Genomic DNA, 72,089 nt, shown 5'->3' with positions numbered 1-72,089 from the left:
TTATTTTAATTCAGTCCAGCGGGATTATTTTTATTCGCTGCCCTTCTCAGTTTGTGATGGTGGTAGAAACTTTTGTGAAGGTATCTGTATGTGTGAGTGAGCATTCTGCAGACCTTGTGTGCTCAACATCTGTAGATTTTCTAAGTACCTGTACACTGAAAAATGTTCATCGTCTTTCGCTTTTTCCATACTGGACTTAATGTTATATTAACATCGCTCGTTGGAAATTCTGAGAATTCTTTTTCTCTGCGAGGCTATGTAATGAAGTATGAGTATCATCAATGTACCAAAACCAACGCTAGTGAATTTCCTTGGTAGGCTGATGAGATGTTTCCTCCAGCTTTACATATTAAAACTCGCTATAACTCCGCTGTGTGTTTTTCCCATAGTCACACTATCATTTTTTCATACAGTTTATTGTCTTATTGAAACTAAGTCGATGTGAGACAATATTTAAAGAGATCGTCCCTGAGCTTTGGAAAAACATATTCTAAGACAGAAAAAGACGAACTCAGCACAAAAGAATAATCCAAATGGAACGGAAATCGGTATATGTGATGTACCTGAACAGGCAAGCATATGATTACAATTTAAGAAGAATTGGATTACTCATTCAAGAGAAATAGCTTCACTAACTGACAAAGCCAGTAACGCTTTGGTCCACCTCCGGCCCTCATGGAACCAATTATTCGGCTTGGCACTGATCCTCTTGAGGGATATCGTACCAGATCCTATCCAAATGGCACGTGAGGTCATCAAAATCCCGAGATCATTGGAGGACCCTGCCCAGAATGCTCTAAAGTTCTCAATTAGGGAGAGATCCGGCGACCATTCTGGTGAAGGTAAGGTGTGGGGAGTACGAATACAAGCAGTAGAGACTCTCGCAGGGGCGGGCGGGAATCATTTTGTTGAAATGTAATCTGAGTATGGTTTACCAAGAAAGACAGGAAAACTGGACGTGGAATATCCTTGGACGTATCGCTCTGCTGTACAAGTGCCACGGATGACTACTGAAAGGGTCCAACTAAGAAAATAAATGTCACACCAGACCATCATTCTTGGATGTCGTACCTTATGGCGGACGACAGTTGCTCTGGCATCCCACCACTGTCCAGAGGGTCTCCAGACCCGTCTTTGCTGGTCATCGGAGCTCTGCTACAAGTTAGACTTATCATTGAAGACAATTCTATTCCAGTCAATGAGATTCCTGGCTGAGGTTGTGTCTGGAGATGCCTTGGATAGCGCTGGGATACCAACCTGACGGTCGCCCGCCATGCAGCGTTACAACCTGCAACAATGGTCTGCGATGTCATTTGTTTCCATAGTACGACCTCTTTGATCGTCATCTGTGGCACCCTTATAGCACAGCGGTACGTCAGTGGTGCTCTACGCCCCGTTTTGTTGCTCTTCATCGTAAGCCATCCTTGGGTAACTTTTTAGGAAGACAACGCCCGCCTGCACATGGCGAATGTTTCTCCTGCTTTCTTTGGGCTTGCCACACCACCCCTTGACCAGCAAGGTCGCCATTACTTTTCTCAGTTGGGAATGTCTGGAGGAATATTGACAGGGACCTCCACCCAGGTCGGAATTTTGATGATCGAACGCTCCAACTGGTCAGAATTTGGCATGATACCCCTCAGAAAGACATCCAACAACTGTCTCAATCGATGCGAAGCATAAAGGCCACAGGTGGACCAATGAATTATTGACTTGAAACTTCCTGGCAGATTAAAACTGTGTGCTGGACCGAGACTCGAACTCGGGACCTTTGCCTTTCGCGGGCAAGTGCCCGTGAAAGGTAAAGATCCCGAGTTCGGGTCTCGGTCCAGCACACAGTTTTAATCTGCCAGGAAGTCTCATATCAGCGCACACTCCGCTGCAGAACGAGAATCACATTCTGGGATTATTGACTTGCTTAATCTGTGAAGCTCTCTCTCTCGAATAACCCACCACATTTTTCTGAAACTGTGATCATTTGTTTGCCTATGCACGTACATCTTCTGATTTCTGTTCCATTTGGATAGGTCCTTCATCATGTGTCGCTTTTTTCCTTTTCCTTTTTTTCCTAACAGTGTAAGTTTCATCTGTGAGATCGTCACATTAAGAGTAAACATAGAAAGCGGTGATGCAACATCGGAACTATCTAATATCTCTTGGACTCAACCTAAAGGATTTTAATTTTCGATGAAATGAACGATACCTTTTATACGTCTGTTTTTCCTACAAATAGCTGTAGAAGGCCGGCCCACTGTTTGGCAGCCACATTTGTCAGACAGTCCATAGCGCTAAAACTTGGTCTCAATGGAGTGACGAGTTTGTTAATTTTTGGTATACCGCACAATCTTGACAAGATCACTTCTGAAATGGTAAGACATTTCTAGATAGTGGGAGAAATCAAAGGGGTTTTTACTGATTGATGTATTACCCTAAGTATTGATGTTGGGAGATTTCTTTTAATGTCTCTGTACCTTCCTGGTTGTAATACACCCTCAGTTTTACTGCAGTAGTTTTAGTACCTCATCGTCACTGTAGCATTGCCCTTATTTGCTAGAAACTCTAGAATGTATCAGGATTTTAATTTCGGAGAGGTTTGTTTCGACATTTCGTTAAGTTGTGTAAAGTTGTCTCAGTGTTTATGGCCTCTGGAGGTGTCTTAAGCATTAGCAGACGAAGCCTCAGGCACATAAATATGCCTTGAACCACAGCCTAAGACTCATTATGCAAAATTCATCAGTAAATTATATGTTATCAACTATCAAATGGCTCTGAGCACTATTGGACTTAACTTCTAAGGTCATCAGCCCCCTAGAACTTAGAACTACTTAAACCTAACTAAGCTAAGGACATCACACACATCCATGCCCGAGGCAGGATTCGAACCTGCGTCTGTAGTGGTCGTGCGGTTCCAGACTGCAGCGCCTAGAACCGCTCGGCCACCTCAGCCGGCATCAGTTATCAGTACAAGTATCGGTGTTGGTGTTTATAGGAACCCTGAAAGAAAGGAGTATAGAAACGGGAGAAACATTTAAAGCCTCTGCACAGTCACATGCATTCGACTCTTTAAAGGTTCATCAGTGGGCAGAGGTGCACATTGGACACATACTGGATGGAGGATGTAATACTTTCACATATGTCTGTTTTATGTTTCCCAGGAAAATGATGTTCACCAGGTACAAGGGCCCACCTGGCTAGCTGTGCGGTCTAACACGCTGCTTCCTGAGCGGGAAGGAGCGCCTGGTCCCCAGCACGAATCCGACAGTCGGATTAGTGTCGAGGTCCGGTGTGCCGACCGGCCTGTGTTGGGTTTTTAAGGCGATTTTCCATCTGCCTCGGCGAATGCGAGCTGGTTCCCCTTATTCCGCCTCAGTTACACTATGTCGGCGATTGCTGTGCAGACAGTCTCCACGTATGCATACACCGTAATTACTCTGCCACCTACACTCGTGTGGTATGAGACGTTCCCGCAGAGGGGGGGTGTGGGGGTCCGCCGGGGTCCAAAACGCACAACACAATAACCCTGGGTTCGCTGTGGGACGGCGGTCGGGTTAGTGGACTGCTGTAGCCTGTTGTGGGGTTGCGTACCACTGAGGGCAGCGGCCGGGACGAAGCGTCTCCGTCGTATCTAGGTACCTGGTTCAATGCACATACACATGCACACACCAGGTACAAGAACACTTTTTGGAAGAGACAAACAACCCATGTGTAGCGCATCAGAATTACATATATTAAAAGAAGAAATATTATCAAACAATAGAGAAGTATCAAGAGCCATCAGCTATAGATAATTGCATGGAACACTGTAATACCTTGAGAAACGTCACTAAACCAGCTGGCAGCATCAGCTATGCTACCAGGATGTGCAGATTTCATATCAATGTCAAAATCAGCTGGTACATAACGAGGACAGTGCCAGGCGAGCAACGGAAAGCTTCGGCTGTCAGTTAACTGTTGCGGTAGTGTGAAGACGCTACTGACTTGTAATGGGATATGCAAAACTTTAAATTATAAACTCTGGTATGTCGAAGAAAAACTCAAACTCCTGCGCCACAGCTTCTCCAGCTGCTTGTAATATAATTTTTGAAGGGAAAAAATGCGAAAAATGCTGCCAGTACGGGTTTCTGCATTGTGTACGCCTAGGTGTTTCTGTGAACTGACTGATTCCAAATATGACTCACTGATGTGGTAGTTGCAGGATACCTATTATGTGCTTTTTCTGGAGTTTACAATTGTACATTTACACAGTTAAAGAAAGCTGCCAGTCTTTACAGCAGTTTAAACATCGAGTGGGTGACTCTGAGTGTAAGGAGAGCCAACCACAAATAACATTGTCTTGTACAATTCTCTGCACAATAAATGAAAAAAATTCCATTATTGTTAGATAAATGTGAACCGTACCTATTCCTTCACTATTGTTTCAGCTAACTCGGGGGTAAATGTGCTGTCAAGCGTCCAAGTGGGCAGCAGTAATATAAAACAATCTGCCCCCTTAGTATAGAAGGTACGCGACGCACTCGGACACGTAAATAATATTACTTTCATTTCTCTATCTTTTACGCACAACAAAGTACACCATGTGATCGAAAGCATGCCCCAAAAACACACGTTTTTCATATTAGGTGCATTGTGCTGCCAGCTACTACCATATCAGCGACCTCATTAGTCTTAAGAGATCGTGAGAGAGCAGAATGGGGCGCTCCGTGGAACTCAGGAACTTCGGATGTGGTCAGGTGATTGGGTATTACTTGTGTCATACATCTGTACTCGAGATTTGCGCACTGCTAAACATCCCTAGGTCCACTGTTTCCGCTGTGATAGTGAAGTGGAAACGTCAAGGGACACGTACAGCACAAAAGCGTACATACCGACTTCCTCTGTTCACTGATAGAGACCGTCGACATTTGAAGAGGGTCGTAATGCGTAATAGGTAGAAAACTTGGAATTCACGGTCGAGCGGCTGCTCATAAGCCACACATCACGCTGGTAAATGCCAAACGATGCCTCGCAGGGTGTAAGGAGCGTAAACGTTGGACGATTGAATGGTGGGAAAACATTGTGTGGAGTAGCGAATCACGGTACACAATGTGGCGATCCGATGGCAGGTTGTGGGTATGGTGAACGTCATCTGCCAGGCTGTGTAGTCCCAACATTAATATTCGGAGGCGGTGGTGTTATGGTGTGGCGGTGTTTTTCATGGAGGGGGCTTGCACCCCTTGTTGTTTTGCGTGCCACTATCACGGCACAGGCCTACACTGATATTTTAAGCACCTTGTTGCTTTCCACTGTTGAAGAGCAATTCGGGGATGGCGATTGCATCTTTCAACACAATCGAGTGCCTGTTCATAATTCACGACCTGTGGCAGAGTGGTTACACGACAATAACATCCCTGTAATGGACTAGCCTGCACAGAGTCCTGACCTGAATCCTATAGAACACGTTTGGGATGTTTTGGAACACCGACTGCGTGCGAGGCCTCACCTATCGACATGGATACCTCTTCTCAGTGCAGTACTCCACGAAGAATGGGCTGCCATTCACCAAGAAACCTTCGAGCACCAGACTCAACGTATGCCAACGAAAGTGGAAGGTGTTATCAAGGCTAAGGGTGGGCCAACACCCTATTGAATTGCAGCATTACCGATGGAGGGAGCCATGAACTTGTAAGTCACTTTCAGCCGGGTGTCCGGATACTTTTGATCACATGGTGTATGAAACTCAGCAAGCGGGTTCTTGTCACTCTGTGCAGACCAGATGAAAGCTAACCGACGAGTTTGAGTGAACTCAACGAGGATCTAGGGTTCAACACCGTACCCGGTAACCAAAATGACGAAGATTCTGAGGAAGAAGAGGAACTCACCGCGCGAACTGACCACGATTCGCATTCTGAAGGAGAACACCGTTCAGACGACACCCGTTAACAGTCACTCTCCGCAGATGACGCTTTTATTGGGAGGGAGGAACATGAAAACGGAATAAAATATGTGCCAGTATAGCCACAGAAACAAAACAGAAAGAATATTGTAAAAATATTTCCTGGTTCTAAAGGTCCTAGCGAAAATGACAGTACTTAGACTGGAAATAATTGACGAGATAGTAAGATGCACAAAAGTTTGTATTCAGTGGAAGAAAGAACGTGTACAATGTTCCAGAGAAGAAGACTCTAAACAAACTACAAGATGTGGAATAATGGCATATCTCTGGTTGTTTTACATCTTTGGAATTAAGAGAACAAACTGTACTAATGTCACGGAACTGTGGAGAGCAGGCGGCACTGGTATGGAGATCACGAGTGTTTTGATGAGCTACAGAAGAGTCGTGTCCTTCTACGCTGTATCCGCTTTGACGACAAGAGCTCAAGGCAAGAAAGGAGAGCGACTGATGAACTTGTTGCAATAAGGCGAGGATTACAGTGTAACAAAAGGTCAACTGGGAGGTGCGACTTCGATAGCATGGGTGACAAGTAGATGGCCGATGGTTGTATTCGATGCTCTGACGGATATAGCGGGAATAAAACTGAAATCATTTTTCATGAAAATGAAGTAAATCCCAAAAAGAAGAGGAACATTTTCTTTGAAAGCCTACAATTTTCCCCTACGAAGCCTCAGCTAGTGGAAACAGCTTTCTTCCTTCCGATATAGCACTCGTCAAGAAACAGAAAGAAGCACGGGTGGAGAGAATTTGAGGAGCCTGCCAAAGAAAACAGAACAGTGTGTGACACGTGTACGAGCAAAGAACATCTCTGCCACCCTAAGGTGTGGCTCAATCCACAGCTTTTATTGTGAAGGACATGGGAGAACAACGCTTACACTTGAGGAGTTTCAAGCAGTTCTCGAAAGCGCGCAAGCCAGTTCACTATGCAGAACCAAAGAAATTTGTGATATCTGATACTGCCCAACTATAGAGTTAAAACCTTATCTAGATTTGACTAGTTATAAGTGGTGCTTTTGCTTTGACGTTGCACTTTATTACAGACAACTACATCGTCTGCATGGAATCTGTCGTCACTACTGTGTCTGCTAGATCATTAATGTCTGACACGTACAACAGAAGCCCAGCAGCTCCGCTGGGACGCGCCTTTCAGTGGCCCTCGGCGTGCTGTCCACACAGTGGTCGAGCCGTCGCTTCTCGGGCCTGTACCGCCACGGTCTTGGACGGCGGCCCCCGCGAGCTCACATGATGAATGTGGAGAGGGTTCCCAACACTACGTACTGACACTTTCAGCCAATCTCAACCACCCTCATCCCTGTTCATGTAGCAGGTGTAGTGCAACTGAGTAGCCCAGATACAAAAGCCGCTAAATGCATTTTTGCAAGCCTCTTCGTCTCCAAATAACTACTGCAACCTACATCCTTCTGAATCTGCTTAATGTAGTCATCTCTTGTTCTCTGTCTAAGATTTTTACCTTCCACGCCTCTGTCCAGTATTAAATTGGTGATCCTTTGGTGCCTCAGAATGTGTCCTACCAACCGATCCCTTCTTCTAGTCAAGTTCTGTCACAAATTCCTCTTCTCCCCAATTCTATTCAGAACATCATTAGTTACGCTATCTACCCATCTGATCTCCAGCATCCTTTGGTAGCACGACATTTCAAAATATTCTACTCTCTTCTTGTCTAAATTGTTCATCGTTCATCTTTCACGTCCATACATGGCTACATTCCATACTAATACTTTCAGAAAAACTTCCTGGCATTTAAATCTACACACTTCAAAAGACTTTTTTCGTCAACTCGATTCGGAAAGTTCCCGAACCTGTACTGAAAATTGGAATAGAGATCAACATAAACATCAATTCCACCCTTTTTTTTACTCATGAAAACCACGCATTGCATGTTGTACCAACATACAGAGAGACCTTCAGAGGTAGTGGTCCAGATTGCTGTAACACCGCTACCTCTACTACCCAGTAGCACATCCTCTTGCATTGATGCATGCCTGCATTCGTCAAGGCATATCATCCATAAGTTCATCAAGGCACTGTTGGTCCACATTGTCCCACACCTCAACGGCGATTCGTTGTAGATCCCTCAGAGTGGTTGGTGGGTAACGTCGTCCATCAAGAGACCCTTTCAATCTATCCCAGTCCTGTTCGATAGGGTTCATGTCTGAAGAACATGCTGGCCACTCTGGTCAAGCGATGTTGTTATCCTGAAGGAAGTCGTTCAGAAGATCTGCATGATGGGGGCGCGTATTGTCGTCCATGAAGACGAATGCCTCGCCAATATGCTACCGATATGGTTGCACTATCGGTCGGTGGATGGTATTCACATATGGTACAGTCATTACGGCGCCTTCCATGACCACCAGCGGAGTACGTCAGCCACAAATAATGTCACCCCAAAACAGCAGGGAACCTTCACATTGCTGGACTCGCTGAACAGTGTGTCTAAGGCGTTAAACCTGACTGGATTGCCTCCAAACACGTCTCCGACGATTGTCTGGTTGAAAGCACATGCGACACTCATCGGTGAAGAGAACGCGATGTCAATCCTGAGCGGTCCATTCGGCATGTTGTTGGGCCCATCTGTACCGCGCTGCATGGTTTCGTTGTTGCAAAGATGGACCTTGCCATTGACGTCGGGAGTAAAGTTGCGCATCATGCAGCCTATTGTGCACAGTTTGAGTCGTAACACGACGTCCTGTGGCTGCACGAAAAGCATTACTCAACAAGGTGGCGTAGCTGTCAGGGTTCCTTCGAGCCGTAATCCGTAGGTAGCGGTCATCCACTGCAGTAGTAGCCCTTGGGCGGCCTGAGCGAGTCATGTCATCGACAGTTCCTGTCTCTCTGTATCTCCTCCATGTCCGAACAACATCGCTTTGGTTCACTCCGAGACGCCTGGGCACTTCCCTTGCTGAGAGCCCTTCCTGGCACAAAGCAACAATGCTGACAGTCTTGGCAGGGTTGAACTACAGACAACACGATCCGTGTACCACCTTCCTGGTGGAATGACTGGAAATGATCGGCTGCCGGACCCCTCCGTCTAATAGGTGCTGCTCACGCTGAACGGTCAAAGGCAATTTGACTGTGATATAATATCCGCAGTCAACGTGGTGTTCTGACAACCGAGGTGATGCAAAACTTTTTTTGATACGTGTATAAAACTTCTTCAGAAAACACTTTCCTTGACATCGGCAGTCTACACTTTATACCCTCTCTACTTTGATCATCCTTAGTTATTTTGCTGCCCCAAAACTCATCTCGTCTCGTTTTCTAATCTAATTCCCTCACCATCATTTAATTCGACTACATTCCATTGTCCTCGTTTTGCTTTTGTTGATGTTCATCTTATAGCCTCCTTTCAAGACACTCTCCATTCCGGTTTGAGCACATTACCGTATACATTTTATCAGCTCTTTCAAGATGGAATAGGCTTCAGGGTGCAAAACACCGCTATAAACCGTTGAAATTGACTGTAGAAAATCTTGTTCGGTTGCAAAAGCCGTTACCTGCCCGTTGTCTTCGATCGCAAGGCCCGCTAAATGTCCAACGTTTTCAAAACCCGCCAAATTCAATAGGCATGGCGATGGCCATGCCCTGTCTGGATGTAAAGCGCACCAGCTGACATCAGACTCACCAATCTAGACATTGAAAGCTACCTTTCAGTCTGTTACAATAAGAAGGGATACTTTTCTTTATTCAGAGTATGGTTGGCTGCACTGTAGCGAATGACTACGCAACAATTAAGCTCTTGTTACCGATGCGTTGTCGAAATACACGCCGATAATCACAGTTCAGCTGATCAGTAGGATGTTTGTTGACGTGTTTTGCGTGAGTGTTTTGAAAAAATAAGTGATTTTGTGGATGGTTTAAATGCACAAGGTGGTACAAACGAAGTGGAAGTAATTGAAATAGAGGGATCCTCCCAGAAAAGAAAGAGGCGTCCTGATCAGTGGAAAAGAAATGTTTCCAAAACAGAGTGCTAAGAACATGAAAAGTATTGCTAAAGTCATGTTATGCAATGAAAATTATGTTGACACTATTTGTTATGGCATCCGTGGAAGGATTAGTGAAAGTTACTTGTAACCAGCATTTCCAGATTCAAAAAGCAAAAAACTCGTGTTCACGAAAAGAAAAAACAAGATGATTTGTCTCGTTCGTGGTGGGCCCTTTTACAACACTGAAGCTGTAGAAGGGAAGACCACACTGAAGAGGGGAAAAAATTTCAGCAGAGGAAACGGCCCAAAACCAATCACAGCTAGTGCAGGACTTTCGAAAGCCAAACTGGCAGACGTGAAAAAGCTATTGGAGCTCCACCTCTATGAAGACTGTGTGATTTTCGACAACTCAAATTCTACGCCGAATTGTTAGACGAGTTCGAAGCACTTCTACAGTCGCTCCTGCCACTGCCAACGATCAGTAAAAGCCGGAAGCAATTTTAAGTTGATGGGCAGTGTTGAAGTCCATGTCACTTAAAAGCAACTTTCAGCTAACCTCATTTTCCAGAATCTTTTGTCGCTGTTTTAACAAAGATGCAACTTGCAGCCACTTTTATTATTTTCTAAAATTGTGTCGATGTTTCACTAAGATGCAATTTGGAGATTATTATTTTTCTAAAATATTTTCTGATCTCAGAAAGCAATGGTGTATTTTTTAAAAGAATCTAATGTTCAACATTCATATTTGTTCTCTTTTTGACATTAAGTAAGTCAGTTCCACCTGGTAAAATAATGTCACCTTCTTATCTTTATAAGCCAACTTTGTAGAATGTTTAGACTTCTCTTTAAAATAAAACATATTCTGTTTATATTCGCAATACTTAAATTCGACATTTCTGTCAGTCCTAACATAACACCAAATAGCACGTCGTACAACCGAATGTTTGTTTTGTAATTGTATCGATACGTTTCCAAAACCCACTAACTTCATAAATCGGTTGCAATAACTGTGAAGTCAATATTTCACTTAAAATTTTAACGTATAAGACATAATCGCAAATTTCAGCCATTAATACCTTGTAATTAAATTTTTTTACTCAATTTTAGAAAAGAAATGAAATCTTTAACTTTAGTCGTTTTGATGGGACGAGTTTTTATCGATCACTATGCAGTTAGGGGCTCTTGAATTTGAGCTTCCCAGTTTTATTCGCCCAAGGATCACTTTCCAAAGCAGCTGAACATTTGATTCCTTTACAGGTTGATAACAGAAAACGTGACTCGTACATACGGACATGTGGATAATTATTAGTTTGGCAAGGATGGGGCAGGAAATCGGATGTGACTTTATAGGAGGAAACGAGTGGGTATTTGCTTGAAATAGTTTAGGGAAATCACAGAATAAGAAATTCAGAATATCCAGATGGGACTTAGCCACCATCATCCTGCATACAAAACTAGAAACAGAGCAACGGCGTCCTATTTTCTTCTAATGGACAATACTTATTTGTGTATGTATTCTTACAATGAAGTTACTTTGTAACATAAAAATCTAGTGTTACACACTCTACATACTGTACATGCACACCATCAACAGACGTCAGGGTCACGATGATGATGTGTAGTTTCACTTTTTCGATTATCTCAACTGAGAAATAGAGCTTGTACCACTCTGTAATGAGCGAGATGGTGAGCTTAGAAAGATGTTCGCATTTCCAGTAAAAAATAGTGCGAATGTGACTTGGAAAAGACAGAGTGATTTTATTATTATTTTCTTGTCTTACTTTGTTCACCAAACCTCTACTCTCTGTTATCTGAGAAATACAACCGTCTAAGAAAAATAGCTAGTTGTTAACTGCCCCTGTGAACAATTAACTTTACTTGTCTCTTTAATCCCCTTAGAGAATTTCTTGTACTATTTTATTCCTTGATAGTTATGTTCTTGGACAGAACAGCAAATGTTAATGCGTAAACAACTGAACGTGTCAAGACAGTTTTAATACAGTCAAAGGACATTTGTTATAGTAGCCTGATGTAAACGAAATTACAAATGCAGGTATTGGTTTGACAGTGAAGGAAAACATTTGAAATTAATCACTAATAAGAATATTATTTGTCCCTCTGATGGAAATCTTAATTAATAAAATATAAATAGGTCGAGTTGCTGACCCTGATACCAACAAAATGTTGGAATAGCACAAACACTATAGTTATAGATTCAAATTGTGAACTGAATGATGTAGTACATATTATTCTGGAGGGAAGTAACTCTCACTTTATAGCTACTGGGCTGACACTTGATTGGAATAACACTCCGCACATCCTCTTTCTTATGAACAAATCAGTCCTTGCTGACATAAAAATCTTACATTAGTTTTGCAGTCAATGCATCACAACACACTGAGTTTTTGTGACCGAAAGTACACTAAAAGTAACATTTCGAGAGTCTGAATAAAACTGCACTTACGATGAAAAGACCGCCCATAGTGCCAGTACTTCCTGGAACACTGTTTATCATCACGTTATGTGAGATAATATTTGAAAATAACTCATATAAATAAAGCCCAAATGCGAGCTACTCACGTCATTTGAGGTGTAATTCACATATATCATGTACACATTCATTTTGAGTGCGACATTTTCGCCCTAACATCCACAGTACATCTAATTACTTATAAGATTTTTGGATGCCAATGTGCACTTATTTGAAAGGAACAGTAGCCGGCATCCAGAGTAGGCAAGACAAAAGAAGGAACTGAGGTCTGGTAGTGTCGAACCTAAACTCTCCAAACTCAAGCTGAAAGATTGCTGCTGGCAATGTATAATTTTTTGCTGAAGTACTTCAGCTCTACTTGCATTGAAAGAGTATAGTCAAGTTAAACGTACGGAATATTCGACAATACATTTGATACCTGAGCGCTTCATGTCCACCTCAAGAAGTGTAAGTCTTTAAAATTGATTGGAAAGCTGGTTAACTGTTTATCAAAGAAGGATACCTAATCCCACTACCCTGATGTGGGTTTCTACTGTTCACCAAAGTCATTCAAAGGTGATGCAGTGAACATCTGTATCAAAACGCCTTGGCTGACCTCGTACCATTCCGAGAGTGAGGTGTCAGCGGAAGGTCCTCTTGGAATGGAAGCTGTAAGTACAATTCTTGAGTCCTGTCTCGATATTTCGGTTGGTGAGAGCAATATCGACAAAAGGAAGATGACCAGTGGTTTTGAGTCCCAGCCTGGCACACAGTTTCCATCTATCGGCAAGATTCAGATCTTCGTTTGTCCCATTATTGGTATATCGAATGTGAAACTGCTTCATTATAATTATTGTTATAATTATCGTTGCTATTTGTTGCTGTCGGTTTATCACGTAGACTGGTTTGCTGCAGCTCTCCATGCCACTCTGCCCTATGGAAGACCATTCATCTCCAAATAACTACTGCAAGCATTATTCATTTGGACCTGTTTACTGTACTCGTCACTTGGTGTTCCTCTACAATTTTTACTGCCCATACTTTGTCTCCATTACCAAACGATGGATTCCCTGAGGCCCTAGAAGGTGCCCTGTCAACTTATCACTTCTTTTAGTCAAGCTGTGCTATACTTTTTTGTCTGTAATTCGATTCAGACCTCCTTCTTGTTGAAACGATCTACCCACCTATTTTTCAGTAGCTTACTCTAGCATCACATTTCAAAATCTTCTATTCTTTTCTTGTAGCAACTGCTTATCATCCGTGTTTAGTTTCTGTATAGGTCTAGATTCCAGACAAATGCCTTCAGAAATGACTTCCTAACATTTAAATCTATATTATACTTTAATAAATGCCTCTAAACCAGAGATGCTTTTCGAGCTGCATCCAGTCTGCATTTTATACCCTGTCTGCTTCATCTGTCAACAGTTACGTTGTTGCCGAAGTGCGATAACTTATCTACTGCTTTAGTGTCTTATTTACTAAACAAATTATACTTTTGAATATGACAGATCAACCTTTTAGCAACCTTATTAGCTCGCTTAATACGTTATGGATATGTCAAGATTTATTTCACTAATTAGTAGGGCGGAGACATAACCACATTCGACAGAAAATGAAATTAAATAAATGAATTATCGTTCGATGCTTGACAGAACATGACAGTAATATCACAACAGAAACATTTTCCCAATGTTGTGCAGCTGTTACTAACTGAATGGCAGCCCGTCCCGTTATCAGTTAAAGATAGCATAAGAAGCTGAATCCCAGTTTGTGATTAAATAAATAATAGCTGCAGAACATCAGGAAACTGTTTCCTTTGCGATATTAAAATAACATTCTGTGCAAAAGAGGAAATAAGACTTGAAGTTTAGAAATATTCAGTAAACAGTACATGTATGCCTCTAACAGTAATAACATAACATGCGCGGTGATTGTAGAACTACATTTATTTTGCAGAAAGAAATTAAGCCATTGATAGTGGTACATAACTTAAGAGCGAAATTGAAAACTAGCAAAGATTGTTTCCTTCAATTCGGCAGCCACAAGCTGATTTCAAGCACTATACTTATCATTAGGCGAGTTAAGTATCGGCTAAAAGTTTACGAAGCCCAAATCATCTCGAAAGCATGACGTAAGCTCATCAGACAAAATGTCGGTCGCCCTTTAGCTGAGCACACGCGTCGCTTTGGAGTGCAGCATGCTGTGGTGCAGGGGAGGTGCCAGTCAGTCATGTGAGCCTCCACCACTGATGTCAGTGGTGACAGTGAGGTGACGGTCGCGGTCTGTGCATGCAAGTCATTGGCGTGGAATCTGCACGGTCACATGGATCGACGTGGAGAAGTCGTGGAACGGCAGAAAGGAACTATGCGTTCCGACGTGTGCACGACCACAGCACCAGTAGAGTGACACGGTTTGTTGGTGCCTCAATGTGGGCTGTCCAAGTATATACAAGGAATGGTGAACCACTGACAGTGATGTAAGGTAGCATAAAAACAGTAAGGTTAAGAGATCATAGCCGACAGGGACTGGAGACGAATGTTCAAGTCACTGTCGATCAGTTTCAAGCCAGAAGCGAATTGCCGCTGACAGTGTCTGCAGGTCCATCTGAACCAGATACCGAGCGTTCATCGCGAAGTCAGCTGCACAGACTCGACATTTCGCGTCGGAGACCGTCACTCGCAGAGACACACACAGCTGCGCGTGTCGAGTGGCCCAAAGAGCACAGAGATGGACCGCGAGGGCGTATAGCGTCGGCAGACGAGTCGCGATTTCGACTCTTCTGGAATTATCGAGGTGCCGGGTAGACCGGCGGCCCAATGAGGCGTCTAAGCTGCAGTGTGTGTAGGATTTGGCACATGCCGGTGGTGGTTCCATGGTGTTATGGCGATGTTTCCGTCACCATAGCTTGTATTCACTCATTAAGGTTAACTTGAACCTGAACGAGCACGTTCATTCCAACATTGTCGGTGACAAAGCTATAGTAGGGCCAGGAGAGCGTCAACCCAGGGAGAGCATCACACCAGGGAGGGTGTCATCCCACAGTATCGTTATCCAAGATGGCGGCTGTGACGCCAGATGAAGACGGGATTGACGCCGTTCAAGTTGCATGCTTTTGGTGGGAAGTTACGTCATTTGGGCTACTTCCACTAGCCTAAGACCACTAACCTAAGACCACTAACCTTAGTCATCTGTTCGTAGGAAGTGGACGTAAGTCTTTATTTAAACAATTAGAAGCAGTACCACTATCAAGTGTGTTCGCCATCCTCTTGGAAAATCTGCGCTAATTTTGCTCTAAAAACTTAGCGCACATTTTCCAAGAGGATGGCGGACACACTTGATGGTAGTACTGTCTCTAATTGTTTAAATAAAGACTTATATCCGGACTGTATGAGTGCATGTAATACTGCTACGATAATTCAGCCTCTTGTTGTGGTAACACGAAACTAATGCTATAGGTGGATAACAACAAATTTAAACTAATTATATTCGAATTGCACAGGAACACCATACTAGTTACCCTCAGCTCTTAGAGCAAAATTAGCGCACATTTTCCAAGAGGATGGCGAACACACTTGATAGTGGTACCATCTGTAATTGTTTAAATAAAGACCTATATCCATTTACTAGGAAAGCCGGCCGTGGTCGCCGAGCGGTTCTAGGCGCTTCAGTCCGGAACCGCGCGACTGCTACGGCCGCAGGTTCGAATTCTGCCTCGGGCATGGGTGTGTGTGATGTCCTTAGGTTGGTTAGGATTAAGTAGTTCACAGTTCTAGGGGACTGATGACCTCAGATCTTAAGTCCCATAGTGCTCAGAGCCATTTTCTGAACCATTTACTAGGAAGAGGTTACTTAGGTTAGTGGCGGTAGCAATGATTTTCTTAGGTTAGTGGAGGTAGCCCAATTCACCTATCTTCCCACCAAAAGCAGCCATCTTGAATGACGTCAATCGCGTCGTCAGCTGACGTTACAGCCGCCACCTTGGAGAACGGCAGTTTGGGGTGACACCCTGCCTGGGGTGACGCTCTCCCTGGGGCTACCCTCTCCTTGCCCTACTACTGAAGTGCTGTACTATCTTCTGCTTCTTCCTGATGAGTATGCTGTGGACATTCGAATTGAAGAAGATGGCAACAGTCGTGTTCTCAGGTCTGCATGTGTACGTTCCTCGCTTAACAAACGTTCAAGCACCCTACAGCACCTCGAGATGGTCACGAGACAGTCCGATCTTAGTGCTTCTGACACTGTACGGTAGTGCTTGGAAGGGCAGCTGAGACACAGCGGCTGGCATGTCTGCACACTGGTAGCTCAATGGGATCCAATAATCAGTGAGAGGACTGTGGATGTTGCCTATTTGAAGAAACTTCCAATACTCTCTTCCTCGCCGAACTGCCTGAATTTTCGAGGCTAGAGGCGATGATGTCGTGATGTCATTACGTGATCCTTCAAGCAAGAGCTGGCTTCAAGCTGACTGCCTTACCATAACTTAATGACGTATGGAAACAATGGGAATCATACAGCCAGCTATTTGCATGTCAAAAGTTTATTCAGACGTTTACATAGGTTTCGACAGGTATAAAGCTCTCTTCATCGGAAGAACTAATAACGCGTGTTGCATATTGTCTGAAAAGAGACATCAAGTTATAAGGCTCAGTCAGCAGTAAAATGATCCATATAAATGCTATAGCATTGCCATAAGGCTTAATCAACAGCATATCTAGGTAAAAGTTTGAATAAACTCCTGACGTGCCACTGTTTGCCTGTGTCATTTCTATGGCTCCCATTATTTTACGGTACCGACAAGTGCCATGTTCAAGATTTTAATGACGTATATATAGCAGATGATACGCAATATTAGTACTACCTTGTGGTGCAGAATGTTGACCCTACGGTTGCTTCTTTCCTATAATGCGATGGTCGCCCAGAAAGTAATGTACCGCATTGTTTTCTCAGCCGAAAGCAATTATACGAATGCGAGTTGTTACGTGTGTATTATTTGAAGTTTCCTAAGTGAGCGTGCCAAGTTTCCGTTACTTTCGACAGATAGCGTAGCTTCAGGACAGTTTCAAAATCGTATCTGTAGGTGATGTACGTTACAAGCAACGAGCCGTCATTGAATTTCTCACTGGAGAGAAAGGAACTGTGCGGAATATTCACAAACACTTGTGCATCGTCTATGGAGCATCTGCTGTCGGTAGAAGTACAGTTAGTAGCTGGACACGGAGGGTGAGGTCACCAGATGGCGATCGGGGAGACCGTGCACCGCTGTCACACCTGCCATGTTGCAGCAGGCCGAGCCGGACATCCACTTGTTCGGGGCATTAAAGGATGGCATTCGCGGAAGACATTTTGAAGACGATGGGGGCGTGATCCACACAGTGAAGCACTGCCTCCGCCACCAGGACGAGGATTGATCCGACAGGGCATACACACCCTTGTTTTGCACTGTAGCAAGGCCATAGAACGGAATGCAGATTACGTGGAAAAATAGGGTATGTAGATAAAACACCATTCCTTCATGTTTATAATTTTCATTATGTTCGATAAAGAATTGTTGAAGAAAAGAAAATGCAGTGAATTACTTCCTGGACAATCCTCGTAATTAATTTAGCAGTTAGCGGTGTTTTTTGTTCGCTTTTGAATTTATTTACAGATAAAATCGACATGAAGCTACGCTGGTAGTGTTGTCATCTCTAATAACACGGTAATTTTATAGATTCTTGATAAAGGGTTGGCAAACAGCTATGTAAATTCAATTTGAGTAAATCAATTAATGTCAATCGCATAATATTTTATTGATGGCTACCGGTTTCATCATCAGGAAATAGAGTGTCTTCTGTAGCAATATCCAGAGATAGCGAGCAGAGTGGCACGAATTCCAGAAGGCACATTCGCCGACAGTTCGGTGGCCACTGTCAACGGAAGAGGCAGCGTATTAGCTTGCTGTCTCCTTGTATCTGACCAATGTGTGGTTACTGACGGCCGGTTGGTCTCGGAAAACAGGGAAAGTGGGTGATAGCGTACAGAACAAATTGACGGACAGGAGAATGTGATGAGGCGTACGGTTAGTAGTTACGGCTTCGAGTGGTGTACGAACCTCGGTACAGGGCAGGAGGCGATACAGTCGGCAGAGATTCGGCAGCTGAGCTGCCTGCCGAGCTTGTTGGCCTCGTCCCGGGTGAGGCGGCGGAGAGCCGCCAGGGCGCCGTCGCAGACCTCGACCTCCCCTTCTGCTGCAGGGGGCGGCGGCGGTCCGTAGCTGGAGATGCTGGCTGCCAGGCGGGCCACGGCCGGCACCGCGGCGGACGGCGGCTCCAGCGTCCCGCGAGTTCCGCTCAGCGTGTCGTCATCTGTGGAACGTCGTTCAGTCACCTCGAGAGCTCTGCGCTCCGACTACTCACACACGCTGTCACTGGCTTCTTCTGCCTCCATCTGTACTAGCAGGCACCAAAAGTGAAACGCTAAGAGAGCACCAGTCGACGAAAGTCGACACTGCTTTCACGAACAAATGACCAGCACTTCAGGTGGCTGTCGGCACAGCGGCCACTGCCGTAGCTCCTCTTGACGAGGAAGCAGAGAGAGCTGCGCAACAGTACTCTGCCCTGGGACACTACAGCACACCGTGTCGTCTTTTCTGATGAGCCCCCATTCAGAGTACATCATCGCAGTAGACGCACCCGTGTGCCGTGGCTCCGAGCAGAGTTGAGGGTGCCAAGCTGCGTTCGGCATTCTCCTCCTTGCCCGTTACCTGGAGTCAGGGAGCCATTTGATAGTCGACAGGTAACCAGTAAATTAGATTGCAGCCATTATGTTTCTGAGTCTTCGAGACCATTCACTTGACGTGTCTTTGAGGTCTCTGAGACGTTACCTTTCCACAAAAGAATTGTAGACCTCATGTCACTAGTGCAGCTCTGCCCTACCTCGATAGAGATTGCATTCGACTGTTAGACTGATTGCAAAGTCCAGTAGATCTCTCGGCACGGTGTCGTGTCCAGAGAGGGAGTGAGATAGACGCATTCCGACAACACGGGGTGTTACCTCTGCTGACCTCCTCGTCGAGTGGAAGTAGTTTGGGCAGCTTCTGAAACTCCAACAGGTGGTGCAGAGTACAGAACTCAGTGACGATCGGTCTGGGAAGCAGCGAATAAATCATAAGTTCCCTCTCATCTGAAAAATGAAGAATCTTACTGCCACTGCTGCTCATTCCCACTATCAGTCAAATTCCCATCTACTGAATCTACCTCCATGCAAGGCTAGCTAATAGTTCCAAGTCTCGTGTCTTGTACAGAATGATACAGAGTCTGCGTTGTTATACACCACAGATCTCGACTACTTACTGGGTCCTCATGAGCCCTTTTTATATGGGTCGTATGGCGTCACAGGCAGGATTCTAGAACCTTCTATGACGCTCTAGGCGAGGCTAGTCACGTATTCAGTGTACTTCCATTTTCACAAAAGGTGTGGTGGGGAAATTTCCTCTGGCATGACCTGGCACTGCAGGCACTGCTAGGCACATAGCCATGTTTGTTCCCTGGCGCCAGTTGGCTGGCGCTGGCCATTATCGCTTCTCAGATATTGAGGCAATGCTTCCACCCCAAGGCTGGCTCATACCAGCTCCAGTGGAATAATTCTCAAGTGTTCTGCTTCATATGATTTGCTGGGTTGAGATTCGCAACACTGGTCACTGGGTGCTGAGACTCAGTTCGGGCACAGAGCTGAAGCAGCACAGAATGACCTGACAATGTCTGTCAGCTAACTGAGGTTTACCTCGATGCCTGATCGGATTACTGCCACTGTTGATGGCTCTGGTGGTAGAATTGTGTACTAAATTACCCTGTATACCCCCTATCACCTGGAGATGTTATCACCCTTTCTGTCTACTCTACTGTATAACCACTATAAGTCAAATTTCGTTATTTCCTGTCCTTTGTGTGCCGCAATGGTATTATATTGGTACACAGTAGCTTGGCGAGCACTGTTAAGTGCTTGGCAGAGGATGCTTTCCATTGTACTTGCTATATGTGGCCCTTTGACTTTCCATTGTCCTTCCATTTCTGTATTATGCACAATAAGAATGACTTCCAAATACTATGCATCTGCACAATACTGTCATCTTGGTCGCTAAGGCTGCAATCCATAGGTTAATCCCAGATTCCTCACCTAATATTGATTACTGGTACTTTGTAGGCTCTCACAGGCTACCTGACTTCTCTCTCCTGCCAGTTTCGCTCAAGCAACTTTCCTGGCAACCTCTTCTGAGACTCAAACAACTCGCAACAGTCCTTTTGTCACTCTTTGTAAACATTTTATATCACCTCTTTTTGCTGTCTAGTGTGCACCCCATATATTTCAGCGGTATTCCAGTATGATTCATGCAACCATTTTGTAAGAAAGCTCCCATATAGAATGACTGCATTTTCTTAGTATTCTACCGATGAAGCGTAGTCTACCACCAGTTCCTCCTTGACTAAGCCTATGTCATCGACCCATTCCATATCTCCAAAAGCTGTCACACACAAGTACTTCTGTGAAAACACTCGTTTCAGACAGCGAAGACCACAGTCTTATACTTCTGATCATTTAAAACTAGTTGTCAATGTTTGCACCAATTTGAAATCGTATCAATATGTGGCTGGGTATTTAAGCAGTTTTTTGAGGTAGCACTTCATTATAGATAACTGCACTGTGTAAGGTTACTATTAATATTGTTTGCTAATTAATGTATAACATGAACAGTAACAGTGCCAAAACACTTCCCATGACCCTCCATCTACACTGTGTGCTCCCCATCTCAATCCCGTCGCAAATTTCATTCAGTACCATATAGGATAACTCTCTATTTAATAAATGCTTGTGCAAAATTAGTGAAATTCTGTCCAAAAGTTAATAAATATTTCCGACTTGTCTGAAAAGCTCTGTTTCAGTTTCGCATAACCTGTGTCTTCCAGACTGAAATTGGCATGGAAGAGGAAACTCTGTTTGAGTATGTGGACTTGTCATTATGGTAAGCATCAAATATCAGAGTCTCAGACGAACAGTTCGAATACTCACTGCTGTCACTGAATAGGATCACAGAGAACTGGGACAGTTCCATGACCTGTTGATACATAAAAGAATGTAGTCATAAGCCAATGTCTTCGGTTCCGAACTTTAATCAGAACTTTTCATATTTTTATTATTTATTTTAGCATATCTTTTAATACTTCAAGGAATTTTACCTCAAATTTCTTTCTCAAGAAATAAAATCATATCATAACTATGCAATAAATCTAATTGAACTTAAGTCATTTTTAACATAAAATCTCAAGCTAATCCTGCTGCAGTGACATACCAAGGTGAATCAAGTTTATAAAAAGTTTCGAAAATATTTGCTAAAATTAAAACATCAGATTTGTTATATTGTCTTGTCTATTCATCTAAATTTCTATTCCTAATTTTTTTCCAAACTAGTTTTGCACTTAGATAATCTTCATTAGAAGTATTATCTTAATTAATTCTTGAATAAAAACGTTCTTTCTTGATAGTTTAGTTTCTTGTAGTTTTTCTTCAGAGCTCATATTTTCATAAGTATAAACTCCTTTTTAATAACTAAATATAATTGTTCATCTTCAAAATATTTTGCTGTTTCTCTAAATTGTTCTTTTGTAAGACTCAACAATAATTTATCAGTACTTGAAGCCATAAATTTACATGTAAATGTATGTAAAAATCTTGCTTCAATATTGTCCTTATAAATGACAATGATCTCTTATTTTCTTTTCTCTAATATCAATTTCTTTTTCACAAATATGACAAATTTCCGGAATTTTATAATTAATTACATCTGCTTTACTCAGTTTAATTGTAACATTATGGCTATATATTCTAGCAATTTCTCTTGATTCTTCTTTTAACATATCAACGAAATTTTTTGTTGCATCTTCACCTGTTTATGTAACTAGATTTTTATAATGTCCATTAGAATATTTAACAGACTAACTCAATTAAATTGGTAAATGTTTTTGTTAATATAATATTTTTCAGGATCTGGTTGGTTAGTTTGAATATCTTTTAATAAACATTTGAAATCTGCATAAATTACAAAAGAAACTCGTAATGAATGGCTATAATTTTTAAATACAATTTTTGATCTTTAAAAGGCATATGTATTTATACATCTTTATGTTCTTTACAATCGATTTCATAAATGTCTAATTCTTCTTGTGAATGAAAATATATTAAATAACGATGAGAAAGATAAATTTGATGTCCATTTGTAACTTTTGGTTTACTAAATAATCTAGAAAGATTTTTTATCCAACAAATAGCCTGAATTATTTTCATTTCGAATTTAAAGAAAATTAACATGTTTTTTGTGTTTGTTTTGTGTATGTTAAAGAGGATATATAATTTTATCTTCTTCATTGTTTTCATATGTGTGGACAGTAATTGAAATATTTGATTTCTTTTAAAATTCTTGAATATCTGTTAACTGAAAATGAAAATTTATTTTCTCTTTTTCAAAAATTTTGTCTTATTCTAATCTAATGTTTGTATGCTTACTAACTCGTTCTGCATCATGTTCTATGGGATATAATGCTGATTTTATTGAATAAAGAAAACTTTTTGATCTTTGTTTCTTACATTAACTACAACTTTTTTAAATTGAATTACTTTTGATAAATCGATATAAGATGAAACTAAATTGGATTGTGTCTATTGACATTTAATTCTAAATTATCTGTATGAAATAAAAACCGCCCAGATTTTCTTTTCTTCCATTTCAGATAATAGTTTATTCATTGATTTTTTATAATAATCAAATTCAGTTCTTCTTAATAATACTTGATTAGATGTTTTAACATTCAATTCTTGTATTTCTCCTTGTCTTTTAAAATTGCTATAAGACTTCATATTAAATTTAATTTTTCTTCTTTGAATTAAAATATTCTTTGATTTTGTGATTATTTCTTCCATTCTTTGATTAAAAAATTCTTCTGATTCCACAGTATTATGAGCATTATTATTTCTATTAGTTATTATTCTTGATGCAAAAGCAGAAACTTTTCTATAAATCTGTTTAGTTGATTTGAAAAATCATCATTGTCTAGAAATTTAAAATCTGGTAAATTTTACTGGCAACTTTATTGTTTAATTTTTTTTATATTTATCTACTAAAAGTTTTGAAAACAATTCTCATTATCATTATCATTATTAATTTTTTTCTCAGATCTATTGAGAAATCGATTAATTTTTGTATTTTAAGATCAGAATAATTTTTTAAATTTTTGTGTTTACAGGTCTTTGAAGTTGGCTTAAAGACATTTTTACTCAAATCGTTACCATCATTAATTTTAACTTCAGTCCCTTTAATAATATCAATTAATCCACATTTTTTAAGTTTATAATAATTCTTCAATTATTCTGTTTTAGCAACTGATTGAAGGTCTTTTAAAGTTTAAGATTTTAGTTTGCTCTTCTTCATTTCTCTATTCATTTCTTTCCTATTACAATAATAAATTAAGTAAAACAAATCTTACATCTGAGTAACCATTGTCCACCTGCTTAGCTGGGTGGTAATGTGCTTGCCTCCCATGCAAGTGGGCCCAGGTTTGATGCCTGGCTCGGTTGGAAATTTCCTCCATTCGGGGACTGGGTGTTGTGTTGTCCTCACCATCGTTTCATCCTCATCACCGATTACCAACATGCAAGTCGCCCAATGTGGCATCAAGTGAAATACAGCTTGTACTTGGCAACTGAACATCCCCGGATGGGGCCTCCTGCCCAACCATCCCATACATTCATTTCCATTTTTTTTTGAGTAACCATTTTCTTTACAATAATTTTCCAAATCTTCAAAACTAAAATCATATTTTCCTTTACAATAATTTTCTAAGCTATGAAATAGCTCAGCTTTCTTTTCCTATTTCTTCCATTGTATTTATAGAGAAGGAAATTTGACTATATAATTAAAACGTTTTTGGTTAAATGTATCTTTTGAGATTTTAGGTTTGATGGTTCTTATATACAAAGAATAAAATTCATTAGATCTGAAAATTTTTAAATAAGAAAATGGAAATTTGGTTTTCTATAAGTTTTTTAAATAGCTCAACTTTGTTTGTCATTTTTGTTTATATTGTATTTATGTTGAATTTAGTTTTTTCAATCTGGGGAAATGAGATTTTTTGGCTGAGGGAACTGCGAAATAGGATTGTTGGTTGGCATCCTGGAAATCTGACTCGGAAATGCTCATTACGTCAGAATTGGCATGACATAACTACTGTCCCTGCTCATAGAGGCCTTCAATGTGCTCTTTCCACCTATCCACTCTCTTCTCTGTATTTAACAGTGGAATTCCCATTGCATTCTTAATGTAGCCACCCCTGCTTTTAATTTCAGCAAAGGTTATTTTGACTTTCCTATATGCTATGTTAGTCCTTCTTACAGTCATTTCTTTATCGATTTCTTCACATTTTTCATGCAGCTTTCATCTGCGTTTCCTTTTTATTTCATTTCTCAGCAACTTGTACTTCGGTATTCCTGAATTTTCCTGAGCATTTTTGTGCTTCCTTCCTTAATCGATCAATTGGAAGTATTTCTCGTGTTGACCATGGTGTCTTCGCAGTTACTTTCTTTGGTCCTATGTTTTCCATTCCAACTTATGTGACTGCCTTTATTAGAGATGTCCACTCAAGTGTACTGCCTACTGAGCTAATCCTTATTGCTGTATCTACAGCCTTAGAGAAGTTCAACGTATCTCATCACTGCTTAGTAGTTCTGTATCCCACTTCTTCTTGTATTGATTCTTGGTGACTAGTCTCTTAAACGTCATCCTACTCTTCATCACTAATACATTGTCTGTGTCTACATCTGCTCCTGGGTACGCCATACAAGCCAATATCTGATTTCGGAATCAATGTCTGACCATAATGTAATCTAAATGAAATCTTCACATATCACCTGGCCGTTTCCAAGTATACCTCCTTTTCTTGTGGTTCTTGAACAGAGTATTCGCTATTACTAGTTGAAATTTCTTACAGAACTCAGTCATTCTCCTCTCTCATTCCATGTAGCAAGCCCCAATTCTCCTGTGACCTTTCCTTCTACTCATTGAAGATTACCCGATCGGAATATCGCCACAGTTGTGGTCCATGACTGAGGGACTTTGCCTCACAATTTCTGTAACAAAAAGAACCTATTGTAATGTAGATTTGAAACTGTAGTTACGGCCGTTTAGTGCGCCTTCTGAAGGTGTTACCCGACCTGTATGACTGGGTTGAGGCAGAGTCTCTCCTCTCCTAGCGAGCCACGGCCCACACTCCAGGCGTGCTGTGATCACCGCACCGAAAAACTCGCCACGTTGGCTGCTCGCGTTCTCCGTCCGTGGGGACACACCCCCAACACAGCCTGGAATCTCTATAAGTTGCTCCTCGACTAAACACACGGCTTTCTAAAATGAAGGTAGAGATGGCAGACGGCTGGAACCATTTAATGCGTAGCGGTACAACGGTAAGGACTGTAGAACACATAAGAGAAAGTTAAAAAATGTTACATAGTTAATGGTGTATGATTGCATTCGGCCACACGGACAACATCTAAGAGGTAATCCGTTTCAGTTCTTCGTTTACAACACCATCCTGTTCCCTCAAACTGCCGACGCCGTCAGCAAAAGTTGTCGCTGTCCGAAAGGTACCTCATTCAACTGCTGCGCGTCCTGTGCGTTCAGTGGCTCAGTGAAGACACAGATAAGAGTTGATTGTCAAAATTACAAATGTATACGTTTAAACAGTCATTCGTCGATTCTTTCTCATATGAGATCATTTTATCTACATTTTCAAAGTGTTTTTATGGTACGAAAAACTTTCAAGTCGTTTCGATAGCACGCATACAGTGTGACAGTTATTGAACGTTCAAACTGCATCGTTGACGGCGGGGCATGATGGGAATTGGTATGTGTATGCATGGTTTGATTTAGAGACGACGCCCACTTTCATTTGGACGGGTTCCTCAATAAGCGAAAGTGGCCCATCTGGGCTACAGAGAATCCGCATTTCGCAATCGAGAAGCCTCTTTACTCATAACGGGTGGCTGTGTTGTGAGCAGTGTCCAGTCACGAAATAATCGGTGACTACCTAATGTTACGTGAAGGTTTTGGAGCATAGTTTCATCCCCACTATCGAAAGTGATCCTGATTTCGACAAGATGTGCGTCGTGCAAGACGGAGTTCGACCCCATCGAAGCGGGACAGTGTTTGGCATCCTGAAGGAGCACTTTGGGGTCCTCATTATGGCTCTGGGGTACCCAGAGGCCTCTGGCACGGGCCATGTTCTCCATATCTGAACATATGCGACTCCTTTTTGTTGGGCTATACTAAAGACAAAGTGTACAGCAACAACCCCAAAAACCATTGCTGAGCAGGAAACAGCCATTCAGCAGGTCACCGACAGCACCGATGTGCCGACGCTTCAGCATCTGATGCAGAATTTCGCTATTCGTCTGAGCCACATCATCGCCAATGGTGGCAGACGTATCGAACCTATCACATCCTAAATCCGAGTAACTGTAGTGACGTTTACATGTTCAATAAAGTCTGTGCACGCCATGTTTTGTAACTAATTTACGTTTTTCTTCATATAGTTCGATAATTGTCACCCTATACGTGCCTAAGCGTTGCCCATGCACTGCCGAAGTTCAGTTTCTGTTCTCAACCTCCGTGAGTAAATTCATGGGTCTGCCTTCGGCAGGGAAGGGCAAAGGCAAACGTCGTTAGTACCACGTGCACTGGCGCTCGTGAAAGCACCAGCTCAGATACGAGTCGGACTCTGACGGAAATGTACGAAGTAATCCGAAGGGAAAGGCTGCAGCCCACAGATAAAGCAGTTAGCAAGTGTGCCTTCATCGTAATGGAGTGATTTTCCTGCGATCGCGAAACAGTGTATTCAGGTATTAACTGCGCCTCAGTGTACATATGTATATTCGTCTGTTCTTGAAGTTTGTTTTCAAAGAAGAATGAAGAGCATTGATTAACTTTTAGAAACAAAATTTGACAGCTATACGCTTCGAGGACACGTATGCCTCAGCTCGAATTAAGACAAACGCAAACAAGCCGAGGTAAGGCATTCTGCAGGTCTGTTAATGTAAATAAATGTAAAAGGAACGGTTGGATTTCCGGCTGCATTCCTATCAATAACCTATATTGTTCTTCGTGTTTGCTGTTGGCAGAGGGTAAGAATACAAGCTGGACATACACTGGCGTGTCACGTCCGAGCCATATCACAGAGATGGTTAAGAAGCTCTAGGAATCTATTGCACATAAGAATGCTTATTTAGATTTATGAATCCTTGGAAAAATAGAAATTGAGCAACATCTTAGCTCAGCTTTCAGCCATAATACAGGCAGACACAATGGTAACGTAAGGAAAAAATCGCAATTCCTTCCAAGATAATTGGTTGTGTTAATTTCTGAAGCGAGCTTGAACTAACCTGACATGTACACGAGGAAGCAATAGAATCTAACAACCCTAGAATATTCGGAGGGCTGGTTTATTGTACTTCACCTTTAGATGCAGTTGTGAAGGAGCACATGCGCTGTCTTTAAGGTACATCTAAGGATATACCAAATAACTTACTAGAGTGTAGGTTACATGTGTGTCATGAGCAAAATAACTCAGAAATAGCTAAGACAGATTTTGTGCCTGGAGTAGCAGACGAAACTTCTGAAGTAGCTTCTAACTTAATTAGGTTGTAGTATATAGTTACCTGCTATCTACTAATGAGCCTGTTGAAATATTTTGGATATTTCCAAATCAACTGCGTAATGGTGCTTCCTCCTTAGCTGCTACTACTAAAAATTTACTCACCAGTGTCCAAGAACAGAAAGAAAACGTAACATCTCTGATTTAACATGGTGCCTGTGTCACACTTGACCAACAACAGGGATCCAAACACTTGTGAGAGAACAGTGTAATTTCATGTATTATGTGGATTGCTATGAACACCGAGTGAACTTAATTCTTGCCCAATCTAGAAGTCTAGCCAAACAAATAAAACTATTTGTCAGAACTATTGCAGAGGTACTAATATTCTTCTCTCATTCAAAAAGTGGCCGTTCCAGATGCAATTGTATAACGAAGAGTCCCTTGTGATATTCCTGGCTGTGGCTGCCAGTATTTTACCTTGCTAGAAGTTGGCCTTGATTCAGCTTGATATACGTGAAGTAGCATGTGGTACAAAAGTGGAGTGAGGTACAAGCAGCAGATGGTAGCCTACAGTATGTACCAGTCCTGTGGGAGAATCCGTCAGTTGTACTGAACTTTCTTCCGATTGGTCGGCACATTTTGGCTTCAAAACTTTTCATTGCATTTAACCCAGTTTTCAGAATGACAATCTCTCATGTTTCCCCTACGAGCCTACCGTTTTTGTTTATTATATTTCACTAGTTTTGAGAAACATAAGAGTAATGATATTACAAGTGAAGCGCTTCGGACGCCTTCAGGTCGCTTCGGCATGCCTGGGAGACGAAGTACTTCGGCTGCACTAGTCACTGTGCTACGAGTGTTCTTCAGAGCCGGACGTGTATCTCTGTTTCGTATTCTATATCGGAAGTTGTCTGAAAAGTTACCGTACTATTACCATCATTGTCGGTACTACAGCTCTGTAGATACAGAGACTAACCTGGAGTAGTGGCATCCGAAAAAAAGAAAAAAAAATCGAGTTCGAGATGACAGCATAGCAGCCTCCGCCAAAGAAAATCTGACGACTGACGAGCTATCTTCTGCGCTGGGGACCCAACTTTAGAAGACGACAGGCTGGTGGAAAGAACGAAAAATGGCTCTGAGCACTATGGGACTTAACTTCTGAGGTCATCAGTCCCCTAGAACTTAGAACTACTTAAACCTGACTAACCTAAGGACATCACACACATCCATGCCCGAGGCACGATTCGAACCTGCGACCGGAGCGGTCTCGCGGTTCCAGACTGTAGCGCCTAGAACCGCTCGGCCACTCCGGCCGTCGGAGGAAAGAACGGCTAGGGACTCTTATTCAATCTCTACACATCTCTCCAGCTTGCAGATCTGACTTCCAATACGACAACATACAATTTTTATACATTGCATCCCTTGCCGGGAAACTGTATTTAAAGAAGAGGCTACTATCCATTAACGAGAAGTGTGAACCGGCTGAGATGTGAAAATCTTAGTGAGAACAGTGAACTGTAATGATTATCATAGAACGCCCAAATTAATAGTGTAGGAACAGTGAAAAAGATGAAAAGCGACACTGTGTGAACTGTGAAATTATATCTTGTTTGAACTCTTGTAAGTTTCTTTGAACTGTTACAAAACAAAATCGATAAATGCCGCTAATTAACCAGCGTCACACACTTGAAAGTGAAAACGCGGAATCGCAAATCGAAGTGTAAAGTCATAAGTCCGTACGCTGTCCAAACGGATTACGTTTTATTTCACCACTACGAGAAACAGCGCTTCGGGGATCAGTTAGCAGAGCAGCGTACAGCAGGCGAGGCGAATGACTCGGAAGCAGTCCCTTTGGCCTCCATCAGCTGCCGTCCAGCGTCAGAGACCGGCGAACGGCAAGGATAGCCGTCTGTGGTCGACTACGGCAACCAAAGACACCCAACGTGACAATGACAATGTGGCGAGCAACAGCATTGCGCCGGAGAAGAAGGTAGTGTGTATTCTAATCACATTACATCTAGCGAGAGGAAGCTAGTATTAACAACCATAGGGATTTTTAAGAATAATGTTAAATGATTTCGTAATCATTTCCTTAGTAACAAAATGTCGGGGAAAGCAAAATGCAGTACAATCTTAGAAGTAGAGAGGCAGTGCAGCATCAGGGTAATGAAATCGAAGAGGCAAGCCAATTACAGGGCATGCCAAATGAAATTAGTAATATAGGTAAAGAGGAAAGTATACGAAATCGTACGGATGATAGCTATTTACCAGAATCATCTGATGTAGAAACAGAAGTTTTCTAAGAAAACACAATTACAGATAGTAGCAATAGTGGAATTAGAGAGGTGGATTCTGATGTGGATGACATGAATGTTGATACTTAGTTAAGTAAGGTGAATGGTGATATGAGAGGTGATGACTCTGACACCATCATTGCTAATGAATCAACAAGTAGATTATGTCATGGAACAGCATCAGCTGATACATTGCCTTCACAAGATAATAATAAAAGTCTGGCTGAAATGTTAAAAGAGTTAGTATCTGGACAAAAAGAAATAATAAAGGATTCAAATGAATTAAAGGAAGGGCAAAATTACTCGCTGATCAAATATAAGCAAGAAACAAGGACTCAGCAGAAATTAATAGTAAGTTTAAATACTTTGAGACCAGAGTTGATTCTCATGAAACTAGAATAGGGACTTGTGAAAAAAAATGGAGCATGAGAGTAAAGAATGGGGTCAAAATTAGATAAGTGTAAGCAAGAGGTTAATCATAACCTGATGATGAAGCAGCGAAAATAAATTGTCTCATACAAGCTCAATTGTATTGCCAGTTAGGGATGAAGTCATTAAATTAAGTAATGATCAGTGTAAAACAAACCAAATTTAGCAAAGATACCCACGTAAGGCAAAACAAACAGGCCAGAGACTTAAAGGACGGAAATGCCGTCCTTAGCCGTAAAGTATCACGAATATAATTTGTTTGTAATGGCAATACAAATATGATTCAGGGTCGTTTGACAGAAACGGAACAGAAGGTAGAAAACATACCTCAACTAAGAGAGATGAGTAAAAACATACGTGATGTGGAAGTTGCGTTAAAACAGAAACTCGAAACGTGGACTGAATGAAAAAAATCTAAGTGTGTTGTTCATATTAAAGAAGTAGTCAGTAATGCCAATGCTTACAAATTGCATGACTTTTCTAGTAAAGATACTATTCGTCCTGTCGCTTTCATTCTTCAGTTTGAGGGCATCATAGCTGACAACATGACAGAACAGCAGGAAATCCAATTCGTGGACAATAGGCTAGAAGGAGAAGCAAAACTATGGGGTACAGAGGTCAGTAAAACATGTAAAATATATAAAAGATTTGTTCAAGCATTCTTGAATCAATACCGGTCTTGAAACACACAAAACAGACCGAGGGAGGAAGTAGTTATCAACAGGTTTGATAATGAAAATGCCATTATACCACAAACGGATAGGAGTGAGGTACTAGAAGGTCCTGAACCGAAGTTTAGTGGCTTCAAGATATCAATAAACATAGACATGACAGCCACTTTCTGTGAGAGGCCGCCAGCAAAAAATGATCAAAGGTATACTGCATTCTTCTATGAGAGACGAAGCTCTGAGTTCAGTTCTAAAAAGCATCTTATGGGGGTAGATCACGTGTTTGAATTTGAGAGAGTTGTGAATGAAGCGCCACAACAATTATTAGAGGAAATGTCAATCAGCGAAATGAAAATATATTACGAATAGTAACCTCAGGGGCAATAGCACTCTTTGCATTGCTAGGTATCTGACGCCTACCAGGTACCCAAGTTAACTAACAGTTTACTTTCTTTCTTTTCACGCTATTAGTTCTTCCTTCTTCATCATTCTAAACTAATATCGGCCATCTATCTTTCCTCTATATTCAAAAGATAAAAAAAGGCAAAAAGGGATCAATTGAAGCAAAAGACGTACTAATCGAATAGTTAAGCATTCAACCATAGACTATACTTATGTATCACAAAAGATAACAGGCAGCATAAAGTCTGCAAAACAAGTACAGACCCAGGCTGTGAGACCTAAAATCATCATCCATACAGGCAGAAGAACACCCTACAAACTGCGTACAGAAACTTTTCATACATTTTATGAAACACAAAGGAATTACATATGCCTCTATACAGAGAAAACAATCTCCTATACTTCTTCCTTTAGCTAGCTTGCAGCTGTTGCAGAGGAAGAGAACTGCGCCAAACCAGGCACTGCACCGATAACATATATTGTTTATTTCCTATGATATATAGACATCAATAAGTGTAGTGAGTGTTTATAAAGAGATTTAATTGCCAAGGTGCTGAATAACAAGACTACAGAAAATTTTAAGAATAGCTCTATGCTGAAGATCATAAATGATATTTTGTATTAAGAAGAAGTTCATGATGTGATGTGCGTTTAGTTAAGGTTTTTTGATTGAATTCAGATGAGAAAGTATAGCATTAGTAAGTCAATGGTTTTGGTTAATTGGGATGATATTTTAGCAACAACAATTTCATAGTTTTTGTTTAACGTATTTCCATGAATGAGAGAGTAGGAGAGCTACTAAGAGATTGGAAGCTTCAATTTTTTTTTTTAATTTGGGGCAAAATTTTCTCATTTCCAAACTTGTCAGTTGTCTTCGAGAACAGGCCAATTTTGGAAATAAAAGAAGGAAGGGGATGTGTAACATTCCTAGTCGACAAACCCAGCGTTGTCTAGTTATTCATTTTTCCAATTTTCTATTAGAAATATATCCATTTTTATAATATGTATGAACGTCCCACGCGAGGACATCTAGTACAGACAATTACAAAAGCGCACCAGTTATCCCGTTTCAATAAAGCAAGCAACAGAATCATTTGAAAATGAAATTTTGAAAATTAGAGACAATGTTGTTGATATCATAATCGAGGAAGAACCAAATGTATCAAAAAGAAAATGCGAGGAGATGTGTATAATAATGAATGTAGCAGAGGAGAAGCACGGTATGTGACGTACAAATTCAGAACGGCAGTCAGAGATTTGAATGCTCGAACTACTTATTGGCCTCTAATTTACTTCTTCCTTTCACTGAAAAATAATTTTCCCGAAAGAATTATTTCTGTTGTTGTGCAGTCCTATTCATTTTTCAAATAAAGCTAACTTATAAACAGCCAACGAACTTGTCGCAGATCACAGAAATTAAGCGCTATTGGGCTGCGCTAGCACTTGGATGGGTGACCACCCGGTCTTCCGAGCGCTGATGGCGAGCGTGGTGCACTCAGCCCTCGTGAGGCAAACTGAGGAGCTACTTGATACAGAAGTATCGGCTCGAGTGTCGGAAACTAACATACGGCTGGGCCAGCGGTGTGCTGACCACACGCCCCCCCCCCCCCCCCCACCCCTCTGTATCCGTGTCCTGTGGGCGTTATTGGACGCGGATTGGGCTTTCATGGCCTGTTCGGGCGGAGATTAGTTTTTAAGAAATCGAATGTGTAATAGCCCTTATCAAGTTTTTTTTCTTTTAAATAACCTGCAACAACCTTTTGGAGACGTCATGAAATTGCTTAAATTAGCAGCTACTATCCCAATGACAACGTGTGAAGTAGAGAGATGTTTCCCCGGTCTGTCGCAGATCTAAGCGTTTGTTAGGAGTACCACGGGTGAAGATAGGCTGTCTGCTTCTGCTGTGCTTTCTGTGGGAAGTGAAATTATTCACAGGCTTCAAGATTTCAAGAGGAGAGTCATAGATCCACCACGAAAAAGGAAAGGAGAATGGATTTTCTCTATAAATATACCGCTTCTGTCAATTGAACGCTACTAACGTAGTCACCCACATTTTCCGGAAACTTTAGAGCTACACAAATATTTTAAATAATTTAGAAAATTAAATTATTGGGAAAGGTAAATTGCACAACGCAGTAAAACTAGAGAACCCCGTACCCGACACTTTAGGCATCAGCCGCCACTGGCTCTTCTGTCACTAACCACACGTTCTCTGCACCATGCTGGCAAAATGACGATTGTTAATTTCTGGCACGCAGAATGCCGTCCGCCATTGTCTCTTATCAGACGGAACATTCCACTTACCGCATCATCTCACGTGCACCGGACTGCGATTCACTGTGCTTGCGCAACGATCGATAATTTGTACTTACTGTCTCGGTCTCTGTCATTCTTATCGATGTATCACTAAGCATTGAATAGTGAGAGCACTCTCTCAGGCTCTACGTTAATTTTGAGTTGTTCTGTACTGTCATGTCTGAATCCCCAAAATTATTTAGTGTTTGATCCATCTTCAGAAACTGAAGTTGTGTGTATCGAAATAATCGGCAGCAAGCTGTGTAAAAGAAATTTAATTCCTTAACTGGTTTCAGGCACTTAGAGCCGTTCATCAAAAGGTTACAACTACCGCATTATTTGCGAGCGTCAACGATAACATGCACGCAACATGTTGCTGTGTTCATGTGGTTCATCCTGCCTGTACAAAAATGGCCACACAATGACGTCAGCAATAGGCTGCATGTATCTTGTTGTTGATATTCGAAAAAAAATAATGTGATAGTTATAACATTTTGTTGAAGGGATCTAAGCGCCTGAAACGAGTTATGAAATTGAATTTCTTTTACGCAACTTGCTGCTGACTATTCCAATATCTGCATAATTGCAGAGAGCAGGCCACAGTGGCCGTGCGGTTCTAGGCGCTACAATTTGGAGCCGAGCGACCGCTACGGTCGCAGGTTCGAATCCTGCCTCGGGCATGGATGTGTCTGATGTCCTTAGGTTAGTTAGGTTTAATTAGTTCTGTGTTCTAGGCGACTGATGACCTCAGAAGTTAAGTCGCATAGTGCTCAGAGCCAGCCATAATTACAGAAAACATAATTAAAGAAAATTCGCGATTAGGACAAGGTACGTAACAACCTCTGCACGATTACACTTTGTTAATACCGAACCTATTGTTTGCATTAGGCAACCATCCATTTCCAACTTTTCCCAAATATGTGGAAAACGTTTTGGACTCAGTTAAGCGATGTAAATGGTACTTCACGATATCTCCTCGCTCGCAAAAGGATGGACAAAGTACAGTGACCTAAGATGTTAGGTTGAACATGAAGTGCAATTTGCCCGTAATAAACATAGTCATTCACACAGTCAGACTGAAAGCGTATCGTCTTCCTTCACAGCAGCATGTGCAAGCCAAGCCGAGTCTCAAGTCATGCGAATCCGCACTGCACGAAAAATTACTTACACAAATGTTTGCAGTATCCCCACCACAGTTGATATTCACCCCGACTACCCCTCATTCTCCAGCTTCTGCCTTGATCATTCGAGTTGTTGATGTGACTGCAGAGACAGTCCAGCACCGAGGTCCCATTAGCCAAGAACAGAGCCAGCAGCGAAGGAACTACGGCCGTTGCATTCATCGTCTTCTGCTGGTAGAGCTCGCAGCAAACACAAGCTGTGCGCATCGCTGGGAGCGCAGCCACAATATAACGGCGAGCGCAGCGGAAGTCTGCCGCAGGATGACTGAACCACAGGAAATGCGACGTCGCTCGTCCGGACCACAGCTACGATCGTGCGTGGCGCGAGAGTGACCAGCTGCCGGCACACAGTCTTCACAGAAAAGTAGTCGCGCGTCTGCCACACGCTCCTAGGGTGACAGCGAGTTCCGACAACAGACTTGTGGGGGACAGCTACAATACTGGTTTGCTATTCTAGCTAAGTCTAGTAGAAGCCGACCTCGGGGAAGATCAGTTTGGATTCCGTACAAATACTGGAACACGTGAGGCAATACTGACCTTACGACTTATCTTAGAAGAAAGATTAAGGAAAGGCAAACCTACGTTTCTAGCATTTGTAGACTTAGAGAAAGCTTTTGACAATGTTGACTGGAATACTCTCTTTCAAATTCTAAAGGTGGCAGGGGTAAAATACAGAGAGCGAAAGGCTATTTACAACTTGTACAGAAACCAGATGGCAGTTATAAGAGTTGAGGGACATGAAACGGAAGCAGTGGTTGGGAAGGGAGTAAGACAGGGTTGTAGCCTCTCCCCGATGTTATTCAATCTCTATATTGAGCAAGCAGTAAAGGAAACAAAAGAAAAATTTGGAGTAGGTATTAAAATCCATGGAGAAGAAATAAAAACTTTAAGGTTCGCCGATGACATTGTAATTCTGGCAGAGACAGCAAAGGACTTGGAAGAGCAGTTGAACGGAATGGATGGTGTCTTGAAGGGAGGATATAAGATGAACATCAACAAAAGCAAAACGAGGATAATGGAATGTAGTCGAGTTAAGTCGCGTGATACTGAGGGTATTAGATTAGGAAATGAGACACTTAAAGTAGTAAAGGAGTTTTGCTATTTGGGGAGCAAAATAACTGATGATGGACGAAGTAGAGAGCATATAAAATGTAGACTGGCAATGGCAAGGAAAGCGTTTCTGAAGAAGAGAAATTTGTAACATCGAGTATAGATTTAAGTGTCAGGAAGTTATTTCTGAAAGTATTTGTATGGAGTGTAGCCATGTATGGAAGTGAAACATGGACGGTAAATAGTTTGGACAAGAAGAGAATAGAAGCTTTTGAAATGTGGTGCTACAGAAGAATGCTGAAGATTAGATGGGTAGATCACATAACTAATGAGGAAGTATTGAATAGGATTGGGGAAAAGAGAAGTTTGTGGCACAACTTGACCAGAAGAAGGGATCGGTTGGTAGGACATGTTCTGAGGCATCAAGGGATCACCAATTTAGTATTGGAGGGCAGCGTGGAGGGTAAAAATCATAGGGGGAGACCAAGAGATGAATACACTAAGCAGATTCAGAAGGATGTAGGTTGCAGTAGGTACTGGGAGATGAAGAAGCTTGCACAGGATAGAGTAGCATGGAGAGCTGCATCAAACCAGTCTCAGGACTGAAGACCACAACAACAACAACATTCCGACGCAAAAACCGCCACGCCTGTCGTTGTTTACAACTGAAATGCGGACTGATTCTGACTGTACGTAACTACCCTCGTAGAAAAAGTTAATTTCTTCATAACAATGATTAATGATCAACATATTACACTGAAGAGCGAAAGAATCTGATACACGTGCCTAATATCGTGTAGGGACCCCGCGAGCCCGCAGAAGTCGAGGGAACTGACACCGTGAATCCTGCAGTGCTGTCCATAAATACGTAAGAGTACGTGCCGATGGAGATCTCTTCTGGACAGCACGTTGCAAGGCATCCCAGATACGCTCAAGAACCTTCGTGTCTGGAGAGTTTGGTGCCCAGCGGAAGTGTTTAGACGCAGAACAGTGGTCCTGGAGCCAATCTGTAACAATTCTCGGAGCGTGGGATGTCGCATTGTCCTGCTGGAATTGCCAAAGTACGTCGGAATGCACAACGGACATGAACGGATGAAGGTGATCAGACAGGATGCTTACGTACGTGTCACCTGTCAGACTCCTATCTAGATGTATCAGGGGTACCATATCACTCCAGCTGTACACGCCCCACACCATTATAGAGCGTCCACAAGCTTCAACAGTCCTCTGCTTAAGTATAGGGTCCATTCATTCATGACGTCCTCTCCATACTCGTACACGTCCATCCGCTTGAGACAATTTGAAACGAGACTAGCGCGACGAGGCAACATGTTTCCAGTCACCAACACTCAATGTTGACAGGCCCAAGCTATGAGTAAAGCTTTGTGTCGCGCAGTCATCAATGGCACACGAGTGGGCCTTCGGCTTCGAAAGTCCGTATCGATGATGTTTTGTTTAATGTTTTGCACGCTGACACATGTTGCTGGCCCATCAGTGAAATCTGCAGCAATTTGCGGAAGGATTGCACTTCTGTCACGTTGGACGATTCTCTTCAGTCGTCGTTGGTCCTGTTCTTGCAGGATCTTTTTCCGGCTGCAGCGACGTCGAAGATTTGATGTTTTACCGGATTCCTCATATTCACAGTGCACTCGTGAAATCGTCGTACGACAAAATCCCCACGTCACCGCTACCTCGGAGATGCTGCGTCCCATCGCTGGTGCGCCGACCTTAGCACAACATTCAAGCTCACTTCAATGTAGGTAACCTGCCATTGTGGCAGCAGTAACCGATCTAACAACTGCGCCAGACACTTGTTGTCTTGTATAGGCCGCAGTCCCGTATTCTGCTTGTTTAAATGTCTCTGTATTTGAATACGTATGCCTATACTTATTTCTTTTGCACTTGAGTGTATATGCTGGTAGGAAAATTAATTCACTGCTCTGACGTAGATGTGAAGAGCAGTATAAGTTAGCTGTTTCTTTTCAAGTTAGAATGACGAGTGATGGACATCTTATACAATTATGATACATCATAAAGACAAGAAAAGAATTCGTCTTTTGCAAATGAGTCATTTATTTATGTGTACCAAATATTTTTCGGCTATTCATGGTAGGCATCGTCTGCCACCTGTAACAGATAAGAAAACCATTTAACTATACATATTTCAGTAAGAGGTCTGTACTGATTCTTGGGGCCTAGTTTCAGTTATCTAGTTATTTACAACTTCATGGTTGTGTTCATTACACCTAAATTTGTTTTTTTGCCCTTTTTATGTATTCATGTGTTGTCCTCTGCGTACTAGATATGCAGAGCACAGGTTTTTATCAACAGTAGGTTGATTTAACTGCACATCAGCTACACAATAGAATTCTGCACATGTTCCTGCTCACTTGCTGCATGACTGACTGAGTGATCGTGGGAGCTGTAAAGGCTGAGCGTGGAACAGGGTGTTGGGATAGGGATGGAAGGAGGGAGGGAGGGCGTGTAGAGGGGCACCATCTTTCTGTGTGTGTGTGTGTGTGTGTGTGTGTGTGTGTGTGTGTGTGTGTGTGTGTGCGTGCGCGCCCGTATGTGTGCGTGATTTTTTTGTGGCAAAATGTGAATTAGTTTGAATATTATCTCCTGCTATTGCTTTTATGCAAATATTGTTGGTAGTGACATCACGGGCTCCACAATATGTCAAACCTCTTGTAACAAAAGACTTCTTGGTTTGTAGCGTTCCCCTGATCTGACCCAGAAACTTTCTGAATGCCAACATCGAGCACCTATTAGTTGGCCTCCACAGCTTCGGAAGCACCCTAACATTTATCTGGACACTGAGCCATGTGGGCACTCCAATAAATGAACTTATTCACACATCAGAAGCAAGCACAGAGGACAAATTTCAACTCGGAGTAGCAGGCACAGCCCTACAATTTCAGCTGCGACATCAAATTCTTGAAACCTGACGTATGGAATAGCAGACTGTCACAACCATCTACAACTTGTGCGGAATTGGAGGGTCCACCGGGCTGTGGTACACTTCTCTTCGAGCCTCTCAGAGAGAAACCATCGTAGTGTGCTCATTATATTGTGGCCAAAACAGACTTACCCAACTGTTCCACATACATAAGCCAGACTCCCTCCCAGTGCAGCTGTGGTACTCATCTCATTGCCCATTTTCTCAAGGAGAGTGTGCTGCTGACTGAACCACCTTCCCATCCCAGATACTTGTGGACGATGGGACAGCTGCTAAGAAAGTCATATGTTTTCGGAGGGAAAGTGGATACGATAACAAAACGTAGTGCGCCTCGGCATGCTGTGGCAGGGGCGGATGCAAGCAGCGCCTGTGGCTGGGAGCTATGCCTCAGGTGGCCTCAAGCCACTTTCTCCATCCGCACTACCATGAAATGTATGTAGATATTTTACCTCATTAAGTTAATTATCTCATTAACATCTCTAGCCTGCACACTCATCAGTTTTATGAGCACATTTCAGTCACAATGACTACGGTGGCCGGCCTTAGACTGTCACTGAGTGGTGCTGACGTGGATACAGCTGACAGCTGTGGACCCACTTCTGCTTCCGCACCGCCGGCACCCCTCTCCGGCGACTAGCCGCAGTTTCCAGCTGCCTGACTTCCATTTAACTTTTAAGCACAGGTCTTAAGCTACCTTCACGTCAATTTTCATCCAGGGCGACAAGGTCACAGACCCCGGTGCTGACCTTTCTCATTTTTCCGTTTCACATCATTTTATGTGAATTTTCAATGAAATGATGGACAGATAACCAACATGTTTAGTGCCTTTAAATCGATGGAAATTATCATGCATGTTTCGACCACCGACCTGCTGTAACAGGAATCGGAATTCATCCGACCAGGTGACACATTCCCGTTGACCCACGATCCAGTCCCAGTGACCCTACGCCCAATACAGTCGTAACTGACGACGCCACTGGTTGAACACAGGCCCCAGGCCACAACAGTGTGTTGTTTGAAAAAGTCGACCACGTCAGTAGGCTTCCCCAAAAGTTACCCATCCCATACTTGGAGTAACGCATCTCTACTCAGTTTAGCACATTTCCCTACCACACCACGTGCGCGCAGTAGCACCAGTCATTCACAGTGGAGTTGTCATTACAGTTTCGCGTCGTCCGTGTAAATCTTTACATTTTAGATTAGAGTTTAATCTAGCTCGTGACCGTTGTGAATATCAACCGAAAAGGCGTTAGGTAAGTCATAGTTTCCTGCGTTTTGGAAGATTATACCTCCATAATTTATGCCAACTACACTCCTGGAAATGGAAAAAAGAACACATTGACACCGGTGTGTCAGACCCACCATACTTGCTCCGGACACTGAGAGAGGGCTGTACAAGCAATGATCACACGCACGGCACAGCGGACACACCAGGAACCGCGGTGTTGGCCGTCGAATGGCGCTAGCTGCGCACCATTTGTGCACCGCCGCCGTCAGTGTCAGCCAGTTTGCCGTGGCATACGGAGCTCCATCGCAGTCTTTAACACTGGTAGCATGCCGCGACAGCGTGGACGTGAACCGTATGTGCAGTTGACGGACTTTGAGCGAGGGCGTATAGTGGGCATGCGGGAGGCCGGGTGGACGTAGCGCCGAATTGCTCAACACGTGGGGCGTGAGGTCTCCACAGTACATCGATGTTGTCGCCAGTGGTCGGCGGAAGGTGCACGTGCCCGTCGACCTGGGACCGGACCGCAGCGACGCACGGATGCACGCCAAGACCGTAGGATCCTACGCAGTGCCGTAGGGGACCGCACCGCCACTTCCCAGCAAATTAGGGACACTGTTGCTCCTGGGGTATCGGCGAGGACCATTCGCAACCGTCTCCATGAAACTGGGCTACGGTCCCGCACACCGTTAGGCCGTCTTCCGCTCACGCCCCAACATCGTGCAGCCCGCCTCCAGTGGTGTCGCGACAGGCGTGAATGGAGGGACGAATGGAGACGTGTCGTCTTCAGCGATGAGAGTCGCTTCTGCCTTGGTGCCAACGATGGTCGTATGCGTGTTTGGCGCCGTGCAGGTGAGCGCCACAATCAGGACTGCATACGGCCGAGGCACACAGGGCCAACACCCGGCATCATGGTGTGGGGAGCGATCTCCTACACTGGCCGTACACCACTGGTGATCGTCGAAGGGACACTGAATAGTGCACGGTACATCCAAACCGTCATCGAACCCATCGTTCTACCATTCCTAGACCGGCAAGGGAACTTGCTGTTCCAACAGGACAATGCACGTCCGCATGTATCCCGTGCCACCCAACGTGCTCTAGAAGGTGTAAGTCAACTACCCTGGCCAGCAAGATCTCCGGATCTGTCCCCCATTGAGCATGTTTGGGACTGGATGAAGCGTCGTCTCACGCGGTCTGCACGTCCAGCACGAACGCTGGTCCAACTGAGGCGCCAGGTGGAAATGGCATGGCAAGCCGTTCCACAGGACTACATCCAGCATCTCTACGATCGTCTCCATGGGAGAATAGCAGCCTGCATTGCTGCGAGAGGTGGATATACACTGTACTAGTGCCGACATTGTGCATGCTCTGTTGCCTGTGTCTATGTGCCTGTGGTCCTGTCAGTGTGATCATGTGATGTATCTGACCCCGGGAATGTGTCAATAAAGTTTCCCCTTCCTGGGACAATGAATTCACGGTGTTCTTATTTCAGTTTCCAGGAGTGTAGTTAGGGACAGGTATACTATGTGCGTGAATTTTCTAGGAAATCTGTGGGGCTTTCTTTCACTGCTCTTTGGCTACTTTTGGACAGATACAGTGTAAACAAAGTGTATCTTTCTACAATGTGTACAGGTATCGTATGTGATGACACAAAAATTTCGGTATTATCTTACTGTCGTAACATCGGTTTCCTTTTCACTCAAATTAAAAAAACAAATACTCTAGCATCATTTTAAAGTGTAAATATCAGTGTGCCTGAAGACTACATCCTCGTTGTTTAGGGGTTTCCTTTTTGGTCCTCAGCTACTGTCCAAATCTTCCGTGTATGGCAAAGTCTCTGTTCGCTGTGAGATTTCACCTGCAATTTCTGTTCTCAGTAGTCAGTGAATTTCGCTGTGCCGTGTAGATTCAATAAATAAGTTCTTTAAACATGTGAGTTCGAGCCCTACCTTATGCAGGTAAAGATTAAAGAAAACCAAGGCTGAAATAAAAGGAGAGAAATATGTGCTACATTGATAATAAAACTAATGCAGATTTAGGGGAACGACAGGAAAGCTGATGCATTCAAGATTTATATTACGAAAGAGCCTATCGGAAACAAGGAAAGGGAAAACTCGTTTATGTATGGAGTGTCTGCTGACAGTATGAACTATACAAAAGTCTAGATGAGATGATGATGATAATGGTGTTTCGTTTGTGGGGCGCAAAACTGCGAGGTTATTAGCGCCCGTAAAAATTCCCAACCTTTGCTCTGTCAAATGTGGCCACTTTAATGAATGATAATGATGATGCAATGATCAGGACAAGACGGACCCCCCCGTCCGAAAGCGGAAAAAATCCCCAACCGGGCCGCGAATCGAACCCGGGAGCCCGCGATCCAGAGCCAGCAACGCTAGCCACTAGACCACGAGCTGCGGACACGAAATTTTAGAGACAGCATCCTTACCGAAACTTCCTGGTTCACTAAAGCTGTGTGAGGCGGGGAGTAAGTGTGGTACATCTCCACCCTCCTCCTCCTCCCCCCCTCCCCCCCCCCCCCCCCCCCCCCCCGTGCCTCACAGCCTTACATCTCTAGTGTCTTGACGACTGGCGCTAGAGAAAACTTCCTGTCGATAAAGCTCTGTATAACATCTTATATCCCTAAGTTACTAGTCCTGATCATTTCGGGAGACATATGTGGGAGAAAGTAATATGTTGTCCTATGTTTCTTGAAACGTCACCTTTAGAAATCTCAATAGCAATCATGGCCGCGATGTACAATGCATCTTATTCAACGTGTGGCACTTGAGTCTGTTGAGCATTTCTGCGAAGCTGTCTCGCCGAGTAAACAATACCGTGAAGAAATTCGCCGCTCTTCTGTTAATCCTACTCGTCGAGGAGGCCATGCTAATGGACACTACTGAGGAGTCAGTCGCACGAGTAAGCTGCTTCTTTCGTGAATCAATTACATCTTAAGACTTTGTAGTGAATCTCAGTCTGCCACCTGCTTTGCCTGATTCCTGTTTTGTGCGGTGATCAGGCTGTGGGTCGGTCTTCACGGCTACTCTTGTGTACTTTCTAGTCGTCACTGTTCCCAGCAATTTGCCGCCTATGGTGCAATCGAGCAGTAGTGGACTTAGCCTACTTTTTGCGCAGTACGTTACATTTATTCACTAAGACAGAAAGGAATTACAAACATTGGCTGCGACTGGGCACTGATTTAAATCAATGGGGAAAGTTGAAAATTTGTGCCAGACAGGTTTTTGCAACCGGGTCTCCCGATCACTTGGCAGATACGCTGACCACGGCGCCATCCTGGCACAGGGGCCATCACAACAGCACGGACTACCATGGCACACCTCCCAGCAGACCCAAATTTCCAACCCATCCACACACTACCAATTCAATGTCCCTTGCCCATCGTCTTCATTATTCGCGCCATTTCGCTGATTCCCGTAACAGGCCGAGCGTGGTATGCATCCGCACTCATGAGATCATTGGGCATCCTCGACTTAATAATGAGGTATCTTTTCTTTCACACGTGTCCGGAACAACAGAGACCACTTTGATCCAGCAGCTAGTATGAATTAAAACACAAAGTAATTACAGACTTTCTCCATCCTCAATGTACCATCACTTAGCAGCAACTTGTTTGGTGACCATGGAGACGTGGTAGAGTTACACCTGTAATAGGAAAGGAAATTGATGAATCAGACACAGTCAGTGCACGAAGTAGGACAGGAAGTGGTCCTTTCGAAGCCATACAGCTAGGAATGCGTTTCCATATCTTCACAAACTTCACGGCAAGTTGAAAAAGAGAGAGAGGGAGAGATAGAGATTGGCTGACATATACGTGCATATGATAAACCCCTTCCCTCAAAACATTTTTCTCATCAGTGACATGTCATGTGTGTTACCACAGATGACATGTCACTGATCTCATTTGTACTAAGACTGCGGTACACACGAGGTGCTTATTTGCTTTCACCCCCTGACTGGAATGCATAAATTGTAACAGACGTTCACCAACCTGCAATCTTCTACAGTCGTGGCCGCGCGGGGTAGCCGCTCGGTCTCAGGCGCCTTGCCACGGTCCGTGCGGCTCGCCCCGTCGGAGGTTCGAGTCCTCCCTCGGGCATGGGTGTGTGTGTGTGTGTGTCGTCCATAGCGTAAGTTAGTTTAAATTAGATTAAGTAGTTTGTAGGCTTAGGGACCGATGACCTTAGTAGTTTGGTCCCATCAGACCTTACCACAAAATTTTTCTTATACAGTCGTCGTTCCCTGCGCAGAAAACCGCACGTAGGTTGTGAATCCGTTATTTTGAGGCTGTAAGAAACTCTTAGCGAGGAACTATCGCTTCATAAACGATTAAATTTGCCATCTGTTTGTTTATACAGGACGTCACTCGCTTTTCATTAGCATAACACGAGAAACTGCACATTCCTTTTTAGAGTCGCAAGTGATTTTTTATTCCTCAGCAAATTACTGGACTGCATATTTCTGTAATTAGTATCACACTTTTCTCAACTATGTGTTCAAATAACCATATACTGCAAACAAAGTCTTAACTGTTACTTCGGCGGACAACACGTCTGTCCTCCGACACTGCCAAACTAGCCCTCGCGTTTACAAACTAGGCACTGCAAATTAAGTCTTAAGTGACACCGAGGCGGACAACACGTCCGTCCTCCGAGACTGCCGAACGAGCTCTGATCTTACAGCCGAACCACCTCGCCCGCCATCCAAGTTAGTCGCGATCCGAAGGTCACCCAAGTGCTTCGTCTGCCTTTTCGTTTTGCAGTTGTTTATTATTCACTGGTTATTAATACTTGTGAAGTAATGGAATGATAGCACGCTATTGAGAGACGCTTTGATTTGAAATTCAAATAAATACGGTGTTTAATTTTTCATATATTAATAACAGCAGATTACCAATTTGGCGCGCAACTTCCGAATCCAGCAGTCAAATGGCTCCGAGCACTATGGGACTTAATATCTTAGGTCATCAGTCCCCTAGAACTTAGAACTACTTAAACCTAACTAACCTAAGGACATCACACACATCCATGCCCGAGGCAGGATTCGAACCTGCGACCGTAGCAGTCCCACGGTTCTGGACTGCAGCGCCTAGAACCGCAAGACCACCGCGGCCGGCGCAATCCAGCAGTCAACCGCGGAGAAGGACCACAATTTAGGCGATCTTTCTGACGACTCCAGTATCTAATAAACAATTTGTCATCAGTATCTCATCGTGGTCTAGGGGCTAGTGTTGCTGCCTCGGGACCACGGGCTCCCGGGTTCGATTCCCGGCCGGGTTGGAGATTTTCTCTGCTCGGGCACTGGGTGTTTGTATTGTCTTCATTTCATCATCATCCTCGTAATTTATGGCAGTGGCTAAAACGGACTGTTAAAAAATTGGACTGTATAACAACTGGGATTTTGTAGGGCGCAGTTGAGTGCCCACAAACCAAACATCATCGGCACCTCACACCGCACTACGTCATCTTGCAACTGCTGCCTTCTCAACTACTCTAAGAAAAGCTTCTTGGAGCCGAATATGATGGCTGCAAAGCCAGGAATACTACACCTTCGCTGTTCCGTGATAGAATAAAATGGTACAAATAGCTCTTAGCACTATGGGACTTAACTTCTGAGGTCATCAGTCCCCTAGAACTTAAAAGTACTTCAACCTAACTAACCCAAGGACATCACAACATCCATGCCTGAGGCAGGATTCGAACCTGCGACCGTAGCGGTCGCGCGGTTTCGGACTGTAGTGCCTAGGCCGGCGCCGTGATACAACTTTGCAATCGTGTCAAGACCTGAAATGGGTTTCTATAGCCTGGCGGGAAGTAAATTTATGCACCCTCTCCGAAAGCCTTCTTCACTATTGTGGGGTTGCCATAGAGAAATGTCCATTCATCTGAGAAGCGACCAGAATGCAGAATTGGTGTGGGCGACCATTATTGGTCTGCTTCTACAAAAGCTAACATCAAATGTCACTATCTGAACGTGTTTTTATTTTCTGAAAATATCAAGCGAGAGAAATCTTTGATGAAAAAGCGGTCAGTAGAACAGCAAAAGTGTTGGGAGCTGCAGACCCATCTTTTATTTACGATAACGATGGAAGCAGGAGAAATGAATTAAAATTTGTGCACCGGCCGGAACTCGAATCCGGGTCTTCTGGCTTGGTAGGCAAAAATGCTGATCATTACACCACTGCAGCACTATGGCCAAGACTGCTGCATGAGCTACACAAGTCCAGTGCCCTCCCCAACACAAACTCCAATTCATATTTACAGCTCATTGTTCCCCTACATTATCATAGTAAAGGTGAGAAATGTCTCGGGGAAAAATTTAATTATAAGGTCTAGAGAATCACCTATTGTATAGGACTTCCCTCTCGCGTCCAATGATGGGGTGCTATACCGATGCCAGAGAGCCCTGGCAATACTCACAGTGTAGCGGGAAAATAAGCTGAGGATTTGAAATTTGTGTTGGGGAGGGCGCTCTACTTGGGTAGATCGTGCAGTACTGTTGACCATAGTGCTGCAGTGGTGTAATGGTTGGTGCTCTGCCTAGTAACACTCGGGTTCGAGTCCCGGCTGGGGCACGAATTTTAATTCATTTCTTCTGCTTCCATTATTATCAGAGTAAAGGTGAGACTTAATTGGCTCGGGGAAAATTTATTTATAAGATCTATAAGACCATCTATTATTGTCTGGGCCCTCACAGAGGAGGGACGCCGAGACGCCGGACCGCCGGTCGAGACCCGACGGGGTGCGCTGGAGCGACCCCTGGCACAGGAGCAGCGGAGTCTGGAAGTTTAGCGTCGATACTGATGAGGCTGCACAGTGAACCGGACAAGCAGACCCAAAGAGTCCAGGAGGATGGAGGAGAGCACTTCCTGGTAAAATCGCGACCAGGAAGCGGTGACGCCATCCACCAGCTGCCGCGTGGATCTGACGCTGGCGCTTCTGTCGGTTACAGACGCTATTCCTGGCGCGATACCGCAGAAGTCCGGTTTCGCAGATACGACGTGGAGCCGAGAATCCGCCTTCCTGCTGGCCTAGCATCCTAGTAAAGGCTGAACATGTCCTTAAATGGACAGTGGACCGCCTTCAGGTCGAGGTCTCCTTTTCACGGGCTGGTTTGTGTGATCTACGTATTCCGAACCCCCATCCAGTCCCGCCAGACGGTCAGGTATATCGGTTCAGTACCACAACGTGTAACGCATACTAACTATAGTCTGTCCACCCTAAGAATAAACCTGATGTCAAAAAACACAAAAGCGATGATTGGTCAGAATCAGTAGCACACGTACACTGGTGTTGTTCATAGAGTAAATATCTCTGGAGTGAGCATTCACATGCGCAGAACAGATTTTGTGTTCTCAACATACATTGCCGGGCTGGTCACGTGTTCTCGGGACGTCGTCTGTTTGTCCGTATAGCGCGCTGTATACTTAGAATGTCACTACATCCCTAGAGCAGACGGATTCTTTTCGTACGTGTCGTGGATTACTTATATACGTTGCGCAGACATTTTAACAATATCCATTTGATACCGGGGATAAACCAGCTACGTAACTTTTAAGGGCAAGTGATATTACATTCTGCTTCTTTGCGATAGGTGTCACAGTTCAAATCTACTCGATTTTTGGTAGTTTTCGGTATGATACGGCACTTTATAATATTACATAGCCTGAAGTATATTTTTGCAGTGATAGTCTTGCAAAACGTCTTGACAGTACGCTAGTACTTTTGCAAGTGTCCGAAAAACACCGAATTTGTCACACATTAGCGATTATATCCCTGCTAATTCGTCCTTTTTTCTGCTATTTCTGCATATTTATTTTCTCGTTTTTACGACCTAAAGCAATTTTCCTTACTGGTGACACTTTGAAGTATTTATTTAACGCATTTTACGTACTTGCTCCCGGTTTATTAAATAAATAGTAGACTGAGTAATCTATATATATAATCGACAAGTCACTGATAAATGCATGGATGATAGTATTTGCTGAAACAACTAACCATTCCCTTTCTGCTCCAGTAGCAAATTTATGAGAGGAAAGGATTGTTTGTAAGCTTTTGTACGAGCCGTAATATCTATTATAAAGTCATAAAATCGTAGAAAAATAGGTCTACAGAATCAAGCCTTAATTATAATGCGTCTCGAAATTTTTAAACACATACAGTGTATATATATGATAACTATAATTCGAGCTACATGGTATGTATCCATGAAAAGTTACTATCCCTTCTTTCACATAGTTTTCTTTGCATCCGTAGCAACAACAGTAATTCACCATCGCTATTACACTATCAACACACGGTGAAATACAACAAAAACTCTTGCTGTTATAAACTTCAAACGCTGCAGAAAGCACACACGCGCAGCGAAGTCCCGAAAACACGTGACAATCCTGGTTTAATGTTGACAACATGCGCAGAACGCAATGCTCACTCCAGAGATATTTACTCTATGGTGTTGTTACGCTCTTGGAAGTAGGTCCTACTTATATATTAGATATATTTTTACTAAGTTATGTTAGATGAAACTGTAAGATATACTAATGTATTAACAGGCATCAACGTTTTTTTTAATCACGCTTTAGTTATGTAGGTTTCATTTAAAAACTTGTGTACACACTCACAGTCTCTGTACTGTTGTGCTCTGATTGTCGCGCTGTTAATACGCAATATGAAGATGGCTGAAGCTGCTTCCTGCTCCGTAATGAAACACGCGTGTGGAACACGGTTAAAAGGTGCCGAGAAATATGTTGCTCTCAATGTTTTTTTTTTTTTTCATAAATTTACAGGAAGAAATCGGTTCGAAGTTTTCCGAGGGTCTGTATATGACATTATTGAGATTTAAATACACTCTCGATGTTTAGCAAAATCGGTAGCATGGTAGACAGATAGTCTCGTATTCGTTCATGGAGCGCTGGTTCAAATCTCGTGCCGCCCGGGGTAGCCTCGTGGTCCAGGGGCGTCTTGTCATGCTTCGCGCGGCTCCACCCCTTCCGAGGTTCGAATCTTCGCTCAGGGAGGTTGTGTGTGTCGCTTTTAGCGTAAGTTAGTTTAAGTTACATTAATTAGTGTATAAGCTTAGGGACCGATGAGCTCAGCAGTCGGGTCACATAGAACCTTACCACAAATTTCTAAATTTCAAATCTCGCCTTGGCAATCCTTCTTTCCTTTCTTTTTCGTTCAATTTGAAATACTTACTCTTATAAATTTCATCATCATTTTGCATGAATAATGCACGTCATCTTGTTTCAAATTACAAATTACAGGCGAAATTCCTGTTTTCATTTCAAATATAGTTAATTACCAATATTTTATGAAAAATTATTAACAAAAGGTTGCTTAACACATTCCGGTCGTTGCCCGTAGAAACTACGAGCGCGCATTTATTGCCGTAACAGTCGGCGCTCGGAGATTCTCCGAGCGCCGCCTTCTCGATTATTATTTCAGGTTGCGGCGCATTATATCCGTGCAGTGACATCTGGAGTTGAGTGTTTCGGTCTTGTAGTACATCGGACGACCGCTAGATGGTGTTCCTGCATCCTCTACGCGCTGTCACTCAAAAAAGGCGCCAAAACAATTCCCGCGCATTCACTCTTGCAGTGTGCTTATGTAGTTGTCTTTATCGCAAACGTTTGTCGTAAAATGGGGGACAGTTTGACTGAAGAGGAAATTCTGAGGCTGCTGGAAGAATCTGGATCTGAAATTGACGATGATGGATTTCAAACTGAAAATAGTTCTTCTGAAATAGATGGTAATTATAATGGTCAGTCATTGTGTTTACGAATCATAATTATAATCTCGGCAGTTTCACTGACTTATGTCATTTATTTCGAAGGTAACAACGAGTGGTCCGAAAATGAAAATGAGCCATCAGACGTATTAGAAGAGTGTGAAGCTCCCATTCAAAAAGGCAGAGGTAGAATACAACAACAGCAGTCCCAAAACAACGTTGTTGAATGGGTAAATGAAGATGTCCTACAACAATTACCGCTCTTTGAAGGCGTAAGTAATGTCTTGGCACCTTTGAGCGCCGAAAGCACTGAATTTGACTGTTGGAGCGTCTTTATTGACGCAAATGTCATCAAAAATATAAAGACAGAAACAAACCGCTACGCTGCAGCAACAATTTCCAAATTGCGGATGCAAAATAAAATAACTTCCAGGTCGCTTTGGGCCAATTGGTCTGCTGTGAAGCTACATGAGATGTATCAGTTTTTTGCTATAATTATTCACATGTGCCTTGTACACAAACCAAATATTACGGACTATTGGAGCAATGACCTAATGCTAGATTCCTCCTTACCTGCAAAAATCATGAAAAGAGACAGATTTAGGTCAATTTACTTTATGCTTCACGTAAATAACAACGACAATTATGTACGAAGGGGTCAACCAAACCATGATCCTATACACAAAATCCGACCTTTTTTTGATAACTTTGTACTGAAAAGCAAGAACAGTTTTTCTCCTGGCGAGAATCTCACAGTTGATGAAGGTTTATGTCCATTCAGAGGGAGAATTCGATTTCGAGTATATATCAAGAACAAACCGAGCAGGTATGGTATAAAATTTTTCATTCTAAGTGATTCAGCAACAGGATGGGGGTGAAGCTGACTCCTGCACGTGGTGCCCCTGCATAGGTACTGGACTAGATTCTCCAGTACTGAACTGAACGTCAGCATTCCAAAAGCATTGCATTATAGGTTTCACTATGAATGGAAACCAAAGGTCTTTATCAAGACCTCACCTTGTGATTGTATCAATCAACATAGAAGGATTGTCTGTTGCCAAAGAAGAACTCCTGCAACATATTGCCAAGGAACCTAGGTGTGATATTTTATGTATACAAGAAACCCATCGAGATGACACCATGAGAAGACCAAAAATCCTTGGGATGAAACTGGCAGTTGAGCGACCCCATAGACAATATGGCAGTGCTATCTTTGTGAGGAACGATATAGCTGTTCTCTCTACCTCACTTACAGAATTCAACAATATTGAAATACTGTCTGTAGAACTGAATGGTTGTATTGTGTCGTCAATTTACAAACCCCCAGGAGCAGATTTCCAATTTTCACCTACAGACAACTACACCAATCAACAAGCTCACTTTATTGTTGGAGATTTCAATAGTCATAGCAGTGTTTGGGGTTATGCTGAGGACGACAGTAATGGTGAAGCAGTTTTGACTTGGGCTGATACCAACCATCTTAATCTTGTCCATGATAATAAACTCCCACCATCTTTTAACAGTGGGCGTTGGAAACGTGGGTATAACCCCGACTTAATTTTTGTTAGCGAGAACATAGCTCACCAATGCAGAAAAACTGTTCTAAATCCGATACCAAATACTCAACACCGCCCCATAGGCTGCCAAGTGTTTGCAGCCATTACTCCTAGAATCACATCATTCCGAAGGCGATACAATTTCAAGAAAGCAGACTGGCAGAAGTTTGCTGATCTCCTTGACTCAGAAGTTTCACGCATAGAACCCTCAGTTTCCAACTATGATGAGTTTGTAGAAGCCGTGAAAAGATGCTCAAGACTCTCAACTCCCAGAGGCTGTCGAGTTAACTACATACCTGGCTTGACAGAAGAATCCGTGAAGCATCTACATAACTATATCCAACTTTTCAATGATAATCCTTACAGCATTGAAACCTTAACTGCTGGCCAAAATTTATCCTCAGCCTTAGCCAAATCCAAAAAAGAACGATGGATAGAGCTACTCGAGAACCTTGATATGTCTAAAAGCAGTCAGAAAGCCTGGCAGTTGCTGCGACGCCTGAACAACGACCCTGTCCACAATCATGGCCATGCAAACATTGCACCAGATCAAATTGCTCATCATCTAGTTCAGAATGGAAGGGTCAATTGTTCTAAAGATAGAACAAAACTCAAAAGAGAACCTGAACGTGAAAACAACCATATATCAAATGACTTCATCTTACAAGAACTCAGAACCGCAATTCAGAAATGCAAAAATGGTAAAGCGCCTGGTCTAGACGACCTAATGATTGAGCAAATTAAACATTTTGGTCCCATCACGGAAAGATGGCTTCTGCAATTCTATAATGGTTGTCTGAAGCGGAAACAGATCCCTGCCATCTGGAGGAAAACTAAAGTTATTCCCTTACTAAAACCTGGAAAGGGTGCAGCTGATCCCAAGAACTACCGACCGATTTCGCTCCTTTGCCATTTGTATAAAATCTATGAAAGAATGTTGCTAAATAGACTCACTCCCATTGTTGAAAAACAACTCATACCTCAACAAGCAGGTTTCCGACCTGGAAAGAATTGTACAGCACAAGTCCTTAATCTGACTGAACATATTGAAGAGGGATATGAGAAAGGATACATTTCCGGGGCTGTCTTCGTGGATCTCACAGCAGCATATGACACCATTCAACATCGACAATTATTGCACAAAGTCTACTACATCACTAGAGACATTAATTTCACCAGAACTGTGCAGACACTTTTGGAAAACCGGCGATTCTATGTGGAGTTCCAAGGAAGAAAGAGTAGATGGAGAAGTCAAAGGAATGGCTTGCCTCAGGGTAGTGTCCTTTCCCCCATATTGTTCAACATATTTACAAATGACCAGCCTCAACCTTCTCTTACAAAGAGTTTCATCTATGCAGATGATCTTGCCTTAGTCACACAAGCCAGAGATTTTGACACAGTAGAAAACCAGCTTACTGTTGCTCTCAAGGACCTATCTGAGTACTACAGAGTCAATAACTTAAGACCGAACCCTGCTAAAACTCAAGTTTGTGCTTTCCACCTACGCAATCGAGAGGCCTATAGAAAACTTACAGTGTTTTGGGAAGATCAAGAGCTTGAACATTGTTTCTACCCCAAATATCTGGGTGTCACCTTAGATCGAACGTTGACCTACAGAAAACACTGCACTAACACCAAGCAGAAAGTTGCTGCTCGTAACAACATCCTGCGGAAGCTCACTGGCAGCGTTTGGGGTGCAGATCCCAAACTACTAAGAACATCAGCCTTGGCCTTGTGTTATTCCGCAGCTGAATACGCATGTCCTGTATGGTACAAGTCATCTCATGCAAAGCAGGTTGATGTGGCCCTGAACGAAACCTGCAGGACAGTAACGGGATGCCTCAAAGCTACACCTATTGATAAACTCCATAAACTAGCAGGTATTGCTCCTCCAGACATAAGGCGTGAAGTCGCAGCCAAACTTGAGAGACATAAAGCAGATCATAACACCGATCACCTGCTACATGGATACCAGCTACCAATTAGTAGACTCAAATCTAGGAGGAGCTTCATGAGAACTACTACACCCCTCACCGGTCGGACTGGAGCAGCCAGACTATCTCAGTGGACAGCAAAATCTGACAGTAACGATTGGATGACTCCTTCTGAGACCCTTCCTCCTGGTGGAAATCAAGTCTGGACAGTGTGGAAGTCTCTAAATCGGCTCAGGAGTGGCGTCGGACGAACTAAGGACAATCTGTTTAAATGGGGCTTCATGAAGGAATCTTCCACCTTGTGTGACTGCGGAGAAGAACAGACAACCAAACATTTAATTAACTGTCCTAGATGTCCTGTATCATGTTCCACACAAGAGCTTGTTGATGTTTCAGACAATGCTGCTGCCGTTGCACAATTTTGGGCTAATACCGTTTAGTTTGTTCTTTTATGATTTGACCTGATTTGTTATATTGTATATATTGTAAATATTGTTGTAATGTTTTTGACTCGAAATAAAATAAGCAACAGGATATGTTTTCAACTGTGAAGTGTACACCGGTGCAGGTGAAAATGACAACAGTGCAGATTCAGTGGTGCTACGTTTGTGCAGCAGTTATCTACGTAAGGGTCATACATTGTACATGGACCGCTTTTATACTTCTGTAAAATTATTTGAAAAGTTGTTTGATGAGGGCACATCTGCTGTTGGCACAGTAATGAGAAACAGAAGAGGGCTACCACAGGAATTCAAACAGAATAAACTAAGAAGAGGTGAAATCGTATTCAAGAGAAAAAAATTCCTTGCTAGCACTTCACTGGAAAGATACTAGGGATCTGTTTGCCCTTTCTACCGAACATAGAATGACAAGTAGTGTTACTAAGACAAAATCCAAGGCTGGATTGGTAGAAAAACTGAAGCCTGATCTCATACTTGATTATAATAAAAATAAAACTGGTGTTGATCATGGAGATCAGCTGGTGACCTATTATTTTCAACGACGAACAATGAAATGGTGGAAAAAGGTATTTTTTCATGTATTTATGATGTGCGTGGTCAATTCTTACATTCTGTACAAGAAACTTCGGCCTGTCTTTCACAAACGAACCAGCTTGTTTACTTTTATGGTGAACCTGGGAAAACAAATACTGGAGAAATCCGGCGAAGTTTTCAACGAAAATGAAAAGCAGGGTTCAGCAGCAAACAGGCTAACAGCAAGGCATTTCCCCACTCACGTCCCATCGACAACAAGCAAGAAATATGCATCAAGATATTGCATTGTTTGCTTTGAGAAGGGCGCACGGAGTACTGGCAAACGAGTGAGAAGGGAGACGAGATGGTGGTATGAAGAATGTAATGTAGGATTGTGTCTACCTGACTGTTTCAAGCAATATCACACAAAGACAAATTTTACTCAATGAAAAGAGTTGTAAAAGTTACATGAAATAATTTTGTACATTTATTTTATAGTAAATTCTGATTTCTTGCAATTTCAAACTTTTTTCCTACCTCTGAATCATCTAATTTTCAAAATATAATAATTCTGTAAATATATGATATCTTACAAAAAACTTTAAACAAATGTTTAGATATAGGATGATAACACACACATCAGTTAAAAGGTTTTGCTTTCCTTCATTACCTTTTGGTCAGGAGCCATGTAAAAAAGGCGCGAAAGTCTACGACTTCTGAGGGATTGCAGTAGTATCTGTGGCCCGACTGCAATGTGTTAAATTAAGAAAACATTACAATATTTTACGATAAAAATTAAAAATCAAATACTATTTATTTGGACTATGTCTATTACTTCATACCTCAGATGTAGTCTCACACGAACCAGGGTTATAAGGCACGCAGGAACATGGAAAACAATCTCTTTCGCATCATCGAGCACACCGTGCATTATTGCATTTTCCGCTATACCATTGCATTAGGAAGCAAATAGAACTGATCTGGAGCCAAGTGAAGGGATTTATCGTGAGTAATGACGAGACAGTTAAACTGCCAGTCGTCCTGGAACTAACGCACGCAGCTTTTTCATACGTCACTGCCGAAGACTGGCGGGGCATAGAAGGGCATGCCATAAAAGAAGAAATGAAAATGCGGCACCTGGGTGGCTTCGTGGATTCTGTTGTTGATTGACTCGTTATGAACGTAGCAGATGACAGTTCCAGAACTGAAACGCATTTCTCGGATTCGGATTAGGAAGGAGCAAAGAGATTACCAGACGACTAACTGTAATTAATTAATTCCTTCAGTGGCTTCAGTATTCAACAGTACGGTAAAATCCCCGCAGTACGATTTTGCATTATACATAGCTCGCTCACAAAAGTTACCCTGTGTTTAAGTTCGGAATTTTCATCACTCTTGCCTGTGATTAGAATACTATGGTATGTGAGGAGGAGAGCATTTCATGCTTTCGGTCTGGTCACCAAAGAAGCGTGCGGTAGTGCTGGATTTTGGCCGAGTATAATTTCACTCTCCTTAAAAATTAAAAAGACATTTGAAGCTATATTCTTTCTTTCCTCGTCTCTGCAACTGCTCACATCATTGTCGGTTAGTTTAGTTGGGCCGCTGGTTGGCCAGTGGCGTCCATTTTTAATGCGCCGGTAAAGCTGTTGTGCCGCTTTATCGCTCAGTATACGTGAGTGTAACACAGCATAAAACATACCCTTATGATAGTACTTGACTGTATTGGACACAGGTTGGCTTCAGCTCCACGTGCAACGAAATCCCATGAGATTCTAGCAAACGCGGAAGAATAGATGGTGTAATGTCTACATGAGGTTTATTGTTATGATTATCAGAGTATAGTAGCTACCAGTATCACAACATGTAACGATTACTGTTCAACAGCAAGTCGACCCAAAACCAATTGCCATACACTCTCAAAACTACTTCGTCATTCGCCCCGATAATACACTTTCACACCTACTTCCCCGCCTCAGATGATACAGTTGCTGAACGATTCAGAAAAGGTATCATCTCGAATATGTACCCACTTACACAATTACAGTTGTCGATGACTTCGAAGTATGTTAGGTATGTTGGTGAAAATACATTTTTGAAGTTGGTGGTAGGCACGCAACGTCGTCCGAAACCTTAAAAAATGTTTTCTCTGCAAATTGTTTTGAACAGTTAGTTCAGGAGCGCACTCGAAGACTTAGGAACAAGAAATTCTGAGCAAATAGGGAGCATCACGACGGATACAGGGATTAGTGGTCGCGAGGTCGCACTGAGACTGAATACTATAACATTCAAATCCACCAAGAATAACCGCGAACTTCATCTACGAGTAAATGAAAAAGCAGTAAACGTTCGCTCGATGCTCTCATTCGCGGCAGTCCTCCAAAACTGACGATAGAAGTATAGTCCGGATAAGGTATAAATTCAAATGAATGTTACTGGTGCCAATTGAGAGATTAACACTGAATTTATGTGACTAAAACTCAGTTGCCGCAAGTATGAAAGGTCCTCACTTGAGAAAGACTCGACCGATTTGGGCGACTTGTTTTCCGCAATTTTCGGAAAAAGGTTTACATGAAAGAAAAGTGGAATGGTATTTTTTACTGAAAATGTCAATTTAAAAAATGTGACGCTCAGTTTGACAGTACCGCTGTCACATGTTTTCACAACAGCAACAAATTTCGCATTATATATTGAGAAAAGAATGCAATTGAAACCGATATTTCAAAAAAATGGTTCAGATGGCTCTGAGCACTATGGGACTTAACAGCTGAGGTCATCAGTCCCCTAGAACTGAGAACTACTTAAACCTAACTAACCTAAGGACATCACACACATCCATGCCCGAGGCAGGATTCGAACCTGCGACCGTAGCGGTCGCGCGGTTCCAGACTGACGCGCCTAGAACCGCTCGCCCACTCCGGCCGGCAAACCGATATTTCAGTGTGTTATCAATGGTGATCATACTTTTGGTGTGTCGGTTCGTAGTAATTTGGTGTGTTGCATATAATCAATTGAGTTCAGTTCGTGGTTAATGTCTTTAGAAAAAAATGCCGCGAGTGAGCCGACGAAATATCTGGGGGTGTAGCGCAACGCGGACCATCTACGTGATCCTCTAGTCAGATAGGATAACGAAGAGTGTAGACAGCGTCTTGGAGCAAATCGAATACGACTTCGTCAAGCGCGATCCATTATGACTTCGAAACAAGTTTAGTCGAGTTGGACTGGTTCAGTTGGAGTTAACACACAAAATAATTTGGAACGTGGGGAAAACAGACGGTCGAACAAAACAATTAGAACTGAACGTTTCGCGTGCAGGTACGATCAAACAGTCGATTACGCCGCGGATGAACTGGTCGACTTCGGGACAATCGACAGTGTTTGTCAACACTGTAACGGTTTGAGATTTCGACACGAAGCGCCAGGAATGTGTTGTGCGAGCGGAAAGGTCAAATTACCGCAACAGACACCTACCGCCAGCAAAGATACTGGCATCGGTGGTTTCTGTCCATGAACCTCCAGCGAAGCATTTGTTGCTTAATACATAAAAGTAGGCCTACAGCAGTTCCTTCCAAATGGGGCCAATATTATCTACGAACGAGGTTTTAACGTAAATTATTTTTCGACTACTTCACAAGTCAAATACAAAAGCACTTGTCACAGACAATGCCCGAAGTGCCGTGATTTTCCCATGGGCAGAGTACGTGGCGCACTGAAGAGTCGGTAGGCCATCGCTGCAATTCGTTTTCCCTCCGAACGGAAAGTTAAAATATATCATTCGTCACCAAAAGTTACAATGAATACGTTAAAAACACAAACAAATCACTGCGAAAAAAATGAATTCCTCATTCGTTCATATCAATTAATTCATAATATAACTGAAACTGGACTGTTTCAGTCCACACACACTTTAGATAACATGTAGGTGGTAAAATCCCTTCTCGACCAGATGACTGGCTGACTGACAATCAGCGCGCATAGTAAACCCCAGCAAGTATGGGAATGTTATAAAATAAACACTTTCTGTTAAACCGGTTCCGAGAAGGAACCTGCTAAGCAGTGCTGTGAAAATGTGCGGTTGGTTTTCCCTTTTGCAGTTGTTTTTAACAGAAAAGAGGAAAGTCGTGTTTATGGCTAACTTTATAATCCTACCTGTTCATAGGTTAAGACTATGCCAAATACTGCCAATAAAGTTACTATCCGCACACGTCCAGCAGGTGGAAGGTCTCTCTCACACCCCGTGTTCTAAACATTCCAACCGATTTACCCATTCATTTTGACTTATATTCCCAACCAATGTTCCGTTTGCAATAACAATAAATATGGTCAGAGACACGGGAGGAAGTGGTGAACAGAAAAGAGGGGAGGAAATGGATAGAAAGAAGGGAAGGGAGGATATGGCCAGAGAAATGAGGTAGGTGGAGAAGGATAGAGAGAGAGCTTAGGATAAGAGATGTATAGGCAGTGGGGCTGAGATCATGGACAAAGAGAGAGGGGAGGAGGAGAGGGATACAGAGAGGGGAAGGAGAGAAGATGGGGAAGGAAACTAGGACATATATGTTGTTGTTGTTGTTGTGGTCTTCAGTCCTGAGATAGGTTTGATGCAGCTCTCCATGCTACCCTATCCTGTGCAAGCTGCTTCATCTCCCAGTACTTACCGCATCCTACATCCTTCTGAATCTGCTTAGTGTACTCATCTCTTGGTCTCCCTCTACGATTTTTACCATCCACGCTGCCCTCCAGTGCTAAATTTGTGGTCCCTTGATGTCTCAGAACATGTCCTACCAACCGGTCCCTTCTTCTTGTCGAGTTGCGCCACAAACTTCTCTTCTCCCCAATTCTATTCAATACCTCCCCATTCTTCTGTAGCACCACATTTCGAAAGCTTCTATTCTCTTCTTGTCCAAACTATTTATCGTCCATGTTTCACTTCCATACATGGCTACACTCCATACAAATACTTTCAGGAAAGACTTCCTGACACTTAAATCTATACTCGATGTTAACAAATTTCTCTTCTTCAGAAACGCTTTCCTTGCCATTGCCAGTCTACATTTTATATCTTCTCTACTTCGACCATCATCAGTTATTTTGCTCCCCAAATAGCAAAACTCCTTTACTACTTTAAGTGTCTCATTTCCTAATCTAATTCCCTCAGCATTACCCGACTTAATTCGATTACATTCCATTATCCTCGTTTTGCTTTTGTTGATGTTCGTCTTATATCCTCCTTTCAAGACACTGTCCATTCCGTTCAACTGCTCTTCCAAGTCCTTTGCTGTTTCTGACGGAATTACAATGTCATCGGCGAACCTTAAAGTTTTTATTTCTTCTCCATGAATTTTAATACCTCCTCCGAATTTTTATTTTGTTTCCTTTACTGCTTTCTCAATATACAGATTGAATAACATTGGGGAGAGGCTACAACCCTGTCTCACTCCCTTCCCAACCACTGCTTCCCTTTCATGCCCCTCGACTCTTATAACTGCCATCTGGTTTCTGTACAAATTGTACATAGCCTTTCGCTCCCTGTATTTTACCCTGCCACCTTTAGAATTTGAAAGAGAGTATTCCAGTCAACATTGTCAAAAGCTCTCTCTAAGTCTACAAATGCTAGAAGCGTAGGTTTGCCTTTCCTTGATCTTTCTTCTAAGATAAGTCAGTATTGCCTCACGTGTTCCAATATTTCTACGGAATCCAAACTGATCTTTCCTGAGGTCGGCTTCCACCAGTTTTTCCATTCGTCTGTAAAGAAATCGTGTTAGTATTTTGCAGCTGTGACTTATTAAACTGATAGTTCGATAATTTTCACATCTGTCAACACCTGCTTTCTTTGGGATTGGAATTATTATATTCTTCTTGAAGTCTGATGGAATTTCGCCTGTCTCATACATCTTGCTCATCAGATGGTAGAGTTTCGTCAGGACTGGCTCTCCCAAGGCCGTCAGTGGTTCTAATGGAGTATTGTCTACTCCCGGGGCCTTGTTTCAACTTACGTCTTTCAGTGCTCTGTCAAACTCTTCACACAGTATCATATCTCCCATTTCATATCCATCTACATGCTCTTCCATTTCCATAATATTGTCCACAAATACATCGCCCTTGTATAGACCCTCTATGTACTCCTTCCACCTTTCTGCTTTCCCTTCTTTGCATAGAACTGGGTTTCCATCTCAGCTCTTGATATTCATACAAGTGGTTCTCTTTTCGCCAAAGGTCTCTTCAATTTTCCTGTAGTTAATATCTATCTTACCCTAGTGAGATAAGCCTCTACATCCTTACATTTGACCTCTAGCCATACCTGCTCAGCCATTTTGCACTTCCTGTCGATCTCATTTTTGAGACGTTTGTATTCCTTTTTGCCTGCTTCATTTAATGCATTTTTATATTTTCTTCTTTCATCACTTAAATTCAGTACTTCTTCTGTTACCCAAGGATTTCTACTAGCCCTCATCTTTTTACCTACTTGATCCTCTGGTGCCTTCACTACTTCATCCCTCAGAGCTACCCATTTTTCTTCTACTGTATTTCTTTCCCCCATTCCTGTCAATTGTTCCCTTATGCTCTCCCTGAAACTCTGTACAACCTCTGGTTTAGTCAGTTTATCCAGGTCCCATCTGCTTAAATTCCCACCTTTTTGCAGTTTCTTCAGTTTTAATCTACAGTTCATAACCAATAGATTGTGTTCAGAGTCTACATCTGCCTCTGGAAATGTCTTACAATTTAAAACCTGGTTCCTAAATCTCTGTCTTACCATTATATAATCTATCTGATACCTTCTAGTATCTCCAGGATTCTTCCATGTATACAACCTTTTTTTATGATTCTCGAACCAAGTGTTAGCTATGATTAAGTTATGCTCTGTGCAAAATTCTACCAGACAGCTTCCTCTTTCATTTCTTACCCCCAATCCATGTTCACCTACTATGTTTCCTTCTCTCCCTTTTCCTACTCTCGAATTCCAGTCACCCATGACTATTAAATTTTCATCTCCCTGCTCTACATGAATAATTTCTTTTATCTCATAATACATTTCATCAATTTGTTCATCATCTGCAGAGCTAGTTGGCATATAAACTTGTACTACTGTAGTAGACATGGGCTTCGTGTCTGTCTTGGCCACGATAATGCGTTCACTATGCTGTTTGTAGTAGCTGAGCAGCACTCCTATTTTTTATTCATTATTAAACCTACTCCTGCATTACCCCTAATTGATTTTGTATTTATAAATCCTGTATTCACCTGACCAAAAGTCTTGTTTCTCCTGCCACCGAACTTCACTAATTCCCACTACTATATCTAACTTTAACCTATCCATTTCCCTTTTTAAATTCTTTAACCTACCTGCCCGATTAAAGGAGCTGACATTCCACTCTCCGATCCATAGAACGCCAGTTTTCTTTCTCCTGATAACGACAGCCTCCTGAGCTGTCCCCACCCGGAGATCCGAATGGGGGACTATTTTACCTCCGGAATATTTTACCCAAGAGGACGCCATCATCATTTAACCGTATAGTAAAGCTGCTTGCCCTCAGGAAAACTACAGCTGTAGTTTCCCCTTGCTTTCAGCCATTCGCAGTACCAGCACAGCAAGGCCGTTTTCGTTGGTGTTACGAGGCCAGATCAGTCAATCATCCAGACTGTTGCCCCTGCAATTACTGAAAAGGCTGCTGCCCCTCTTCAGGAACCACACGTTTATCTGGCCTGTCAACAGATACCCCTCCATTGTGATTGCACCTACAGTACGGCCATCTGTATCGCTGAGGCACGCAAGCCTCCCACCAACGGCAAGGTCCATGGTTCATGTGGGGAGGACGTATTTATTATCATATTTAGCAATTGCAAACACAGACAGTTACGCTAGTAAATTAGTGAAATATGGTATGTATGTATGTATGTATGTATAGAACTGGTGACCTAGAATCGACAGAGAGGCTTTGACCTGTGCCGTAGCCCTCAGTGGTTCACAACCCCACAACAAGCTACAGCAGTTCACTCACCCCACCGCCACCCCACACTGAACCAAAGTTATTGTGCAGTTTGACACCCAGTGGACTCCCCCAGTACCGTCACATACCAGGCAAGTGTAACCCCAATGTTTTCGTGGTAGAGTAATTATGGTGTACACTTACGTGGAGACAGTGTTTGCGCAGCAATCACCGACATAGTGTAACTGAGGTGGAATAAGGGGAACCAGCCCATATTCGCCTAGGCAGATGGAAAACCGCCTTAAAAACCATCCACCGGCTGGCTGGCACACCGAACCTCGACTCTAATCCGCCAGGTGGATTCTTGACAGGAACCGTCACGCCTTCCTGCTCATGAAGCAGCGCGTTAGACGGCGTGGCTAGCCAGGTGGATGTGTAATATGGTATTCATTCTACATTGTTCAAGGAACAGATGTGAACACTACGGCAAAAGCAAAGTAAAAAGCATACCAAATTTAAAAGAACGCAAAATCCCCAAAATTAGCGACGTTTTGCAGAAGCTCGAAATTCAGCACCACTTTCAGTGCGTAATGCTTTCCACAACAAAACTCTGTCTCGAAATCCGGCAGTAAATCCATCCTGGTCGTATGGAAAGTACACAAATGACAGTATATAATCAATATCTTCACTGCATGACATCGAAGCTAATCATACGGTTTTCCGAAAATCCTTGACCAAGGAGACGAGGTAAATATTCTACAATGAAACTTCCTGGCAGATTAAAACTGTGTGCCCGACCGAGACTCGAACTCGGGACCTTGCCTTTCGCGGGCAAGTGCTCTACCAACTGAGCTACCGAAGCACGACTCACGCCCGGTACTCACAGCTTTACTTCTGCCAGTACCTCGTCTCCCACCTTCCAAACTTTACAGAAGCTCTTCTGCGAACCTTGCAGAACTAGCACTCCTGAAAGAAAGGATACTGCGGAGACATGGCTTAGCCACAGCCTGGGGGATGTTTCCAGAATGAGATTTTCACTCTGCAGCGGAGTGTGCGCTGATATGAAACTTCCTGGCAGATTAAAACTGTGTGCCCGACCGAGACTCGAACTCGGGACCTTTGCCTTTCGCGGGCAAGTGCTCTACCAACTGAGCTACCGAAGCACGACTCACGCCCGGTACTCACAGCTTTACTTCTGCCAGTACCTCGTCTCCCACCTTCCAAACTTTACAGAAGCTCTTCTGCGAACCTTGCAGAACTAGCACTCCTGAAAGAAAGGATACTGCGGAGACATGGCTTAGCCACAGCCTGGGGGATGTTTCCAGAATGAGTTCGAGTCTCGGTCGGGCACACAGTTTTAATCTGCCAGGAAGTTTCATATCAGCGCACACTCCGCTGCAGAGTGAAAATCTCATTCTGGAAACATCCCCCAGGCTGTGGCTAAGCCATGTCTCCGCAGTATCCTTTCTTTCAGGAGTGCTAGTTCTGCAAGGTTCGCAGAAGAGCTTCTGTAAAGTTTGGAAGGTGGGAGACGAGGTACTGGCAGAAGTAAAGCTGTGAGTACCGGGCGTGAGTCGTGCTTCGGTAGCTCAGTTGGTAGAGCACTTGCCCGCGAAAGGCAAGGTCCCGAGTTCGAGTCTCGGTCGGGCACACAGTTTTAATCTGCCAGGAAGTTTCATATCAGCGCACACTCCGCTGCAGAGTGAAAATCTCATTCTGGAAATATTCTACAGTTCGAATCAAGAACTGCTGCCAAGATGAGTAACTTAGGAGCAGATATCTCTGGTGTAGCAAAGCAATTTAAATCATGTAGTAATGACAAGTCTTCCGGTCCGGACTGTACATCAGTTAGGTTCCTTTCAGAGTATGCTGATATGATAGATCCATACGTAGCAATCATGCAAGAGGATCTCATATTGATTCCACATTTTTAGAGTTGCAGGAGACGTTCGACACCATTCCTCACACGCAGCTTCTAGTCACTCCACGTGCCTCATGAGTACCGTCTCTAGTCATGCGACTGGATTCGTGGTTCCCTATATCAGAAAGGTCAGACTTAGCAGTAGCTCACAGAAAATCATCGAGGGAAACAAAAGTGATATCTGCCGCTGTCGTCCCCAGGGAAGTGTTGTAGGAGCTCTGCTGTTCCTAATCTGTACAAGCGAATTTGGAGACAATCTGAGCAGCATTTGTTTGCGGATCATGCTGTCGTTTACCGTCTAGTAAAGTCATTACAGGATCAAATCCTATTGCAAAATGATTTAGGCGAGGTACACAATGTGATCAATAGTATCCAGACACTTGACTGAAAATTACTTACAAGTTCGTGGCGCCCTCCATGGGTAATGCTGGAATTCAGTATGGTGTTGGCTCACCCTTAGCCTTGATGACAGTTTCCACTTTGGAAGACATACGTTCCATCAGGTGCTCTAAGGTTTCTTGGGGAATCGCACTGCACTGAGGAGAGGTATCGATGTCGGTCGGTGAGGCCTGGCACGAAGTCGGCGTTCCAATACATCCCGAAGGTGTTCTGTAGGATTCAGGTCAGGACTCCAAACAGGCCAGTCCATTACAGGGATGATATTGTCGTGTCACCACTCCGCCACAGGCCGTCCATTATGAACAGGTGCTCGATCGAGTTGAAAGATGCAGTCGCCATCGCCGAACTCCTCTTCAACAGTGGAAAGCAAGAAGGTGCTTAAAACATCAATGTAGGCCTGTGCTGTGATAGTGACACGCAAAACAACAAGGGATGCAAGCTCTCTCCATGAGAAACAAGACCACACCGTGACACCACCGCCTCCGAATTTTACTGTTGGTACTACAGACACTGATAGATGACGTTCACTGGGCATTCGCCATACCCACAACCTGACATCGGATTGCTACATTTTTTACCGTGATTCGTCACTCCACACAACGTTTTTCTACTGTTCAATCGTCCAATGTTTATGCTCCTTACACCAAGCGAGGCGTCGTTTGTCATATACCGGCGTGATGTGTGGCTTATGAGTAGCCGCTCGACCATGAAATCAAAGTTTTCTCACCTCCCTCCTAACTGTCTAGGAGTGGATCCTGATGCAATTTGGAATTCCTGTGTGATGGTCAGGATAGATGTCTGGCTATTACACATTATGACCCTCTTTAACTGTTGGCAGTCTCTGTAAGTCAATAGACGAGTTTGGCAATACCTCTTTGTGCAGTACATGTTCCTTCATGCTTCCACTTCACTATCATTCGAAACAGTGGACCTATGGTTGTTTAGGAGTGTGTAAATCTCGCATACAGATGTATGAGACAAGTGACACCCAATTACCCGATCATGTTCGAAGTCCGTGAGTTACTCGGAGTGCCCTTCCTAGGAACTGGTGGGGAGTTTGGACGGAAAATAGGTCAATTGGGCTATCTCTACTAACCTAAAAAAATGGCAGGACAGAAAGGACAGGTTTGCTATCTTCACTAACCTAGGTCATCCGACCACCACCTCGCCCTAGGAAAAGACAGGAAGAGGACTCGACATGTGCTGTACATAAATCTTTATTTTGCATGCACTATTTATGTAAACAATTAGAGGCAGTACCATCATCAAGTGCAGTTGCCATGAGGTCCAGAGTCCAACTGACCTAGTACACTGTACTGCCACCAGAGGGCAGTGTTGTCTGTTCAGTGATGTGTTCCAAGATGGTGCGGGAGAATGGAAGCAAACAGTGTGGTTGCCATGGAATCCGGAGTCAAACTGTCCTAGTACACAGTTCCACCACCAGAGGGTGCTGTCGTCCATTCCATGACATAATCCAAGCGTTTGCTCTGTTTTCTGTATGTCTCTGTATAAATTGGCAGAATATAGACTGCAATGATGTGAAATTGAGGAAGTACTTGCCTATATTCTGGTTTGCGCCGAACACTTTGTATATGGGAACACGTATGCAGCGAGGAATCCAGGAAAACATCGATATCGAAACGAAGGGAATCACGGAGGTTATCAATTATTTTCCATCGAGGTAGTATTATACTGTATGACTATTGAGGTACCAGTGATATGTGCGAGTTGACTACTGTATTTGATGCTTTTCAGGAGGACAGAGAATGATTCACATCTAAACTTACCTGCATCTGGCTTAAAGGGTAACAGAGAGTGGGTAGGCTGATCGATTGAGATAGAGATGTAACGAGGTATGATTTAATGGTTGACTGGTTCATTCTAGAGAAGGAAAAGTTGCTGCAGGCCAATTTTTTTCCAGTGTTCTGTCCGCATGCATCAGTCACGTGAGATAGCCCGCGTTCTACTTGTATACAACCACATGTTCTGTATGCCATTTAAAGCACTGTCTACTTGCGATTGTTGACGGTAAACATGTCGCTCATAAGAGGACTTCCCTCTCATGTGTGATCAAATTGGAAACATAGCTCTAAACGAACTTTGATTTATGTGATTGTATTCCATCCCCCTATCGCATATTGGGTGTAAAATCGAGACTCCAGCGTCATAACTAAGTTAGCGATAGGAGCCTGTGAGGCGCTGCAATCCCCAGGTACACATTTGCCTGAGAGATGTGCTGTTTACAGAGTTAGTGATGGAATGACTTGTAATTTTCAAATGTCGGACGCTACTGCTATGCTTCTATTTGTTTCCTTGCAGGATGTATGCCCTGCTACCAACGATCATTTTATATAGGTCTGATGCAGGCATCATATAATTTCTGAACGCTATAATTTCGGATGTGAACAGTGGACACTATACGTCTCCAGAACGCTATATTGTGCTCGTATCATGCAGAGCAAGTGTTTTACAGTTCGATAACATAGTTTTCTGTAGAGAAACCTGGAAGGAGGATGTTTGTCATGTGCTTGAAATATATTTATCACAAAGGAATATTAACAACGCAACATCCCATACATCTTATAGTTCGGAAACGCACGTGATCTAACATTATAGGCCTGTTTTAAGTGTAGAACGTTGTATCCTTAGGAGTGCATGCGTTTATGTTCTCTCTTACCAATACCTTCCAGGTACCGATCCTAGACTCTAGAACAGTACTTTATTGTTGATAGCTTGGTTTATTTATGTAAAAATGCGTCGAACTCCATCCGTCTGGAGGTCCATCACTTATAAAAATTATTTCTTTCTTGTTCTTCTTAACTGTTCGCTATTACATCACGGCACTTTGAAATCTGTTACTATACATCGATAATGAGTGCTAAACTCCTCGACATGGACGCATCTCGAGATGGGTGAGGACTCTGAAAGCTCGATTCATTCACGAGAGGTAGAGAGTAGCGGTCTTCTTCTGATCAGTTGCAGATTAATTTGCTAACGGTGTTGCATTGCAGGTTGGTCAGTAACAATTTGAGGAGTGTCTTTCACTCTCCAATTTTACCTTAAGACAGCGAGAATTCTCTGTGACTCCCATGCGTAGAGAGATAGATCGTAAATTAAACACTATGCTCGAGGTGATAGAAATATTTGGAGCACTATCAGGTATACTTAGATTATTTATTTGTTTGAGAATGAACACGGAATGGATGTACTGCACAGTCACCTATCCATGTTCGCGCTGATACTCGCAAAGTGGAGAAGGGGTGGTTTATCTATGATAATGGATTGGGAAACATGCTGTCACATCACTGGGTGGTGTTGAAGTTACTGCAAAATTGTTTGCCCTATCAACTGTGACGCTTATTATTAGAGTATATGGATGGTGTCTTTTCCATCCCATCTGTGCACTGCTTACCACATAATGATTGACTGATATTGCTTCTTTGAATTGGCGACAAAGTTTTGGTGAATGGACAGTAACTTCTGGGATGGATAGCACCGAAACATCGATCGCGTACATGAGTGTAATATGAGGAATCAGTCGAAAAGAAATTCAGAGTCATCAGCTATTCCGTCAGTGTGAGAGACGAGTATAAATGTAGAGCTTGTGAATCACCTTCGGACTGTAGTTTCGAGACCTATGCCAACGTAGTAAAACTGTTCCAGTTTGCTTATGTTGTAATGTCTTTCATTTAAAATCAACCAGTGTGTGGCATGTTATGCTATCCGTCATAAGAGTATCATTTACACCGTGCAACGTCTAATTTCCAGCGAAAGGTCGTAGATCAGAACTTCTTAATGTCAGTTTAGAACCTGACACTGGCCTCGAAGTCGTGGCAGAAAAACGAAATGTTTGGCATTGTACAAAAGCGTGTTAGAAAACAGGGCTCGAACCAGGACAGCAGGGAGTGTCTCATGCGACTTAGCATAGTCTGCGGGATAAGATCGTTCATCTAGAGTATAGCTGGTCGAACTTTGCAGCGCCTGTATATTTAATAAGCGTTAGTAGCAGTAACAGTTTGAGATGTAAAATCGGTGAGAGACTTGGTAAACCGTTAGGAATGGTTCGATGGTTGCACGCTTCGTTGTTCTGGGGAAACGTTGCGAAATCTGTTTCTCCACGCTGGGCTGCGCCGCAGCTATGCGTCATTGCACCCGCATCGCTGCATAGATGACTTCTAAGTGGGATGAGTGTTTATAGTTTGTAATTTTATAAAAAAAAAAGCTTAGAACATAGCTGCTAAGGTTCAGTGACCGTGTCAGAATTATATTAGAACAAATAACCCCTCGGTCACAAATATTAAGTCAAAATTGACCAGGTTTCGACGTTACTATGAGCGTCGTCTTCAGAATTAAACTAACTGTTCTAAAACATAATAGGTATATCCACCTGAGTGAACACGGGTTGCAGGTACGAGCAGCCCTTAGCGGCTCGCCATCTTATCTTATTTACAACTTTTTCTGACATCGCCTTTCCGGCTTAGATTTTTTTTTTTTTTTTAGAGTGTGACTTGTAAGTACTGCATCTCTTTCCAGTCAGTACACACTTTAGTTTATTAATGCCTTATATACCTATTATGTTCTAGAACAGTTAGTTTAATTCTGAAGACGACACTCATAGTAACGTCGAAACCTGGTCAATTTTGACTTAATATTTGTGACCGAGGGCTTATTTGTTCTAATATACCTTGTAATTTTTTTATATTGGAAGGTAGAGAATAACGATGATAGCATGTTGGGCTGATTGATTTGAATGGACGCGGATCTGTAGTACTTGTATGTAGTTTACATTGCGCGCATTTTCGCCGAATGGTCTAAACCTGCTCTCGTTGCACTAACTCAGGTCGTTCTGTTTCTATACTGGTTGGTACGTCTTTCTCCGACTTCTACTCAGTTCAGACTTAAATTGGAACGATTACATGCGGAAAGCAGTAGAAATGGGAGCAGTTGCAAGATGCGTGGGGAGTGAATAAAATCACGTTGCAATTTTACTGTAGCAACTAGGTTTGGGAAAGGTCTCTTGCTCCAAGATATGGAAGTGCAAGAAATATGATTCACTTGTGGGTGTGATGGATGCAGGTATGTGTTTGAATGGACAGTCCTGATTCCAAATGATTGACATCATTTCTAGCAGATAGCGTAACACTAGAGGTTTGAAAAAGGTAGTGTACATTTCATACGACCTCAATCGGCACATCATCTCTACTACCGTTTGTGTTCCTTCTCAATCAACCATCGCCTATAACTCAGTGGGTATATGGAAGAACCTCTGATATGTTATCGAGACAGAATGCGCTAGAAATACTATACAATTATCTAGTTGGGTGGTGTGAGGGAGTCGCAAATACAGCTTACATACCACGCTACTCAGACAAATCACTTTCAAAATGGGGTATATTTATCACAAGATTGCATTGTGTGGTGGTAATACACATTCCTATGATCACTGTCACGATATTTATCCAGAACAAAAAAAAAAAAAAAAACACCTCATTCAGAGGTAATGTCGTACGTCGATTCGTGAAGCGGGTATAGCTCTTAACATGGATACTTGTGTGCATCTGTAGAACCAAGACTGCTTGTGACAGTAACATACGGTAGTTGCTGCGATCGGGTTTTTCTTTAACATCTCACCAATTACGGCTCTCTTTCTAGGACAGGGTGGTAGGACTCGCAAGAAAAGCCTAAGAGATATGCTCACATATCGTTGATTTTCAGTCAGTATTATTTCGTATCGCAGGCAATCATCTATTGACGAAGTACAGGGTGATTCAAAAAGAATACCACAACTTTAAAAATGTGTATTTAATGAAAGAAACATAATATAACCTTCTGGTATACATCATTACAAAGAGTATTTAAAAAGTTTTTTTTTCACTCAAAAACAAGTTCAGAGATGTTCAATATGGTCCCCTCCAGACACACGAGCAATATCAACCCGATACTCCAACTCGTTCCACACTCTCTATAGCATATCAGGCGTAACAGTTTGGATAGCTGCTGTTATTTCTCGTTTCAAATCATCAATGGTGGCTGGGAGAGGTGGCCGAAACACCATATCCTTAACATACCCCCATAAGGAAAAATCGCAGGGGGTAAGATCAGGGCTTCTTGGAGGCCAGTGATGAAGTGCTCTGTCACGGGCTGCCTGGCGGCCGATCCATCGCCTCGGGTAGTTGACGTTCAGGTAGTTACGGACAGATAAGTGCCAATGTGGTGGCGCTCCATCCTGCTGAAATATGACTTGTTGTGCTTCTTGTTCGAGCTGAGGGAACAGCCAATTCTCTAACATCTCCAGATACTGTAGTCCAGTTAGAGCGGCACCTTCGAAGAAAAAGGGACCAAAAACTTTATTGGCTGAAATGGCACAGAAAACGTTCACCTTAGGCAAGTCACGTTCATACTGAGTTGTTTCCCGCGGATTCTCAGTGCCCCATATACAGACATTGTGACGGTTGACTTTCCCGTTAGTGTGGAAAGTAGCTTCATCTCAACACAATCTTTGAAATGAAAGATTCATCTGTTTCCATTTGAGCAAGGATAAAATCACAGAAATCGAATCTTTTAATCTTATCAGCTGCAGACAGTGCTTGAACCAATTTCAGACGATAAGGTTTCATAACTAACCTTTTTCGTAGGACTCTCCATACAGTTGATTGTGGAATTTGCAGCTCTCTGCTAGCTCTGCGAGTCGATTTTCCTGGGCTGTGAACAAATGCTTTCTGGATGCGTGCTACATTTTCATCACTCGTTCTCGGCCGTCCAGAACTTTTCCCTTTGCACAAACATCCATTCTCTGTAAACTGTTTATACCAACGTTTAATACACCGCCTATCAGGAGGTTTAACACCATATTTCGTTCGAAATGCACGCTGAACAACTGTCGTCGATTCACTTCTGCCCTACTCAATAACACAAAAAGCTTTCTGTTGAGCGGTCGCCATCTTAGCATCAACTGACGCTGACGCCTAGTCAACAGCGCCTCAAGCGATCAAATGTACAACTAAATGAAACTTTATAGCTCCCTTAATTCGCCGACAGATAGTGCTTAGCTCTGCCTTTTGTCGTTGCAGAGTTTTAAATTCCAAAAGTTGTGGTATTCTTTTTGAATCACCCGGTATT

Source organism: Schistocerca americana, chromosome 11 (genome assembly GCF_021461395.2).
Source record: "Schistocerca americana isolate TAMUIC-IGC-003095 chromosome 11, iqSchAmer2.1, whole genome shotgun sequence".
NCBI classification, from domain to species: domain Eukaryota; kingdom Metazoa; phylum Arthropoda; class Insecta; order Orthoptera; family Acrididae; genus Schistocerca; species Schistocerca americana.
The sequence above is the reverse complement of the archived record's forward strand: the minus strand, read 5'-3'. Positions refer to the sequence as shown.